Genomic DNA, 72,089 nt, shown 5'->3' on the forward strand with positions numbered 1-72,089 from the left:
GCTAATTTGCCAGCAGCGCAAAGAGACTCGAGCAATTAGGAGTCAAGGTAGGCTGCTACAACGCTCTCTCTCTCTCTCTCTCTCTCTCTCTCTCTCTCTCTCTCTCTCTCTCTCTCTCTCTCTCTCTCTCTCTCTCTCTCTCTCTCTCTCTCTCTCTCTCTCTCTCTCTCTCTCTCTCTCTCTCTCTCAACACTGTCGTTGGCAAGTTAGTAACGGTCTTGTTCATTCTTTTCATAGCCCAAAAATTTTGCAGCTTTGTCTTTCCGCACAAGTAAAGTTCTGCCTGCCGCTTGCTTCCGCCGCAGTTTGCACATATAAAGTTTTGTTTTTTCTCCTCTCTCTCCCTCTCTCTCTCTCTCTCTCTCTCTCTCTCTCTCTCTCTCTCTCTCGTACATATGAGTAGCGCATATCCTATAATGACAAGGGGACGTCTACGCAGATTACAAGAATGGCAGCGAGAACGAGCAAAGAAGACGCTAGAGAAGAGCCCGTCAGAGATTATGGAGAGCATTTTCTTTTTGAAGTTTGAAAATGTTTAGCACACAATGCCCGGTGACTAGTCTCAACGAACTTCATGTGATTTGTGCCCTTGTTTCGTAACCTGTTTTACAATGATTAAAAAGGCATCTTGGAGAAAACATTGTTAATCTTATTGCATCAATACTTTTTTTTTCATAGATGACTATTTTTGGCATGCCCCAAAGGGCAAAAGCCCTAGTGTTGTCTTCTTTTTTTGCTAATAAAATGTACAAAGAAAGTATTAAATTCTCTTGTTAAAAAAATGAAATAATCTCCTATTGGTAGACAGAGATTGGAGAAGATCTCATAATGCTTTTGTTCTAAAGAGGAGAAAATCACAATTGCTCATCATCAAGACAACGCCTTACGCAACAATGTTTTTTGGCTCTCCGAGTGCCCGAACTTCAAATCATCAAGGACTAAAGACTAGCGTTGTACTAATAGAAAATCAATTGAATTGAAGGTGCCTTAAATAATGGCGCCCATGTCATCAATAGAATCTTTCCTTGCCGGCCTAGCCTAGAGGCTAGACCTCTCTAGATTAGAGTTGCCACAACGATGTGTGTGCACTGTGCAAGCTCTAGATCTCTAAGCACTGTAGTCTCCTCTCAGCCATTATTGCTGATCTCCCTCTCCATGCAACAATGGGTTTGGTTCTTAATGTTTGTTTTCATCATAATAGAAACTATGCGTTAGGCTCGCGATAATTGATGGTGTTGTAGTCTACTGCTTACCAAGGTGCAGCTGTGTTTGTGTGAGTGGATGCCTTCTTGGGAGCAAAAACCTTGCAAAGGTTACGGACCTAGTCCATCACGGACCATATCCGCCCCTTGACTCTTGAGGCACAAATGACACCTATAATTTTTAGTTTCCCCAAATTCCAGTACCCTTATATGCACCCAGCGGCGGCTATAATCTATCAAGTCTCCATTGCGAGGATCTCTCTCTGATCTCTCTCTAATTGCTGCTCACGTAACTCACCCAAGTCCTTGTGTCCCCCTCTTCCAACTATCGTCTTTTCCACTCCCGCAAAAGCATTCATACATGAGTATGAGTGTGTAGCTACATCATCTATATGTTTCGCTCTCAAATGTTCATTATCCCCCTGATCACACCTCAGTCTCTAATATGTACATTCATGCTTTTGCAACGTATTCTCACAGCTTCTCCTCCTTCCTTGCACAATCACAAGCTTTCAACTACGACACATGTCCATTCTTGAGGGAAAGGGCTAATTGTTGAAACCAAACGCATGTACTCTTTCCAGAGAGACGTGCGTTTCTGAATAACTCTGCAGAGCAGGTTCGGAGCTCTGCAGGTTTAGAGAGTGTTAGAGAGCGAGTTTCTTGCGAAGAAAACAAACGCCTCTAAAACATTCACACCAATCTCATCGAGATTGTGAAGACTCTAGGGCAATCGAGACTAGGTACACGACGTTGGCAATGCAATTAGTGTGGGATGTAGAAGACGAACACTGTCACTCGTGTCGTCAGGCACTCGACGGGAATAGAATGTACTGCCAATTGTGGAGCTTGCAAGAAGGTGCCTCCCACTGTAAAAGATCAGCTGATTGCAGATAAATTCCCGACAATGGCAAGAGCAAACAAAGATAAAGGAAACAGTCTACGCAAGACGCTCTTCATGATGCCCTTCTCGGAGACCTTGGGGACACAGACACACAAGATCAAACGGTGGAAGGTAGCGAGCCTAGTGCATTGGCTCATACTAGCAAAAAGAGGGTTCGTGTCATGCAAGATGTTGAGGATGTATTCTCTGAGGATGTTGATTATACGGAGGGTCTCACAAGGCCACAACCGACCACCTTGTCCTCACGTGTGTGTACTCAATCTTGGATGAAAGGGAGCGACAAAAGGCTGGCAGAGACGGAGATTGCTCGCAGTCTTATTGAGTGCAACATCTCCTTCAATGTATTGAGGGCTGACTAGTGGAAAAGGTTGGTGAAGGCTATTGCTCAGGGTTGTCCCAGAGATACATGGACTGGCTTAGATTACAAAAAAATGCGCATGATAATGCTTGATGAGTAGAAGGCTTTAATTGGCAGGGCTTTGGTATTTTTTACTATTGTTATATTGGTGGATAGAGTAGTGGTCATTTATTATGCATAAAAAATATTTCATGAATCATGAACTTGGGGGATTGTGATATTGTGAGCCGTCGATAGTTTATCAAGGGAAGTTGTTTGTGCAGACCCGCGATAGCCAAGCTCGACCACCATACACAGGGTAGTGGCATAATAAAAAACCTGATGGGCTAGCAGGCGTGCATGGCTGTCAGGGGTAGATCCCGGCCAAGTGTGGCTGGAGTGGGGCCTATAGGGCCACCAAGGAGGGCAGTGACATCCGTCGTTGTAGACGCACCGGTTGTTTGTAGTACAGAAGAAGCAAACTGCAAGGGGCCGTGAAGAGAGAGAGCCAGAGCAGGAGGGAACACGTGAAAGCGACAAAGGGCTCGACACGTGTCTTGCCGGCGAGCCGCACATACAACGGAGCATATCTATCCTATCAAGCCCACATTTTTGTGTAACGAGGCACCAACACTCCTAGCGTGCAGCCCGCTAGCAGATAGGGCGAGTAGACATGGCGGGCGGGCAAGATTGTGCAGTATCAGGTCTCAGCACCGTTAGCCAATGCAGAGTTAGCGGCGGGCATTGAGGGCAAGCAGACAGGTTAAAGCACACACGTCTCCAAGGGACAAGCCGTACACAAGGCCATGCTGATGGGCTAGCTGGAACTGCCTCTAACTCCCTCCACGGGGTGCTGACAAGCCATAAGCAAGGCCATCCTCAGCATGAGAAAATTGCAGAAGGGCGTCGAATGTCGCCACAACAGGCAAGCCGCAGCAAGGCCACTGGGCCAGCCACCAGTGCCGCAAGACACATGCCAAAAAGGGGGGGATAAGAACTTGCAGAGGCAGCACTTGAGTAGGGTTGCCAAGCAGAGCAGGCCGAGCCACTAGGCAAGGCCAACAACACCGCCACGAAGGAGCCTACAACGCTTCCACGAACGGCTTCTTTGGGAGCGACTGATGGCGCATGAAGAGAGGCGCTCGCCATAGCCAAAATGTGCAGGGAGTGAAAGGGGTCTTGCTCCATAGCCGCACGTGCCACGTGAAGCTCAATACCACATGTAGCTGTAAAGTACGCCTTCACTGATGACTGTCGGTAAAGTTCTCCCCCAGGTTTCCGAGTAGACGTTGCCAATTTTAAGAAAATTAAAAGATCTTAGGGTTCTTATGTGGACCCTTTGCCACATGGCCTATCACCTTTCCCGCCAAACCCATTGGCAAAAAGACTTCCCGTCACCAACTGATTAATGCCATCAACAATTTAATGCAAAAGGGAATCAAAAGGCCATGGCCGTCAGTGGGTGGGTAGTCTTGTGTGCAGGCAATGGCACCACCGCCTTTAGTCAAGATGAGAGCGCTGAAGACCGTTGTGATGAAGTTGATGTGTATGCGAAGATGAACAGAGAGAGAGAGAGAGAGAGAGAGAGAGAGTAACAAACTCGGACACCCCAAGTCTAGAATCTGTCGCGACACCAGACAGATTCACTTAAAAACACTTCACAGTTCAATAGACTCGACACGCTCTGGTGTAGTTTTGTGCTAAGAGAGATAGGCCCCAAAGACTGGCGTCCCTTTAAGTATTTCTTTTTGTATTAAAATTGAGCAAGGTACAACTCCCGTAGGTCCTCAGCTCTCAGACTTTGTGTCCAGATGCGCTGCAGAGTGAGGCCCTTGGGTTCCTTTTATTCTTACAACGGAATGCGAAAAGCAGAGCCCCAAAAGCAGAAGGCCCAAAAGCAGCCATTGCTATTTACGCAAATCTGTACAACTATGCCACATCAGTGCTATCAACGCAAATCATGGAAATTCGTACGCTTTGCCACATCAATAGCCAACGCGACTTGCTGTGTCCGTACAGCTGGGCAGCCCGCTGTTTTTAATTTCTTTATATCCCTAGGCCCCGCCTCAGCTAATGTCCATAAGTTGGAACAACTTATAGGGTGCAAAACTCTTTACTTTAATGTCCTGGGTCATGCCAGCATCTAGATCGAGGACATCTAGATCCATCCTAGAACTCACTGAAATCAGATTAACTAATCCTTGTTACGATCATGTTAATAGAGATTTTCAAGACCGAAATGCTGCAATCATTTCGTCTTTCAGTTACTGCACTCAAAAAAATCACATGCGAATTCCCATTTTATAAAGTCATACAGTAGAATACTGTTACCACAACAGTATCTTGAAATTCAAAGGAAAATCAGTGACCCTATTCCATTTAGGTAATCTGTGACAAAGGAGCAGAGTAACTCCTCTCTTGTGCAATTTGGTCTGCACCAGATTCAACCCTGCTTCCCTCGGGATCTTTTGGAGTAGAAACAGCAACCGAAAGCCTCTAGGTAAAGTTCCAAAATCTAAGGAGTATCTACTAGGTCGTCCTCCTCCATCCACTTCGCATCCAATGGCGGACAGTTCTTAAATTTCACTTAGAACAACCGAATCACTTTACCTTTCACTTTTCTTTTATGTGCCAAAACATGTTCTGGAACGAGTATCTCCTCACTCTCTTCCACTTCGGGTTGCTCACCGAGCACCCCATCAACTGACACCTCACCTTTAAAGGGTTTCAACAGACCCACATGAAATGCATTGTAAATCTTCCACGTATATGGCAACTTAAGTCTGAAGGATACTTCATTTATCTTTTTTGTAATCTAGAAAGTGCCATAATATCTCATGCTAAGCTATGGATAAAGCCTCTCCTTTCCATCTTGTTTTCTTAGGCATGCCTTCTCAAAACGTAAAAGCACCCAATCATCTTCCTTCAACTTCAAGTCGCGTTGATGTCAATCCGTTGCCTTCTTGTGCCGTGCTTGAGACTTCTCTAGAGCCTCGCGAACCTTGGCAAAATCACTGTCCAAGTCCCTCGCATCCTGATCGGCTTCAAAAGTCTTGTCTTTAGTGCTTAGAAAGGGAGGGACCTTCTTAGCACCTTTGATTATCTCAAGTGGCGCCTTCCCCGTTGAAGAGTGAACTATGTTATTGTAGGTAAATTCCACCAGAAGCAAATATTTTTCCCATTGAGTCTTTTGATCTGAGATGTAAGACTTCAATAAATCCAAAACCGCTAAATTGGCTATCTCAAATTGCCCATCTATCTGTTTAAGTCTTTTAATATGGGATGTAAGACTTCAATAAATCCAAAACCGCTAAATTGGCTATCTCAGATTGCCCATCTGTCTGCGGGGGGAGTGATGACAAAAATTGCAAACGCATGCAGATGTTCTCCCAAATAGCCTTCCACAGAAACTCGTGATGATCCGACTTGACTATTTTCTTTACTGGAGTAAAGTGAGCTTGCTTGCTAAATCTGTCAATGACAGTCCAAATGCGATTGTGCCCACTCTGTGTCTTCGAGGGATCAAAGATGGAATCCATTGCAATGCTTTGGTAGGGGCGGGGAAGACTGGGTAAAGGCTGTAGTAATCCCTGTGCCTTATGCCTATTAAACTTGACATTTTGGCATACTAAACAACTACGAACAAAGTTATGCACATCCTTTTTGAGTGTTGGCCAATAAAAGTAGCACTCCACACCCTCCAAGGTGGTATCGATGCTGCTGTGACCCATAAAAGGTGGACAATGTAATGGAATTTGCCTATTCAATTTGAGAATAGCGGAATTTAATGAGAGTACTTTCAAGAAATGATTTTGTGAGCATAGCGGGTAGACATAATTGAAGATAGCAACATAATCATAGCAATTAGTTAACTTGGCATAGACAATACTTTTGCAAGAGAGAGAGTTTAGAGAACATGACAACAATTGAGGACCGCATTTATGTGGAGCCGGTCCCCCCTCCAATAGGCATTTGTATTATGATTTCTCCCATAAAGAGAGACTTGTTACAATACAGTCTTTGTGTTCCTTGTGACCTAGGTGATGCCATGAAGATGGAAGGCTTCATGCACCACAAACATAACATAAACTTGAAGAAAGCTTTAACTATCCCAAGCCTCAGTCCCAAGTCCTCAAACACCTTCGAAGGTGGAGAGAGCTAGCAGGGAATGAGGGTAGGGAAGAGGAAGAAGAAACATTTCGTAGGAGAAAGAATTAGTTCCTCACTTATCATACTCTTGTTGCTAGCATACATAATAGCATAGTAATGAAGAAGAAGGAGATGGAAAGCTTAAGCATTGAAGCATGGCTCTTGGTTGGATTTGCACTCCATAGCCAAGAGTGTTGGTGTAGGCTCTCAACCTCTACTTGCTTGGAGAGGGAGCTCTTGCACTTTGCATAGCACACCATGAGAGTGATTGTGAGTGTGTGTGGGTGAGTATACCCCCTAGGCCCCCCCTAGCTTGCTTGGGTCGACCCCCCCTTGTAGCTCATGCCTGAAGCTCATTGGACCCCTCCAGGCCTAGCCAATCACAAGCAGGAGCCATTACAAGCAACATGGGTAGCCTTGGGACAAGTGTCCCCCTTTCCCCTTTGAGAGAGAGGACTTGATAAATGCTAAAACAATTAGATAATTCATGTAATTTATCATTGGACCCCTTTGAAGCCTAGCCAATAGGCTTCAAGCAACACATGAAGGTAACATGGGTAGGGGCCTGACATGTGTCCTTGCTGCCTCTTCAAGTTGGGGCTTCCCTTGTGTGTGTGAGTGGGTGTTCTCTCTCTAGCCCCTAGGAAAAGGGCTCGCCCCCCCTCTTGTAGGAATGCTTTTGACTTTTAGGTGATCAAGCACCTTACTCACCAAGCATGACAAAGCACTTGAACTAGGGGGTGTTCCCACAAGCATCTCAGGCAAGCTTCTCAAGACACCTCAAGTACTTTAATCATGCATCAAGTCAAGCACCTCAAGCATGGAGCCAGTCAAGCACCTCAAGCATCTTAACCAAGCACCTCAAGCATGACAAGCACCTCAAGCAGGACAAGCACCTCGAGCTTGGGCCGGGTTCCCACCTCAAGCTCAGCCCTAGCTTACTTAAGGTCAAAGGACTTTTACACACATTTATTGGAGGTCTTCAATGAAGCTAACCCTAAGGTCTTATGCTCCATTGGTTAGCCTTGCTCTTTGATAGACCATCTCCCTTTTGGGCCCCTTTACCATTGGCCCCGTGTTGAGATAGATCTATAAGCACATACCTATATCTTAACACTTGTTCCCGTTTATTCTCCCACATTAAGTGATCAATTTAATATGAGAAAATCATTTGGGTTAGTTAGATATTAGATTTTATGACATTACCTCTCTCTTGAAATCATAGTCGTCCTCGACTATGAGGTAGAAGAGATAAAGTCTTAGTCATTAGTCAATCGTACTTAGCGGGTAAAGGATCCCTTTTTACCCTACGACATCTTTCCAAGATGGATGACTAATCCATTTGGTGCTTGGGAGACATAGCTGCCGCAAGCATGTCTGCTCTTTAGTCCATTTCATTCTCCCAAAGTAGAGTGACAAATTCTACTTGGTGTTTGAGAGACGTCGTCATCACAAACATGATTCTAAGCATGCATACTAGTTAAATTTGTGCACAATTAAAAAGAGGACTAGTCATATAAGACAAAAACATGAGTTATTTAAAAGAAATTTGTACATTTGCTTACTCTAATGTAGCATTGTAAGCATTGACAAGGTTCATACTATCCTTAAGTTGTACTCCTTGCATCCATTTAGCATCTTCAAAAGGATAATTTTTGAACTTAATAAGATACCGTCGGATAATCTTACCATGTCGTAGTACCTTGTCTTCATGCCGAAGGATAGCTTCGGGTTGTAGCACCTCTTCTTGGTCTTCAACTTCGGGAGGGTCTTCAATAATTGGTTCAATTGGTGGCTCTCCTTTGTAGGGCTTAAGTAAGCTTACATGAAAGGCATTGTGTATAAGCCAATGGTTGGGCAACTTGAGTTGATAAGCCGTCTCATTGATAGGCTTCAAGATTTGGAAAGGACCATAGTATCTTTTTGCTAGTTTAGCATAATACTTTTGATGGCCCGTAGGATTTTTGCCCGTCGTTTGCCTTAATCGAGCCTTAGGAAACTTGAGTAAGACCCAATCATTTTCTTTGAACATTAAGGCTCTTCCATGCTTATCAGCAGCAGCTTTTTGCCTTTGTTGAGAGATGGCTATAGCCTCCCTAATCTTTTGAAAAGATTCTTGTAGGTCACGGCTATACTCATCGGCGGCGAAGATCTTCCCATGTACTTTCAGTAGCAAGGGACTTTTAGGTCTTCCTTCTATGATCTCGAAAGGTGCTTTGCCCGTAGAAGTATGTACAGTATTATTGTAGGCATACTCTACTAGCGGTAAATACTTTTCCCATTGTGAGCGTTGATCTACTTCGGTAACATAAGTCTTGAGTAGATCGAGTATCGTAAGATTGGCTATCTCACTTTGGCCATCCGTTTGTGGGTGATAGGCCGAAGAGAAATTCAATCTTGTTCCTAGATTTTCAAAGAGACCGTTCCAGAAATTACTGGTCATTCTAGGATCTCTATCTGACACGATGGATGTGGGTAATCCATGGTGTTTGAAAATCTGAGATATGAAGAGAGTTGACATTTGATGTGCCTTAATAGTCTTTTTGACAGGAATAAAATGTGCTTGCTTGCTAAACCTATCGACTATTGTCCATATTCCTGTATTCCCATGGATAGACTTGGGTAATCCAAAGATGAAATCCATGGATATACTCTCCCATGGTGAATTTGGAATAGGCAATGGCTGGAGTAATCCAGGTTGCTTCCCTCTATCATACTTGGTCTTTTGGCATACTACACATTTTGAAACATACTCTTGTATGTCCACTTTCATGGTAGGCCAATAGAAATACGTCTCTACTCCTCGGAGAGTAGGTTGAATACCTCTATGCCCTGCATATGGGGGAGCATGGGATTCATACATAACCTTTTCACGAAGGGAATGGGTAACACATAGCCTATTGCCGTGGAGAAGATAACCATCCTGCAAGATGAATGGTTCCTCTTCCTTCCCCAAAGCAAGGGCTGACATTATGTCTCTAAAGTCAGGGTCAGTAGCATACTCATCTATCATAGAGGATAGATCATTGTGAGTAGCTATAGACACCGCATTAACTTTTGGTCGTCGTGAAAGTGCATCGGCAACTTGATTGTGCTTACCAGCTATGTGAGCAATATGGAAATTAAATTGCGAAAGAAAATTTGCCCACCTCATTTGTTTGTCGGAAAGCTTGGTTTGCGTCATGAAATACTTGAGACTTTGGTGGTCGGTTCGTAGGATAAATGGAGTCCCCAATAGGTAGTGCTTCCATGTGTCTAGGGCATGTAGAACAGCTAAAAGCTCTTTCTCATAAATGCCCAAGACTCGTTCATCACCATTGAGCCTTCGGCTCTCATATGCTATGGCATGCCCTTCTTGAAGCAAAACCGCTCCAAGGCAATCACCACAAGCATCACATTGGACCTCAAATGGCTTTGAGAGATCCGGAAGCACGAGGACTGGTTGGGAAGTAAGCTTCTCTTTGAGTTTTTCAAAAGCATTTTGCTCCTTAGCACTCCATACAAACTTAACATTCTTCTTGGTTAAATCGTGTAGTGGTCCTGCTACTTGAGAGAATTTTGCTATGAAGCGTCTATAGTATGCACACATACCAATAAAGCTTCTTAGCTCATGTAGATTCCTTGGGTTAGGCCATGATTTTATTACCTCTAACTTTGATGGATCCATACGAATACCATCGTGAGAGATAATATGGCCTAGGTATTGAATCTCTTGAAGGAAGAATTCACTTTTCTTTTGGTTGAGAAAAAGTTTGTTCTCCCTCAAGGCTTGAAAAATCACTTGGAGATGTTGCTTATGTTCCTCCAAAGACTTGGAGTAGATGATGATATCATCGAAGAACACTCCAGTGAATTTTCGATATGGTCTAAAAATTTTCTCCATCAAACGATTGAACGTAGCTGGTGCATTAGTCAAGCCAAAAGGCATGACTAGATATTCATAAATACCAAATGTTGTGCGAAACGCGGTCTTTAAGATATCCTCATCCACTATCCTTATTTGATGATAGCCACTCTTAAGGTCAATCCTACTGAAGTAGGTAGAGCCTTGTAGCTTATCAAACAGATCTTCTACCCGAGGTACGGGAAATCTGTTTTTGATAGTGATATGGTTTAGTGCTCAATAGTCCACACACATACGGTATGTACCATCTTTCTTTTGCACTAAAAGGACTGGAAAACAAAAGGGAGAGGAACTAGGCCTCACCATCCCTTTGTCTACCAGCTCTTGTACTTGCCTCATGATCTCCTCTTGTTGAGCTTGTGAGACTCGATAAGGAGGTTTGTTAGGTGGTGAGCTTCCTGGAAGGAGCTCAATACGATGGTCATCATCCCCTCGTTTTGGAGGTAGGTCCATAGGGATATCATCGATGAACACATCTTGGAATCCTTTTAGAAAAGTAGACAAGTCTAACTCTTCTTGATTCCTATCATTTTCATTTGATGAAACATTATTAGCTTTTAGAGACTCTTTGACATAAATCATGTACGCAGAAACTGAGCTCTTCATTGATTTATCAAAAGAAAGAGGATTTACAAGTGGAATAGTGCGACCACGCTCACTAGCATCTATATACATGTTCTTTCCCCTGTAGGTGAAGTAAATTCTCCTTTCAGAGAACTTCATGTTGGCAGCCATGCAATCAAACCATGGTGCCCCTAGGATAACATCCTGATGTTGGAGGGGAGAGATGAAGAAGTCTTCTTTGTCGACATAGCTTTGGACATGAAGCCTCAACTTCCCAATCAAGGGAGTAATGGAGGCTTGTTGTCCCTTGAAAGCTGCATTAGCTGTTACTATATCTCCCATCTCAAAAGCTTGAATGCCCAACTTGGTGGCCAACTCTATTGATATGAAGTTGAGAGTAGAGCCAGGGTCAAACAAGATGAAGGCATCATGCTCTCTTACCTTTCCCCAAGCATAGGAGAGTGATGATCCTTTGCAATGAGCATCCTCTTTTGGGGCTTCGATGGTGGAAGCCCTAGGAGTCTCATTGCGAGTATTCTTCTTGGGGCAAGAACGATAGCCATGTCCTTGCTCCCCACACTTGAAACACTTATGGTCCTTGCGAAAAGCTTCAAGATCTTCAGGAGAGAGTTTGTTTTTACCTTTGTAAACTCCCTTCTCCTTGGACCGATTGTTGTTGTTGTTGTTGTTGGAAGTGCCTTGGGAATTATTTTGAGCATTGGATTTCCCCTTTGCATCATTTTTATCTTTGTTCTCCATGGGCTTGACATTACGTCTAGCCCCTTGATGGAAATTGATGCGTGAAGCAACCATGGTGTGGTGGATTACTTCGGTAATAGTACCGGGCCGTTGAGAGTTGATATATTCGGTCATCTCTTCAGGTAATCCCGCACAGAATTGCTGTCTTTGCTCGACAAAGTCTATCTTTTGAAAGACAGTAGCTTTGAGATGTAAATCCCAAAACTTATCTACATACTTGTTGATAGACTCATGAGAGAGGAGCTTCAAGCCGCGCCATTCGGTAAGAACTTTATCTTTAGTATCGCTTGGAAGAAATTGCTTCATGATGGAAACTCGTAGAGTTTTCCATGTCTTTGGGGCTTCTCCATTGCCACGAAGGCTAGCCCACCATTGACGAGCTGATTTTTGGAAGTGCATAGTTACATGGCGTAGCTTGGAGGACTCTGTGAAGCCCTCGTCCCCAAAGGCCGCATCAAATTGCTGGATGAAGGCCAACACTTTGTCGGTAGCACCAAAGGTGCCATCGTAGGTGAGAAAAGAGATACTCTTTCCTCCCTCCTTGAACTTCTTTAGCTTTTGTGAGCTTCGCCATGCAGGAAATGATTTGCGATGTCCTCCCCTCTTGTATTCTCTAGGAGAATAGCCATAACTTTCATCGGAAGAGAAGGAAGGTGAAGAAGAAGGAGAAGAGGGTGACCTCTTCCTAGCCCTTTTCTTCCTTTGTTTCCTCTCTTGCCTTTGAGAGTGATGAGGATAAGGACTATGGGTTGCTCTTTTCCTCTTGGGAGGAGTAGGCGATCGTCTAGACCGCCTTCTTCGTGGAGCCACATCTTCAGAAGAACTTAGACTTTCATTGCTTTCTTTCTCTTTGGATTCCTCCTCTCGAATGGGAGAGAGTCTTCTTTTGGGGGTCTCTTCAAGAGGCCTCCTAAGCTCTCTCTCCTCTTGGAGAGGAAGGGAAATTCCATAGGCACGAAGTTGTTGAGTAACTTCGGCTTGCAAGGTAGGGTTGCCCATAGCTTGTTGCAACCTAGTCACAAGATAATTCACAAACATGGGAGCATCATCATTAGCACCTTCATGTGCAAAGTCAAAGCTATCAATGTTCATTCTACTCTCTTGATTATTGTCAGCCATGTTAACAAAATTTTATGTATGTACTTAGTGTATGCTTTGGCAATTCAAAACCTTAGTTGCCACTCCTCTTAGCCTTTGAAAATCGGCTCTTAAGTATCTACACCCACGGCTCAAAGTGGTTAATTATAGAGAGTAGAGGAGTAGGTCTAACATAGCAGAGTTGCCAAGGGCTAGCTCCTTTCGGACTTCTTATGGCTCAATAATGGTAAAGCCGTAGGCAAGTCTAAAAAGACTCCATTATTAAGTCCAAAGCTCCCGAGGTGTGCACCATCCCCCACATAGTGGGCTTAACAAAACCGGTATTAGATCCCAGTTCCACTTACTCTATTATAATTAACAACATCAACCATTTATAGGCTACTTAAGGACCTCTCTTCTTAAGCAAGAAAAGAGAAACCAAATGCTCTGATACCAATGTAATGGAATTTGCCTATTCAATTTGAGAATAGCGGAATTTAATGAGAGTACTTTCAAGAAATGATTTTGTGAGCATAGCGGGTAGACATAATTGAAGATAGCAACATAATCATAGCAATTAGTTAACTTGGCATAGACAATACTTTTGCAAGAGAGAGAGTTTAGAGAACATGACAACAATTGAGGACCGGATTTATGTGGAGCCGGTCCCCCCTCCAATAGGCATTTGTATTATGATTTCTCCCATAAAGAGAGACTTGTTACAATACAGTCTTTGTGTTCCTTGTGACCTAGGTGATGCCATGAAGATGGAAGGCTTCATGCACCACAAACATAACATAAACTTGAAGAAAGCTTTAACTATCCCAAGCCTCAGTCCCAAGACCTCAAACACCTTCGAAGGTGGAGAGAGCTAGCAGGGAATGAGGGTAGGGAAGAGGAAGAAGAAACATTTCGTAGGAGAAAGAATTAGTTCCTCACTTATCATACTCTTGTTGCTAGCATACATAATAGCATAGTAATGAAGAAGAAGGAGATGGCAAGCTTAAGCATTGAAGCATGGCTCCTGGTTGGATTTGCACTCCATAGCCAAGAGTGTTGGTGTAGGCTCTCAACCTCTACTTGCTTGGAGAGGGAGCTCTTGCACTTTGCATAGCACACCATGAGAGTGATTGTGAGTGTGTGTGGGTGAGTATACCCCCTAGGCCCCCCCTAGCTTGCTTGGGTCGACCCCCCCTTGTAGCTCATGCCTGAAGCTCATTGGACCCCTCCAGGCCTAGCCAATCACAAGCAGGAGCCATTACAAGCAACATGGGTAGCCTTGGGACAAGTGTCCCCCTTTCCCCTTTGAGAGAGAGGACTTGATAAATGCTAAAACAATTAGATAATTCATGTAATTTATCATTGGACCCCTTTGAAGCCTAGCCAATAGGCTTCAAGCAACACATGAAGGTAACATGGGTAGGGGCCTGACATGTGTCCTTGCTGCCTCTTCAAGTTGGGGCTTCCCTTGTGTGTGTGAGTGGGTGTTCTCTCTCTAGCCCCTAGGAAAAGGGCTCGCCCCCCCTCTTGTAGGAATGCTTTTGACTTTTAGGTGATCAAGCACCTTAATCACCAAGCATGACAAAGCACTTGAACTAGGGGGTGTTCCCACAAGCATCTCAGGCAAGCTTCTCAAGACACCTCAAGTACTTTAATCATGCAGCAAGTCAAGCACCTCAAGCATGGAGCCAGTCAAGCACCTCAAGCATCTTAACCAAGCACCTCAAGCATGACAAGCACCTCAAGCAGGACAAGCACCTCGAGCTTGGGCCGGGTTCCCACCTCAAGCTCAGCCCTAGCTTACTTAAGGTCAAAGGACTTTTACACACATTTATTGGAGGTCTTCAATGAAGCTAACCCTAAGGTCTTATGCTCCATTGGTTAGCCTTGCTCTTTGATAGACCATCTCCCTTTTGGGCCCCTTTACCATTGGCCCCGTGTTGAGATAGATCTATAAGCACATACCTATATCTTAACACTTGTTCCCATTTATTCTCCCACATTAAGTGATCAATTTAATATGAGAAAATCATTTGGGTTAGTTAGATATTAGATTTTATGACAGACAATGACACTCTGTCAAGACCTTTTCCTTCAAGGGCCATGTAGTGTAACACACAAAATCGTTTTCTTTATCAAGTAGCCATCTCGTATGGAATACCCTGGAATTGTCTCCTCATTCTGTATCCGAGTAAAAATGTCCACAAAGTCAAAATCTGTGGCATACTGGTTCCATACTCTCAAAGCCTCTATGGTGAATCGCGGAAATAGCCAAGACTAGGGGCTTTCGAGACAATGCATATGCCACTAATTATTTTTTTCCCTGAACATGGACAATCTAAAAGTGAAACTGTGACAAGATGTTAGCCCACCACATGTACTTTTTCGAAAGTTGCTTCTATGACAAGAAGTAGTGTAGACTCTGATAATCTATAAAAACTGTGAGATCGGCTCTGAGTAAATAGTGTCACCACTTTGTAAGAGCATGGATCACTCCCAATAGCTCTTTCTGATATATCGTGCTATTAATTTTGGCCTTGAAAGCATTATGCTTTCATAAGGAATCACATGGCCTTCTTGCATCAAGACCGCTCCCAAATTACGACCACAAACATCACAATAAACTTCAAACGGATTTTGAAAATTTGGCAAAGCCAACATTGGTCTAGTGGTCAATTTTTCCTTAAGTGTCTGAAAAGCGGGCACCTGTGTCGGTCCCCACGAGAAAGGCACTCCTTGTTGAGTTAGTAAGTGCAAAGGTGAAGCTATCTCTGCAAACTTCCGTACGAACCGCCAATAATAAGAGCACAAAGCCCAAAAAGCTTCAAAATTAATGAACATTCTTTAAGTCGAGCCAATTGCAAATGGTCTCAATTTTGGCCGTGTCCATCTGTATTCCTGCTGCTGAGACGATATGTCTCAAGGAATGTATCTCTGACAAGAAAAACTTGCTCTTTTTGGCATTTATAACCAATCTATGCTCGCGCAATGCCTGAAAGACCTATAGCAGATGGTGTTGGTTCTCTGCTTCATTCTTGGAAAAAACTATAACATCGTCAAAGAAAGTGCCAACAAAACATCGATACTCTCGAAAAATCCTATCCATCATTTGATTGAAAATTGCTGGAGCATTTATAATTTCAAAGGACATCACCAAAAATCCGTATAAACCAAAGCTTGGCCAAAAAGTTGTCTTGTAGACATATCCCGGAGCGGAAGAGATTTGATCTGATGATATCCGCTTTTCAAATCAATCCTGCTAAAACAGGAGGATCCTTGAAGTCTGTTGTCACAAATTGCTGACGTATCAAAGCCCTGAAGAATGGGGCCAACTTACATATGCCGGCCGAGGGGCCTAAACCCTAAGAAGAAGAAGTCCTACCGACTTATGGAGACCCCGTCCAATGGGGCCCCAGGAGACATCAAAGAATTAAAATAACGTAGGACCCACACACACACACACAAAGGCTTGCGCCAAAAAATTGATGACATGGTAGCTCCGTGGAGGTTTCAAAAATCCCGATGACTGCTTACGTGGCAGAATTGTATGGATTTTCTCTTTTTATGCTGGGAGTGATGACGTGGCATGGTTGTAAGGATTTTTGTTATTTACGATGGAAGCTTTTTGGCATTGCTTTTGGACTAGAAGATTTTGAGTTTTAAAGATTTTTCACTGTAACTTCTTTTTTGGCCAAGGGTCTTTAAATACGAGGCTATATAGGGCTCATTCTTTGGCATGCTCCCCGGAGAAGGTGTAGAGTCTGGAGTAACGGCTTGTACTATGTTGATGCAATATAAAGAAATACCAAAAGGGGCACCAAAGTTTGGGGCCAATACTCTCTGGGGTGGAATTTCGCCACTCTGTGTCGCGTGTCATCTCTCTCCCCCCCCCCCCCCCCCTCTCTCTCTCTCTCAATTTAGTTGTTATTGAAGTGGTAAAAGACTGTTCACTTTGTTCTTTTCTATTGGCACGTGGTGCTTGACTTGTGACAGTGGTATCAGAGCATCTGGTGTGTGCTTTTCTGAAAGCATACCGGTCCTACAAAATAGCAGACAAAGCTATTGGAATTTTATTTGAGGTATGTTTGGCCTCCAACCTCAGACTTATTAGCCACTCCCACCCTTACTTCATCGTGCATCGGACGTGCTCCCTTCGTCATCGCTTTGTCTTACAGGGCATAAGCCATAAAGAACCCAAGACTTGGAATTCATGGATTCAGCAAAATATTTGCATTTTTTGCTCAACGAACTTCACGAAAGTATTTTGCGGCATCCTCAGAAGAATCTTTCAATGCTACAAAATTTTCAACAATTTTTGAACTGCAGGTTATCCCCGCCCTATGATGCCCCAGGTGGTACCTCCTCCTCTGGCAACAGAAAGTACGAGAACTTCCAACTGGCAAACTTCTCAGCCGTCTTTTGCCATCGGGGGATTCCTCAGGAATATGATGCAGCCATCTGACCCTGATCCAGTGCAACTGCCTTTGCCACCGCCATTGCCCCACCTCTACCACCACCACCGCCGCCACCAGGCTACAATGGTTGGAACCCATATGGATACCCTTACTATCCATACCCGGGATATGCACCTAACCAACCCAAAGATTTCAAAGATGGCAGCACTTGGACACTTTGGATATTGTAATTAAAGAATCTTGTGACAGTGGCATCAGAGCTTCATGCGTGCTCTTTTCTTAAAGCATACCGGTCCTTATGAAAAGTAGATAAAGCGCTTGGGCACATTGAAAATTAATGTTATTAGATAATCTCATGAGAGTGGTATAAGAGCTTCATGCGTGTGCTTTTCTCAAAGCATATTGGTCCTCTCAAAGAGAAGATAGAGCACTTGGGCACTTTGAAAATTGTTATTAAAGAATCTCGTGACAGTGGTATCAGAGCTTCAGGCATGTGCTTTTCTAAAAGCTTACCGGTTTTTCCAAAGTGCAGATAGAGCCCTTGGAAAGTTTAAAAAATGTTATTATAGAATCTTGTGACAGTGGTATCAGAGCTTCAGGCATGGGCTTTTCTCAAAGCATACAGGTCCTTCAAAAGAGCACATAGAGCACTTGGGGACTTTGGAAACTGTTATTAAAGAATCTCGTGACAATGGTATGAAAGCTTCAGGTGTGTGCTTTCCTCAAAGTATACCGGTCCTTCCAAAGAGCAGATAGAGGACCTGGGCATTTTGAAATTTTTATTTAAGAATCTCGTGACGATGGTATCACAGCTTCAAGAGTGTACTTTTCTCAAGCAAAGAGAAAAGAGTGTGCTTTTCTCAGGCGTGTGCTTTGCTCAAGCATATTGGTCCTTCCAAAGAGCAGATAGAGCACTTGGGCACGTCGAAAATTGTTAATAAAGAATCTCGTGACAATGGCATTAGAGCTTCAGGCGTGCACTTTTCTCAAAGCATACGGGTCCTTCAAATTAAAGCACTTGAGTACTTTGGAAATTTTTATTAAAGAGTCTCGTGACAGTGGTATCAGAGTGTCAGGCGTGTGCTTTTCTCAAAGCATACCGGTCCTTCCAAAGAGCAAAGACATCACTTGGGCACTTTTGAAATTGATATTAAAAAATCTCGTGACATCTGTATCAAAGCTTTACACGTGTGCTTTTCTCAAAGCATACCAGTCCTATCAAGGAGCAGATAGAACACTTGGGCACTTTGGAAATTGTTATTGAAGAATGTCAGGAGAGTGGTATTAGAGCTTTAGGCGTGTGCTTTTCTCAAAGCATACCAGTCCTATCAAGGAGCAGATAGAACACTTGGGCACTTTGGAAATTGTTATTGAAGAATGTCAGGAGAGTGGTATTAGAGCTTTAGGCGTGTGCTTTTCTCAAATCATACCGATTATTCCAATGAGCAGATAGAGCACTTGGGCGCTTTGGAAATTTCTATTAAAGAATCTGGTGACAGTGGTATCAAAGCTTCAGGCATGCGCTTTTCTCAAAACTTACCGGTCCTTTCAAAAAGGAGATAGAGCACTTGGACACTTTGAAAATTGTAATTAAAGAATCTTGTGAGAGTGGTATCATAGCTTCTGGCATGCGCTTTTCATAAAGCATACCAGTCCTTCTAAAGAGTAGATATAGCACTTGGGCACTTGAAAAATTGTTATTAAAGAATCTCGGGACAATGGTACCAAAGCTTCAAGCATGTGCTTTTCTTAAAGCATATCGGTCCCCCCAAAGAGGAGATAGAGCACTTGGGCACTTCGGAAATCGTTATTAAACAATCTTGTGGCTGTGGTATCTGAGCTTCAAGCGTGTGCTTTTCTCAAAGCAAACCGGTTCTTCCAATGAGCAAATAGAGCACTTGAGCACTTTGGATTCAAGATGTTTGCAGCAATTAAGGATGATCTCGATGGGGATAAGTACCCAATGCTACATGATGATGCACATTCTTATGTCAAAGGGAGTTTCGAATGTTTTGCAAGGCATTGATGTATGTCCCCCTTTCATGGATATAGGCTCAATTGAGAATTTTGTAGGTTATGGTAGGATTTTTGCTACTAAAGTTGTGTTGCCTACAATTGAGCAGTTCTGTTGGGATCTTAGAGATGCACAAACCCATGCATTGATTACATTATCTATGAAGCACAGTATTAATACTCACATTTTCTCAACAAAATCAACAAAGTACACCTGGGATACTTCGGCTCATCTTTATGCAAGTTGCAGTGAGGCTAAGATTGCATTGCTACGTAAAGTGATGGAGTCAAAGATTATGTAAGAGGAAGATGACATGGACACTTTCCTTGATGGTATCAAAGGTAGATAAAGTCGTGAAAACTATTCTCAATACATTGCCAGATTCTCACCATACTTTTGCTAGTACTTGCAAATGTACGACCCAAGGAATCCCTTGAGATGTCAAGTTTATGTACTATGCACATTGTTGTTGCAAGAGTCACTTTCAAGAAAGAAAAAGGTTAAACAATGTGCATTTAATTAGGCTTTTGTTGGTGCTCAAAGAAAAGGTGGTAGTAGCAATGTAGCCACTTATGATGGTTCTTCTCAGTGAGTGGCAAATGACATGTTCCTAATGCTTCTGTGGAAGCACCTCATTTGGAAATTACGGAAAAGGGAAAGAAGAAGGTGCATTGTCATTACTGAAAGACTAATGATCACTTGATAAAGCAATGTCCTAAGTTGAAAGAAAAAGAGGCAAGAATAAAGAGGCTAGATCCACTACAATTGCATCTATGGTACAATCTTTTGGGAATGGATATTGTGATGTTGATGGAGTAGATGCAAAGTGGGCATGTAGTGCAATATGTACTTATGATCCTTCTATCCACGATGCATGTATGTCAATTGATAAAGATTTACATGTGTGGTATTTTGATACTGGTGCTACAAGGCACATTACTTAACATCATGACTTTTTTACCGTAATGGACACGGCATATGAACTTTGAAAATAGCGGAATTAAAAGAATTATAGTGAGCATTTGTATGAGACTACTTTGAGAACATAGAGGGTGAACTTCATTAACGGTAGCAACACAACCATTATACTTAATTAGCTTGGCACGAACAATACTTTTGCAAGAGAGAGAGATTTAGAGAGCTTGACAATAGTTGAGGACCAGATTTATGTGGAGCCAGTCCCCCCTCCAATAGGATCGTGTGTTATGGATTCTCCCATCAAGAGGGAATTGGTCCAATACAATATTTGTGTTTCTTGTGACCTAGGTGATGTAATGAAGATGGAAAACTTCATGCAGCACAAGCATAACATAAACTTTGTAAAGGAATTAACCATCCCCGGCCTCAGTCCCAAGGCCTCAAGTACCTTTGAAGGTGGAGGGAGCTATCTTGGAATGAGGGTAGGGAAGAGGAAGAAGAAGTAACATACGGGAAAGAGATAGTTTCTCACTTATCATCACTCTTCTTGCATAGCATAGCATAATAATGATGATGACAGAGATGGAAAGCTTACGCATTCAGGCATGGCTCTTGGTTGGATTTGCACTCCATAGCCAAGAGTGTTGGTGTAGGCTCTCAACTTCTCAACAAGCTCGGAGAAGGAGATGAAGCTCTTGCACTTGGCACCTCACATAATGAGTGTGTGTGTGTGTGTGTGTGTGTGTGTGGGAGAGTATATCTTGCAAGAAAGCCCTGTATTTTCTTGGGTCGACCCCTCATTCAACTCAAGATTTGTGCTCATTGGCTCTCTCAAGCCTAGCCAATCACAAGCCTAGGTCAAGTCAAGTAGTAGAGGTAGTCTTTGGACAAGTGTCCTCCTTTGCTGTTTGAGACAGAGGGCTTGATAAATACCTAATCAGCTAATTTAATTAGCTAAATCCTCATTGAACCTCTCTAAGGATCAACCACTAGGCTTTGGACACTCCTTGAGGGAAACCTAGCTAGGGGCTTGACATGTGTAACTTTTGCCTCTTCGGCAAGGGGTGCCCTTTGGGAGAGAGAGAAGTCATTCAACCACCTTCCCTTCTTGCATGGCTCGCCCCCTCCTTTGTAGGCTTGCATGTTTGACTTTCAAGCCCAAGAAAATTGGCCCCCTACTTGCTTAAGCACCTAGTTATCAAGCATAGGATTAGTAAAAGTATGGGCTCTCTGATGTCGAAGAATAGCTTTGGGTTGTAGCACCTCTTCTTGATCTTTGATTTCTAGAGGGTCTTCAATAATTGGTTCTCTTGGTGGCTCTCCTTTGTAGGGCTTAAGTATGCTCACATGAGAAGCATTGTGTATGAGCCAATGGTTGGGAAACTTGACTTGATAAGCCATGTCAGTGATTGGCTTCAAGATTTGAAAAGGACCGTAGGATTTTTGCCGGCCCGTCATTTGCCTCAATCGAGCCTTGGGAAACTTAAGTAATACACAATCATTTTCTTTGAACGTTAAGGCCCTTTTGTGCTTGTCAGCAATAGCTTTTTGCCTTTGTTGAGAGATGGATATAGCCTCCTTAATCTTTTGAAAAGATTCTTGTAGGTCATGGCTATATTCATCGACAACGAAGGTCTTCCCACATCTCTCACGTATCTGGTGCAAAACTAGCCGTTGGAAGTGCTAATCTTGCTTCTCAGTTAGCGCATAACACTAAGGTGAGATTGTTTTCATGTTTACTTGTAGATTTAGGGTTTAGGGTTTAACTTTTTGTTTGTCTGCGCGCATTTACAGGTTCCAGGACTTTTACAACAACATTCATTGCTCAAATAAGATGAATGTGAGTGCTCGAACCTTTCAATGCATATTAAATTATTTAAATTACTTTTTATATTAAGAAAAGAAAATCTCATACTTTAAACTTTCAATGCTTTAAAAGAAATTATGGTTTGTGATGTGAAATTTCATTTTAACTTATGAAAAAAATTTGTTTTGGTTTATGAAAAAATCTTGTTTTGAAGAAATTTTGTATTGAATCATGTCGTTTTTGAAATTATGCAGTTGATGGGGTTTATGTTTTAGGTTAAGTTTAGGTTATAAGTTAAGTTAGATTAAGTTAGGTTAAGTTATCTTATACGTTAGGTTACATTAAGTTAAGCTACATTTTTAGGTTAGGTTAGGTTAAGTTAGGTTATCTTATACGTTAGGTTAGATTAAATTAAGCTACATTAAGTTAAGTTATATTAGATTAGATTAGGTTAAGCTAAGTTAAGTTCGGTAGGTTATCTTATATGTTAGGTTAGGTTAAGTTAATCTACATTAAGTTTAGCTACATTAAGTTAGGTTAGGTTAGGTTAGGTTAAGCTATGTCCGACAATACGGCAAGCCTGCATAGAGCTTACCCACAACGCATATTAAAAACAACACAATGGCGATCCGTTCGTCAATATGGCAAGCCATAAAGCTTACCCACAACACACATGCATTTTGGGCAAGTTCTATGGCTTTTTGTATTGCCAACAGCTTGGCAATGTGTTGTTTATATGTCCGTGAGCGGTTTTCAAGTCCTAAAATAGCTAAGCGGGCCTGAAAATAACACCATGGAGAGCCGTTTGGCAATACGGCAAGCCATAGAGCTTGCCCACAATGCATATGCATTGTGGGAAATCTCTATGGCTTGATGTATTGCCAAACGGCTCGCCATTGTGTTTTCTATATGTATGTAAGCGATTTTCAAATCCTAAAATAGCTAAGCGGTCCTGAAAACAACACAATGGAAAGCCTTTTGGCAATACGGCAAGCCATAGATCTTGCTTACAATGCATATGCATTGTATGCAAGCTTTATGGCTTGCCATGGTGTTATCTATATGTTTGCGAGCGATTTTGAAGCGCTAAAATTGCCTCGTGTCCCTAAAGACAACACAATGGCGATCCGTTTGGCAATATAGAAAGACATAAAGCTTACCCACAAGGCATATGCATTGAGGGCAAGCTCTATGGATTTCCATATTGCCAAAAGGCTTGCCATTGTGTTGTTTTTAGGACCGCAAGCGGTTTTCAAGCCCTAAAATAGCTACGCAGCTAGGTTAGGTTTATGTTATAGGTTAGGTTAGAGCTAGCGTCAAATTAATAGTAGACAAACTGCAATTGGACTTCAAAAGTGCACACAGACTGCAGCCTCATTGTTACTATGCGCATTCAACTTGAACCCTCTCTTGCATACTAGCTTCCCCTCTGGATCATAAAGTTTTATACCCCCTGAAGCTGCATCATGGCTCTTCCTGTATGAGCCATCATAGAACAACACATGTGCATTGCTGATCTGTGGCACTTCTTCAACTACCCTTCTTACTACCTCTTCCTTAACAAGGAGGGGATTCTCCTTGTAGGTCAACAAATCGGCTAGGATAGCTTGTACTATCTTCCACTAGAAAAGAGAACTCAAACTCTTGTACCTGAATAGCCCATTCCTTGACCACATTTGACATGTTTGTGCCAATAATTAACTGTGTCAAAAAGACGTAACTCGTCAAATAAACAAAAGGTCGTGGTAGCAAGTAATGACGAAATCGTCAACAAGCAAATATTACACTGGCCATCACTAGCTCTACTTCCGAGAACTTTCTCTCTGCTACCAACTTCACTCGGCTTGCACAATACACTGGCCTCATATAATGCTTGCCCTTTCCCTTTTACAATAACATGGCTCCAATGGCATCATCCCCTACTGATAGATTTACATTAAAAAAATTCTCCCAATCAGGAGCCTACATGGCTGACAACCCCCCTAAGACCTCTTTCACCTCTTGAAACACTTCTTCACACTTGTCATCCCATTGCAATGGATCATGATTTTCCAATTGTTGTAATTGATAAAGGAGCTGCGAAGACAATGGAATAAACCGTGCCATGTACTTCACTTTCTGTATAAAGGTTGCCAATTGCTTTGTACTCGTAGGTAATGGAAGAAGAATACTAGAGTTAACCTTGTCTGGATCAGCCTCAATGCCATTTTCTGACACCATATGGACCAATAACTTCACCCTTGGTTGTGCTAAATGACATTTCTTTGGATTTAGTTGTCCTCCACATTCATCATATCGAGCCAATACCATCTGCAACTTCTCATGGTGTTCAGCCCTACTGCTGTAGACACAGAAGTCGTCCATAAAAGCTTTAACACAACTACCAGTGAATGGTTCCAATACCCAATTTTCTCTGTCTTGATAGAAAGATGGTCCATTTGACAACCCGAATGGCAATACCGTGTAGCAATAGCAGCCCCATGCCATAATGAAAGTTGTCTTTGTTTGGTCTTTAAGAGAAATCTTCAATTGAAAATAGCCTGAAAAACCATTACACACATTGTACCTCTCATAACCTTCCACTGAATCCAAAATCTGATCAATGAATGGAAGAGGATATGGATTCTTCTTAGTGGCTGCATTTAAGGGTTTAAAATCTACACAAATCTTCCACTTTCCATCCTTCTTTGGACTGACTACTACTAGACTCACCCATTCTGTGGTTTTCACTGGGACTATGAACCCTGCCTTCAATAACTTGTCCACCTCTTCCCACAAGGCTTCCATTTGATGTTGACCCATCCTTCTTAGCCTTTTCCACATTGTCTTAGCAGCTTCTTTCAACTCTATATGCATCTCTTTGCCCTTGAACCCTCTGATCTCTTCATATGAAGTAATGAACAAATCATGAAAACTAGCCACCATGTGCAAATATATCTCCTTCTCCATAGTTGAGAGGTTTCCACTGATCATTTGTGTCATCAATTCCTGCTTCTTTGACAATTCAACCTTGGTTTGCATCAGCCCTTCAATCACTTCATAAGGCCCTTCACTTTCATCTTCAACCTCATTTGCAAATGCAACTAAACTAGACAACTGGATTTCTTTGTCCATCAAAAGGAATGCAACATCAACATCCTCATCGCTTCTGGTAGTACTATCACTGTCCTCATCACTGTGGAATAGTCTTCATCACTAGACTCATCCTCATCTTCATAAAGTTCCTCCAATTGTTTCCTTGTGTTCATATTATATAGCTTCTTGGCACTTGTCTTTCCATAGAGGCTAATAGTACCACGTCTCCAATCTTAAATAGGTCCCACTACACGTAACCATGGTCTGCCCAATATAATAGGATATTCTCCCAACCTTGATGGCATCACATGAAAATCAACCACCGTCTTTGCATCATACGACTCCACTTATAAGCTCTTTACAACACCCAAACATTTTACTTTTTGATGGTTTGCCAATTTGATCCGAAAGCTTGATAACCCAGCCACTGTAAGACCCATATTTTCTACGCATGAGTGTGTTATGACACATATTTGGGCTCTACCATCCAGATAACCTTATCCCAGATTTTTTCTTTTATGCCACACATCTACTATTGGACAAATGTCTAGTAGCTCATCCATCACCAACACCTTCACTCAACCTCTCTCTGGTTCTTTCTCCATTGGATTAACCATTCTCTTCCACTGTCGCTTTAGCTTAGGCACCATTTCTATAAGCTACTCAAAAGTAACGTTTGTCTTCTTGCTTGTCAGATCCTCCTTCAAGTCATAGCTTAATTGCCCATCCCCTAGTGGAAAATCTGAAACATGAAACTTGCGACGAGCCCTTCTTTTCCTCTTGGCCTTGACATCTCCGCCTTCATGTCTCTTTCCCTTCTTCTTACTAGGACCTGGGGCTCTTCTTCCTTCGTTGTCCTCTGTGGTCCTCTTCCCAATAGGCATCACTAATGTATCCTCTAGCTTTGATGCCTTCTCCAAGGTGACTACACTGATCACTTTTGTCTTTCCTTTTTCTCCTCAATTAACTCACTGGTTTCTTCTTCCCCCTTAATTTTGATGCCATAATCATTTGACCTAGTTAGCACCTGTCTTGGCAATGGATACATGTCTCCCCCCATCCTTGTTGGCTTATCATATTGCGGGCTGATGTGACGCAACTCTCCACAATTATAACACGTGGGCGTCTGCCTCCAGAACCTACCATTGCTTGGTCCAACACCATTCTTGGGTCTTTCTTCAACTCCTAGCTGATTTGCAAAACTCCCTCGACCTTGATTATTTCCCACTTGAACTAGCATGTTGAGGCTGAGATTATTCGTTGAATCTACCACTTGCCTCGTGTCTTGCCTTAGCCCATCATCTTGCACTACTGTAGTGACCACTGTTGGCATAACTTGAGGAGTAACAAAAACCATTGGTTCATGATGAACCCCTGGCATGCGACCTTGTAAAGAGTCTATAGGCTGAAAATCAGACCTCCGGGGCGAAGACTCCACCCCTAGCTGGCTCATTTTCCTCAGCGTCCACTCTTTGTTACTTGCCACCTCCAATGCATCTTCATATGTTCTAGGCTTCTTTAGCTCCACTCTCCAACGTATATTCTCCCAAAGACCAGCCAAGAACCTCTCCTTCTTCATCATGTCAGGTGGGGGTACCTGTGGTGCTAAGGCCTTGCACATCCGATCCCATGCCAATGAAAACTTATGTATGTACGCATCTACTAGATTGTCTTCCTTTTGAACCAAAGCTTGTACTTCTTGCCACACTTTGTCAGGATCTTCTGTCTTCACAAACTCCACTTCCAATCCATGCCTTAGATTGTCCCAACTCAATCTTATAGGTGGATCAGCCACACGCAACTCCTCTTCAAATGCTTTGGACCAAACTCGTGCATCACTCTTCAAACAAATTTGGAGAAGACGTAACATCTGTGCCGTGCCATGAATCTGGTTGCTAATGCAGGCAACTCCATCTTTTCAAAAAAGTCTTCCACATCTTCATCACTTCTTCCATGAAACTCCGGATAAGAGAAAGCCATGGCTACCAAAGTTACGATGCTTTAAGAACCCCCTTCAAACACACGTGCAAGAACCCAAAACTTTGGACTGACTCAATCCCTAGAAACTTCAGTGGAGCTTGTCTTTAGATCAGGACAAACACATGCACATCAAATGAGTTTTCATAGTTAATCATTGGAATTACAACAGGAAAAGGACCTTCGAGGATCTCTCATAACCTTCTTGGCCCGAACATAAAGACTATGCGCTGCTGGAAAAAAATCTTCCTGGACACATGAACATTTATCTGAATTCTTTGAGTTAAATGAAAAGGAGTGAATTGAGGGACATTTTGATGATGCATTAAAGTCAACCATGTAGCTCCCAAGAAAGCACACCTGACTTATCCTCTGATTTTGCCAAAATTTCAGCAGCATAACAGTATAAATGGCTCAAAAGACCAAAAAAACCAGCCATCACAACGTACTTGGAAAAATTTTGACAGAGTTTCCCCAGAAGTAGAGCAATAAAAACCCAAAATTTAGATTGTATATGTATGCATAAACTGCCAACAATAGAACCCGAGCATCAAGTAGGAATCACTAGTACATATCCTATGGCGAGGTCACGAAAAGGGTGCTCCAGCCACCTGTATCACCGAAAGGATCTCACATTTGAGAATCCTCCAGCTCAATAAAATATCACGCTATTGACCCTCTCACGAAAGGTTATGAAAATCTCGTATAGTCAAGTCTCAAAAATGACTATCTTCCAGACCAAGTCTCAGAAGTGACTGGGACTGCCAAATAAACCAAGTATGGCTCCACAAAGGTGTACAATGGCAGTTTCCACAAGTAACGTACAATACAAGACGACAGTGCGCTCAAACAGGCGCCAAATGCTGCATACCCATGGCAACTACAAGTGACTTCCACTATCAGTGTATCACTCTACTCCAAATACATGTACCTGTGTGAATCACTTGTACCTGTCCCTGTAACCTGTAATATGCAACCTGTAATCCGAATCTTGAAGCTTGAATCTCGAAGAAAAAGGTACTCAAAGAAGATCCTCAGTGGGGGCACCAAAAGAATGTGAGCGGGATGGTAACACACACAACGCCTCTATAATGACCTGACACACACTCTTGGGATGATATACACACACACACGATGGGGCACCACTCGACTTACACAACCCACCTGGCCGAGACAGGGAACACACCTATGGAGTGAGAGGAGAGAGACTACCCATTTACCCACTCCACACAGAGACACACACACCCAAAAAACTTAGCTCAAAAGAGGAAAATTTCTGATGTTTAGATACAATTGAGCTTGGGGCAACACCAATGGGGCAAATAGCTCACACACATTAGGAAAAATATGAACCCTCTAGGGGCCCTTTGGGATTAAGGTTAATTAGAGGCCAGCGAATGAGAAGAGAGTGGTGGACACACTCTATGCGCTCAAAAATGTAGGGGGACAAAGTAGTCTTACACTTCTTAAATGGGCTCTTAACTAGTGAGAAGGTGGCCGGGGGGGGGGTTTGGGTGGGCCATATGGAACCTCCAACTTCCCTCCTTTTTGATCCGGTTTTGAAAAAATCCCAAAAATTTGAAATTTTTCGAATTTTTCAAAACTCAAATTCCATCTTCTTAAAACCCCCCTAAAACTATTTTATGGTCAAACCTCAAAAAGTCAAAACATGCACCCAAAAACCCTAAAATTCAAATTTTTTAAAAAACTTTTGAGATTTTTTTGCTATCCAGAGCTCCCCCAAAAGTAGTTATTAGGCAAGAAGTGATTTTCTCTCTCTAGAACCCCTTTTCCAACCCCTCCTTGGTTGCAACCATCACACTCATCCTCTACTCCAACACTCTCTCTCTCTACACCATCTCCATTGTTGCAGCAAGGAAGCTCCTCTCTCCTCCCCTACCACCTTCCATTGCCACACCAAGCAAGGGTTATCCACCTTCTCCTCCCATTGCCACCAGGGTTAACCACCTTCTCATATTACTTTATCCCACCTACATTGTAGCAACAAGCAAGTCCGTCTCCTCCTCCTAGTTTTCTTTGCTCAACCATGGTGAACTCTACTTCGCAAAGGCGGCCAAAGGATGAGGTCACAACACTTGCATGCCACAACACTAGAGGTGTAGATGATGAGTGGGTGCCACAAGAGTTCACCAAAGGTGCTTGGGTATACATGCAACCATCTGCTATTGGCCCTCGTCATGTGCGGAATCGTGCAAACTTGGATCTTCATTGGAAAGGAAAGATCCTTGGCTTCAAGAACCGCAAAGACAAGGGGACCGTATCCATTGTGCAACATGTTTTCTCAATGTCAACCATGCACTTGCAACAACCACCTCGATTTCCAACACATTGTAAGTACATGTTTTGAGAATACAAAGCTAGGTGTGAAATCACAGTGTAATGTTATTATGGATTCATACTTAAGATTTGTCATGCATTTATAGTCATATTTCCATCCACGTTGGTGGAGGAGTAGCCACTACATAGTCTCTCCGGCACATTCAATGCTATACATGTGGATATTGGAGCAATAATGTTCCCACATCTCTGCCCAACCAAACTGGTTCAAAGAAGGATTTTCTTCTATTCTCACTCCTATATTGTCCCTACTTCTACACAAGCGTTTGGAACGCTTGAACCCATCAAAGTAACTTCCTTATTAAGTATAGATTGGCTGGTACCAGATTTGTGGTCGGTAGCATCTTTCAAGCAAAAGATGATAATGGATGTCCAAAAATCTTTGAAATACTCTAAAGCTTCTAGGTCTGTGGGCTTGAGTTGGTGTTTGCCTATTCATTGTTTTGTGCACATTTTTAAAGAGTTTGGATTTGTGGAGACTACCACAATGCTTGTATGTAAAGATGTGCATTACGAGGAATTAGGACGGCTTTTAGAAGAGGACTGGGGTCTTGTGGAGGACATGCACAGCGGGGACCGGTACCGTTGTAAGGTTGGAGCTTGAGGTATTGGAATGTGCTATTTGAAATCCCGCACCTCCTTGTACATACGATTTCACTATGATCGTTGGATGTGCAAGCTAGGAGTGTGGAATCCCTTACAGAGTGTAGACGGCGCTATTGCAAGCTTTGACATTGCAGTGAAGATGCCCAACGATGCTTTGGAGGCAGTCCAAGTGAACAAGCATTGGACTCTCAGTAATGTTCGAGAACATTTGGTTATTATGGGTTTTGAGGCCCTTCAACAAGCACAATTTCGTTTACAAGGTCAGAAGGTAAGAATCCTTCCACCACATTTTCAATACATCATGGTTTGTCGATCATTGGATGCTTATTGTAATGAATATCCGCAGATTGGGAAGAGAATGGAAGACAAATTGAAGGTAGAGGAGGACTGGGGGATGGATGGAACTATGCTATCGATCTTATAACTTTGTAACTCTTGCAATTTTCAAACTGATCCCCGTTGTAATCAACATGATTTGCTTCAGCAAATCATGCCTTTGAATATTTTTTGCATTGGGATGAGAAATCATTTTTTGGTGAGAGTGCTTTTTTTTTAATGTCTTTAAAAAAGGATCCATTATAAAAGGGGGGCCACCTAACTCATTCACTATTTCCACTTTTTCAACTCTTGAGCTCCTCCACTCTCTATCTACACCCCAGGCTAGACATGGATGCTTCCACAGCCACTGCATCTGCAGCCACATCCACCCCTTTGTCACGCTTTATCCTCTTCCTCGAGGACACCAAATACAAAGGGAAGTTGGACCTCCACACCTTTTTTACTCGTCTCCCTGACCTTGACGCCACAGTTGCCCTTCATATGGATGCATTTGTCGAGATTTTGCCATTCATGGAGGAGCACATCATAAAATATTCTGTATCTATCCCCCACATGCAGAGATCTGGGTGCCTTGCGATCTTTTGCGCTATATACACAAAGGTGATCGCCCATTCTCCAAGCAGTTTCAACGATTCCAAGAAATTGCAACCGATGCAGGCCATTACTTGGACGAGAAAGCCCCAGGGGTGTCAGCGCTCAAGAAGTGCAAGTTGGGGGTGGAGTATCTTTCTCGGCTCGCAACATTTATCTTCTTGGTGAGCGAGGAACCTGATTTGGAGAAGCTCCGCTTACCACACCTTCAGGTTGGGTCCTTTATCAAGGACACCAAGGAGTAGCAGGTTATCCCCATGAACCATGCAGCGGAAGGAAAGGCACACCGGCTCGAGTACCCTAGGGGTCTTGAGGAAGTGGTTGAGAAATCCATAGTTGCGGCTGGCCCTAGTGACAATCCAGTGCCACTACCACTGACGGATGTGGCTATCCCTGAGGTAATAATCAGCCGCTTCTCTTGAGTGTTAGTGGATGGGGAGGAGTATGTGTTCCTGCATGATTTGGAGAAAGCATTTGGCCTGCGCATGGATGAATGCTTGAGCGTGCTATGCAACAACACCAAATGTCCCTTAGACAATATGCCAGATGCCCTAGAAAGCAAGCTCTTGCCAGATGGGGACTTTTTTGCTGACACTATTGCAGTTGTATGTGCGGAGGTCCTGGAAGCAGAGTAGTTGCATGTGGCTGATGAAGAATTCCAAGCCACACAAGCCAAGGTTGAGGCTGCTAGGATGCCTATGCCATTATGCAACCTCCCATCTGATGATCCAAAGCTCGTATCTATGGTGCATGGGAGCATTGACTTGGATGCAAATAAGGGGGGAGGTGTGGTGTGTGGTCGGATAGGCCTTAGATGAACTCCCATATAACCGCTTGCTACTAGTATAAATAGAGGTGCCTTCTCTAAGAAGGACACCCTCAGTTTGGGCCTTAACTGGTGCACACCACAATATAATACAATAAAGATAGATCTAGTTTTTATCTCAAGAATTTGTTTAATGAGAATTTCAAATATGTTTCATGTTGATATATACTTTGCTTCAGAAAAGATTATTAATAAAACATAAATTGATTGTTTAGCCTGTGACAAGGCCAACCAAGAATTCCCAGTTTTGTAACACCTAGAGGAAGGGAGTTTTATTTTGGTACTGAAAAAAGTGAACCATGAGGTAAGGGGCATGCAACTCATGCAAACAAGGTTTGCCACAAAAAAATAACCATGCAATGTTGATTAACCAAGAATAACCACTCATGTAGGTTGTTAAAATTTGCATGCAACTATGATGTAAGAATTTTAATACAACATGCACCTAAAATTTTCAAACAATGCCTCCTCTCTCTTTGCAACCTAAGACTACCAATCTACAACTATTCTCACAGAAAGAGGAGGGCAACTCGTGCAACTAGATTACAGATTGGTAATAATTCTCAAAGAGATTGTTGGTTAGGGATTGTGTCATGGTTGGTAGTGCTTTGGTTGAGATGTTGGGGTGGAAGGACTCAGCAATAAGAAGAGACTCTCTCTCTCTCTCTCTTTCTCTCTCTCTCTCTCACACACACACATTGAGAATAGCCTATGATTAGAATAGGAAGATGGCTAGAAGACTGTAGACAAAAGATAAGGTGGCCACTGTGTTGGGATGCTTGGTCGACATGTTAGAGTGAAGGGACTCAGCAACAAGAATCTCTCTCTCTCTCTCTCTCACTCACTTTCTCTCTCTCTCTCTCTCTCTCTCTCTCTCTCTCTCTCTCTCTCTCTCTCTCTCTCTCTCTCTCTCTCTCTCTCTCTCTCTCTCTCTCTCTCTCTCTCTCTCTCTCTCTCTCTCTCTCTCTCTCTCTCTCTCTCTCTCAGTATTATTGAGAATAGCCTGTGTATAGCATAGGTAGATCAGGAGACAACTATAGACAAAAAGATAATGTGACAACTATGGATAGAAAGATAAGGTGGATGGCCAAATGACGACAGCCTATGATTAATCAAGGCAGATTTTCATTTAGGACTAAAAAAACGAATCTACAAGGTGTGATAGGTAAAGTGATCACAGGTGAGAGTGGAGGTTCAAGAAAAGGAAGGAATGCTTACGAGCAAAGAGGGAGGGAGGGGGGGGGGGGGGGGGGGGGGGGGGGGGGGGGGGGGGGGGTATTTTCTTGAATGAGTTTTATTTTACGTATTCCTAGTAGGGAGGGACAATTCTTGCCGAGTATGTCCATACAAGCTCTGAACATGATTAGCTACACTTAGCTACATGCAAAATTAACAATCAGCTTATGTAAGATTATTTGTCAATTTATTGAAGCTCATCAAAGATAAATCTAATTCAAGCTCCACTTTACAATGGTTGCTTCATAATTATCTTCAAAACTGGATTAAAGCTCTTCTTTATGATGGTTATTTTACAATGAACATAGCTATGCAATCATGACGCAATACATACACAAGATGTACAGAGACATCAACAATATGTTTGCTACTTCTATGGAAGGAGGCTCAAGCAGCAGGAGGTGCAAGTGGAGACATGGTATTCCAAAGAAGTAAAAAAGAGATTGGAGTTAGTTGCATGTATGATTGCAATGTTCTTGGAAGGAAAAGAGTAAAGTGAGTGGCACATGGTTTTTTGAGTCTTGATAGAGAATATTTATGATGTATACATAAAGACAGAACCTAGTTGCACCTGCCCCGATTTTTAAAAGAGAGAATCTATGCATAAAAGCTTTCTAGCATGTAAACACATGTATTATATATATGTGCACATATTAGGACTTCAACCAAAAGAGCACATGGTCATTCATCTGGATTCACTAACACCCATGGACATTGCATTTTGTATTTGGGAAAACAAGATACACCCTATAGTGTAGTGAACCTATGGAAAAGCAAAGTGGTCTAGAGTTGTGCATCGAAGGAGTCGTCTCTTATGTATGAGCTTCGAAATTACTTCTCTCCACATTTTGATGTATTTCTTGAATCCCCTCTCATTTTAGATGTATGCTTTGAGGTCTATATCTTGATAGATGTTCAAACTCAAAGTTAGGGCTTTTGGAAACTTATGCATGTTTTTTTATGTGTATCGTATGAGTAATGCCTGTATTTTTTGTTAGTTCTTTTGTGTCGTTAAAAAAAGCTCTATATTTAAAGTCAAAAATCCTGCAAAAATGGTTCTCATTGTAGAAGCTTGCAATCAGAATCTTGCAAAAAAAAAACACTCACTTTGGCTTAGTTCAACTTATCCATTTTTTCCTTTGATCAGGTCTCTGAGAAGTGAGGTTTTTGGAAACTAGTCTTAGGTACCTTAAAATTAAGTTGGTGTAATGCCAAAGGAAAAACCAAGGGAGGTCAAGCGCCAGGGCCAAGGGCCTGCTGCCAATGGAGACGGGATCCTAGGGCAAGACCTATAAAGGGAGGTTGAGCGGAGGATCAAGACACGGCATTTCCCGGGTTTCTTACATTGGTATCAAAGCTCGATGGAGGAAGGAGCTATGGAGGAAGGGAGAAGCTGTAGCTTTTGTATGAACTTGCATGCATGCTCTGTCTCTCTCTCTCTCTCTCTCTCTCTCTCTCTCTCTCTCTCTCTCTCTCTCTCTCTCTCTCTCTCTCTCTCTCTCTCTCTCTCTCTCTCTCTCTCTCTCTCTCTCTCTCTCTCTCTCTCTCTCTCTCTCTTTGTGGGCAAGCTTGGGTAGTGGACAAGGTGTCATGCAATGCATGGCCGTGGGAAACTGTCCTTGTAGAGACGGGAGGACGAAAGGCCAAAGAACGTCGCGGGTACCAACCCTTGGAGGGGGAAGGAGCCCAGGTTGATGTGCACAAAATCGGCTAAGGATAGCCTTGATGAGTTCGGAGTGCTCTGGGGATCCCTTCTTGTCACATGGGCAACACCTAGTTTGTCCTTGACAACCATCGCTTGGCAAATTTTCCCTTGCACAAGCTCGGTAGCTGCCAGCACTACGCTTTTTTTTTCTCTCCATAGGTTTTCATGTGGGTGCCCAAGTGGGGTATGTGGCCACCATAGGGGCCCATCCCCATGTTGTTCGGAACTTAACCCGGGCATGCCAGGGACATCACACTCCTTGACTCTCAGTTTGGCCGTCATTAGCTAGAATTGCCATGCAGTTGTCACAACACACTCCATTCTCCTCAGATCGGACTGCATGCAGCATGCATCCGTGCATGTGGCCATGCAATTGTTTACAGAAGCATATGCACAAATATTTGCACATAAAAATCCAGGAATTTGTTCTAGTGGAGTACTATAATATAAAGACAGATAGCACGACAATCCTTAGGGTCTGTTATTGCTCTTTAACCTACTCCCAATACATGCAAGGCATGTGTGTGGATTTTGAAGCACGATCAAGGTCATCTTATTGCTTGTACGACAAAAGACATAGCTTGTAGGAATCTACGATTGAATTTTCACAAGTATGGGCAAGGCCTATGCCATGCAAGTATTCGCATGTAAGGCAATGAGAAATTAAAGGGCAAAAATTTTGGGTAGCAAGGGCCAACCTTCAGCAGTATCCAAACATTTCAGGAATATGGGAATCAATATCTGTTTTGGGTGGTTTTTCAAACTGTTAAGCCCGTTTCCAAGGCAAAATTGACCAACAGTATGTTATCAAAACGCTTCAAGGGAGCTTTACTCCATAGGATATACTCATGGTTTGACTAGATTCTTTTGTTTTGTAATTACTATCACATTTTTTTTAACATTTAAAATAGTGGTTTCCTTTTAGCTTTCCCGTACAATAATTCATTAAGACAAGTCATGAAATTCAGCATTAAAAAGTAGTCTTTCAAAAAACAAACATCTCTAAACTTAAGACAATGATACGATCATTTATAATATTTCGTGACAACCCTAACACGTACTCCACTTATCAAGAACATCTATACATGGATACAACAACAACATACTATTTTATTTATAATCCGGGTGGAAACCCATCACCCAAGTTCCGGGTGCCCATACGCCAAACTAGTTGCCCATACAACCGGGTGGTTCCCCTAGGATAAAAACTGTGTCCTAAGTAGTATCCACAAATATACACATGTAGGAGGTGAAGACTTCACGTACATGGGGGAAACATACTCATCCATGGCTGACATGCCATCATTACTCAGCATTTGAAGTGAAAATACTCCAAGGAATCAAAGATGTCTCGAGACAAGTTATCTTAAGGATGACCAATCATTCTTTCCTAAGTCAGCCAGCCTTAACCCGAACAATTCATTACTAATTTGCAAAAAAATTCACGTCGGTTTCTTTAAAGATGTCTTTCGGTTTTAGTCAGTTTTACTTTTCCTAATTCCTTACTCCCTCTTTTGCGTGTGCACTGTTCATACTTAAAGACAAACTTGAAGTATCCATCTTAACTTATAATGAAGAACCATGTGGGACTGGTCGGGCATTTGTTGCAGTGTTCGGGTGTAAGTTCTCTCAGGAGTAGGTCTACTACTATGCCCGGCCTCGTCGTCATGCGATGCTCTAGCCCTCTTGGGAATACTTCTCTCATCATCAGATTGAGGGTTTACTCGAGTCCTTTTTGGTGCCATGACTTCTATCCTTATTAAAAAAGACGTCTATTTTTTAGGTAAATCATCCAAAAACTTTACTTTACCTTTGTATTCAATCTAATTCCTCTTTTTACTCTAGCTAAGGTTAAATTTGTAGTGCTAGATAGTAATTTCTTGACCTAGTAAGTTCTTATATGCTTATATAGATAAGATAATTTTATCTTAGTGTCCTTAAGGGTTTTGAAAGCTCCCTTAATTTTCTTATAAATTTTGCATCTTTTTTATAATTTTCCCTTCTTTATCAAGCATAAAATCTGCTTATTAGATTCATTATATCCTAAATATTGAATTTTCCCAGCTTTCTATCAATGGTTTATATATCCAAAAAATTTCCTAGGAACTTTTAACATTAATTTTTATTTATCTTAATTAATTTTTAGCTTAAAATAAGGTTTTTGATCTATTATAATTACTTAAAATAATTTATTAATTATGATATAATTATCACAACTAGATGATGATGTTTCCTAACTTCGATAATTACCTTGTAGTTATCCAAGTTAGCTATCTAATTTGTGTTTTTAATGTATAATTAAAATCAGTCTTATTTGGCTTGTCATAAGCGCAAGTTGACTAGCTGACGATGGAAACAAAGAAATGCTAAACTTGTACGATGCATGCATTTCTAATCTTGCTCTACTGCAAAGTGTAAAGATCCTTGATTTATTCGAAGGTAGATATCATGGAGTTAGACCTTCAACTGAAAAACTTGGTCATCAAGCTCAACAAGGCCAAGCATCAGGTCCAACTGCTATTGATAAAGATATTGAGGATGATCTAGGAGGTACACCAATCTATTGTAAATAAGCAATGGAGGGAGATAATATTACAGTTTCTAGGGAAGAAAAAACATGCTGCCACAGTGATTTGTGAGGAAGAGAATGCATCGCATTGATCAAAATGTCTCACATAAAACATTCCACGAAGTCATAGAGGACCCCAAGAATTATCCATACGAGCATATAACATGGTCAAAGAGCACAAAGGTGGGATGATCGATGGTCAAGGAGATTGATAGTCATAAAAAAATGTGGGCAGTCCATCATATACCAAAGGGAAGCAGGGTTCAATGCCAAGGGTGGTTAGGTTCTAGATTTGGTAAACGCAAAAAAATATAAAGAACATGGGTACGCATGCAGTTGCACCATCCTTTTGGGGGATTCACACTTGGGAGAGAGGAGATGAAACTGGTCAAGGGACTGCTTGAAAGGCACAATTCATGTGGTTCTGTAGTAATAGTGTAGATCACACATGGAGGATCTATAAGGAAATTATTCAATGCCCTGTAAGAGTACCTATCACTTGGCCAGTGAAAAGGGGAACAAACTTGAATGATTCACAGCTATTGGAATTGGAGACAGGAGGCTTCACATTCAAGAGAATTGCAGCAAGGGAAGTTATTGACCCTGGGTATCAATGCAAGCCTCGAAGAGAATTGAATTAGTTGTAACCATGAAGGCACATATTTTTCAACACAATGTTGTGCAGGCAGGCATGCATAGAAAATTCATGCTAGAGACATCTTCATCACAAGTTCGGGGACAGATATGAAGTTCATGTTTCCAGTAGCCCGATGTGTACATGTGGAGACTTTGAAAAATGAGTGGTGCAGAGAAAACCAAATATGGCCTACAAGCATATTCACTACACCTTCTTTCGCTATTTCATGTTGGATTTGAACAATAATATGTTTATCCATCAAAGCAAGCTGACAAATGAAGATCTGCTACATGTGTTCAGCTGTTGGTGGATGACATAGGCGATAATTTTCATTGAAATATTTTATTTAGTTTTCATGATGCACATACGAGTATGTATGACACAACTGTAACTATTGACTTGCATATTGTATTTCTTTTTTGGGAAATTCATGGTTTGATGGGGTGTGCATTTTGTCTTGTTGTGAGTCCGATGTGTGCATGGTGTGCTTTATGGGTTGTGGGTGATATATGATGGGTAAAAATTGTTTTGTTTGACGGATGCCATGGTTTAAAGACTGGCTTGTAGTTGGAAAATGAGGAAATGCTATGCATGATGAATTGTTGTCTTGCAACATAGAAGTTAATTTTAATTAAATTATTCTCCTCAAATTCCATGGTGCACATAAAAATGTGTTAGACCAGTTGGAAAATGTAGTGGTCTAATATGGTGGCATATGTCTACTTGACATCCCACTGTGTAGGGATCTTAATTTACTCCAAAGAACATGCTGGTTATATATTTCTAATAACAAATAAGATCCCTCCCAAAATCTCCCTCTTGCCAGAGCGTGGAGAGCTTTTTCATTGCCTACATTGCCGTAGTAGAAGTTTTGTAAAAAGCTCTCTCCAAAATCTCTCTCCATTCCCATCCCCAAGACAATCACACAAGGACCAATGACAAGGTGGGTTCCAAAATTTCTAGTGGTAAACTAATCACAGAGAATCCACAAACATCTTCAACCACTTCTCATGGGAGATAAGGCAAAGGTTCCATTAGTCCCTACAACAACCAAAGAACTTGTTTCACAAAGAAGTGTTAACATATGATAAGCAAGTCAAAAGGAGCCGAAGTATGCCAACCTACTCAACAAAATGGTGGTACCCAAACACCAACACAATGAAAGAGGCCTTAATCTCAAAAACTTATGGAATTGGGTTTCTGGACTTGAGCAAGTAGTTTCCATTAAAAAAACATGGCATAAGAGTCAAAGTCAGGCAATTAAGCCATGAAATGAGCGAAGCATGTTAGTCCCAAAGATTCAAGTAATTCTCTTTGTGTTCTAAGCATCTTAGCTATTCTAGGTACTACTCAAGCTAGAAGAGTTGAGCATAATTAAGTTGTGTTTCTCATGGTGGTATAGGTGAGCATAAGAGTTGAATTCTATGTAGTTGTGTCTAGTCAAGTGAAGGAGTAGGTCCACAAGACACTCACACATTGATCATAGTGAGGTATGATTGGAGAATCTTCTACATTGAGAACCCTTCTTGGGAACATGGAAGCTATTGTGAAGTATTTTAATGTCACATGTGCTACATTTGTTCCTTGAAGCACCCATCAACTCCATCTCTTACACTGCATGCTTTTGTTTGAAAAATTTCTCCGGTACTAACTTTGCATGGATAGGTACCTTAAGTCTCAAAATGCTCAATTTCAATAAGAATGTATACCAAAGGTAACTTTTTCCCAGTGGGTGTTTTTCCTTTATTCATCTAGGTTCCAGACCCTAATCTAGAGACACTCATCACCATCCTCTTGTATATAGTCCTTCTACCTCAACAATAAGAAAATTGCTACCAAAATCAATCGTGAACGAGTTAGAGTAATAATTGCAGGACTCCACTATCTAATAAGAGAAGCACTTATCTTTGAGGGCAGAGGGCACATCCAAGCTCCAAAAAATGGCAAAACAAAGAGCAATAAATGAAAACGTTAGCAAGATAGTCCCCAACAACCATTATAAGGAGCTTGCACAATGCTTTAAAGTTGGTGACATATTGCATAGGACTCGTATTGTGATGGATATTGAGATCAAATCCTTCATCAATTCCACGACCCAAAGAAGGTCAAGTAAAGGCAAGCAGCACAAATCTATGGCCATCAAGAAAGAGGAGAATATGCAACACCATGCAAAATTGCCTTGCCAACGAAGTCCAACACATACAATCAACCAGAACACAACATATATAAAAATCACACAAGGAAGGGGGGAGTATCACCAAACACACAGCATACAAAGCTAAAGACTAGCCTTGAGGAAAAATCTAAAGATAACCCTAACAACTCAATTTCACATGGTCATGTCAAGGAATGACACAAGCTAGGAAGGGGAGAATATTGGTGGATTGATTGAAGGGATGCCCACCTGGCCGAACCCATAGCCGGGCACCAAAATTGTACTCTATTATTTTTTTGAGCTAGTGTAGCTACATTGTGTGTAGATTCTGATTCCAAATTAGAGGGTCGATTCCTTGAGTTGTAATTCTATTATGATATTTGTAAAGGTCCATGTGAGATGGAAACTGGCCAATTTAAAAAGCCCCGTGTATAAAAGTCAATAACCTCAAGTGAAAGGATGCTTATATTTTGAGGAGAAAGGAGCTCTACAAAATGTAAGCTCAAGCGACTATGCTACTCCAACTTGTAATAAAACTTTTTAATGATTGGGTTAATCCGATTTTTTGTGACTACATGTTAGTGAGCCTAATCTTGAGATTTTAGTGCTCAATTCACTATGTTTTGATGTTTTAACCATAGGGAAGTGTTCCTAGAACATATGGAAATATTTTTTGATAGTTCAATTGTAATTTTTAGGATCTTTTTTCATGATGGACCATGATTTTGGTACCTTGTTTGATTGCAACTAGTAGCTTGGGTGGGAAAGTTAGCACGAGGGTCTCATTGTGAGGGTGGATGTTATGTGCTCAATTCGAAGTCTCTGATTGGAGTTTTACTCCAGCTTGTAAGAGAATACGAAAGTTGAGAAATCTACAAAGACTCCAAGTAATATAATTATAAAGCGAGCAAGTATGATGCCTGTACAGACAATTTTGGATTTGAGGTCAGTGCCTCATATCTCTCTCCTTCTTTCTCGCTATATCTCTGATCTTATCTCTCTCTCTCTCTCTCTCTCTCTCTCTCTCTCTCTCTCTCTCTCTCTCTCTCTCTCTCTCTCTCTCTGAGCCCGTACACAAGGTGAAGAGGAGTGCTAGCACCCAATCTAAGAGTGTGAATGGGTTCCCTAACCTCACTCTTATTTTATTGCAAATATAGCAAGAACCATGAAGATAATTGTCAATCCATGGAATGAAGCTAACTCTACTAGTGCATGGAAGCTACAAGAGGGTGTCAATCTCTTGGAAAGTAGCTGACAACTCGCATCTAACACAAGCTACACTCGAATGACCTAAGTCATCAAAAGCTAATCACTAATCGGCAAACAAACCATGATCGTTACAACATCAAACGACATCTGAATGTTACGAAACTTCTAGGACAAGTACAGAAGACCTAATCATGCATTCTTATGGTCTCAAATCTCACTTTAGGTGAAGTGCAAAAAACGCGATTATTAACAACAGTGAGATTTTTACCTAGTCGTTTCTGACCCCGAATGCATCTAAATGCTTGGCAATGATGCCCCAATACCTCGCCTATACTTATTTTGTGATTTCCTAGCTTAAATTCCTACTTATGATGAAATAAGACCGTGGCCAGTCGGCGATGCCAAAAGCTAAAATTTACTATGATATGCTTACGCCAATGCGTAGAGATCTTACCTGTGGTTGCAACACAACAAACGGCACTGCGATGTGACAACCGACGAGGGAGTGTGAAGCATGAGAAGGAGAGAAGTGAGCCCCATTACCTCACGCTATGTATTTCTTATCCAAAACTTGAAATTAACTTTACAAAATTGGCTTTTATACCTTAGCCAAGGTTTCTTTGGTCAAAATCTGATCTTTTGGGAGCTCTAACTAAGGATAATTTGGTACAATCTGGAAGCTTATAGCTTCGATTCATAAGTTACAATATTCACGTGGAAAATAGGAGTTACAATATTCTTGATTTATCAAAAGAATAAGTGTTTTTACAATAAAACTTCCAAAAGATGTTACATGGTAGCTTGGAGCTAACATTCCCCCCCTCCTCGACTGTGCCATCCCTTGACATAGTTTCATGGATTGAAATAGTCTTTGGGTTGATGGCTTGCGAGGCGGCGGTCTTTTAGTTTTTGAAGCGCTTTTTGATATCTGATGCGCCGATCTTTCTCAAGGACTTGCAAAAAGTGAATATTAGCTTCTTTTTAAAGTTCTATGGTTAAATATCTGACGGACCTTACTGCTAGATTGTTGATCACTGGTCCAAAAGTCTTTGTACGCCATGTGAAGAACCCAGTGCACAAAGCTTCTTCAAATGCCAGCATATTTCTTGATGTCAAGAATATACATCTGGCAAAGAACCCGGTGCAAAAATATTCTTCAAATGCCAACATATTGCTTGATGGCAAGAACATACATATAGCATAGAAGCCGTAAAGGACTTCTTTTGAAGGTTGCCCACTCATATCAGAGCATAAACCTTGGTTACCTTCTAAAAAGTGCATCCATGGGGCTCTTGCTTGTTCAGGCTCATGAAACACTTGGATACATGTGAGCAACATTTTGCAGATTTTAAATAGCATTGCACACGAGAGGTCAGAAAGACTCTTGAAGAAGTTCGTGGCATCCGTTAGGGTTTTCACCATGTATTCCTCAGTTGTCGGGTCTTACTCTGGAGCTGGCAGTTTCCAGTAGTTAAGCCAAGTCGGCCTTTTCTTCTGTAGTGCTTCATGTCCCTTCCATGTCCTTACTCTTAGTACAAGACAAAATGTTGGCTCTTTCGGGATTGACGCTGGTGCCCTTCTAAACAAGATGAGATACCTTGAGTTTTCGTTGGGACAATTTTTCCTCCATTTGGGGTGGAGAGCATCTGATCCCTCTTCTTGCATATCCTTATAGAGTCTTTCTTTTACTTGTAATAGTTCCACCTTTATTAAAGTATAAGGCAGCAACTGTTAATGCCACTAAGAATTGATTTGATTTGAAGTGAGCTGAGTTGCATCGATAGAGTGAAAAACCCTCAACTCCCAATCCATAGCCGCTTTCCATTCAGCATCCACTTCTTGAATGATCTTCTCTTTAGTGCATCTTCTTCAGCTTTAGAGAGCTAGACCATTGGCACTTGTTCTTCATCTATGATTGGTCCCTATAATTCAAAACTTCTTGTCTTCCTTTCAGTTGGTTGTGTTTCCATTTTTGCAAAGGAGATTGATGGTATCTCTAGGTTTGGCTATTTAGATGTACCTACCTCCTCCTGAGTTTCCATATTCCCTTCTCTCAGCACCTAATTGACTCTCTTTAATTCCTCTATCTCTTTAAGAAATTGTCTTCTCTTTGTATACGCATTAGGATGAGGTCCCTTCTTTGTACTTATTCCAACTTCAACTCAAGTTCCAAGTCTTTGTTCCTCTTTTCTAAAGTCTTGTAAACTTAATTCATTAGTCCCCTTGACTGAAGCTACTACTAGGTTTTCCCTGATTTGCTTTAAAAATGTTGCTTGGTTATTGATCTTCTATTCTGAGTATTGCAAATAGAAATTTGATACATTCAACTATACATGGAGCTTTTGTACTGACTGAGTAGTGATCATAAGTCCATTTGTTACTTCAGTCATTTATTGGTCCTTGCTTTTATAGGCAGACAATAGTTTTGTGAGGAGCTCCCCTAATTCCTCCATTTCCTTTTGTTCATTTTTCTTGATGCTTTGGTGTTGTTTTGCCTCATTCTTGAGCTCTTTGATTTGTCCCTGAAGATTTTCAATGATATTCATCCTGTCTTCAAGCTCACCTTGGAGAGCATCAATCACTTGTTCAAATTCTCGAGCTTTAGCACTACGGCTAAGAGCTCCTGTTTGCATTTTCTTTGTCATCAATTGCATCTGCTTTCCATATTCATTAACTTGAATGATAACTTCATCAGTTGTTTCCCACTCTTCATCTTCTGATTGAGGCTCTTTAGAAGGTCCAGCCTCATCTTTGGTTGTTTCCTTGGGTTGTTCTTGACTGGCTTCCTCCTCTTTTTTCTCATCTACTTTTATTTCTCCACCTTCATTTGATTGGTGAGTGGGTGAAGGGCTTGGTCTAGGAGAAGGTTGATCTTCTTGTTTGGTATTTGGTGAGGGTGGTCTTGGAGACATCTCTCTCTGTTCCTCTTATGTTTCAATTAGTTTCCCAACTTCTGATTGTTGTGTTTGTTGAGCAGTCGACTCTTCTCTAGATTTTCTTTGTGCTTCTAAAGAATCTTGTACCTTCAGGGCTTCTAGCAGTTCCTTTGGATCTTTTTGGATCTTCTTCTTTCAATTTTTGGTTCTAGGACCCTTGATTTTCCTTGGACTCCGTGATTCTGGCTTCTGTCTTGTAGCTTGTTGACTCCGTTCATACGCTTCTTTTTCTCTTTCAAACCTTGATTTTTTTTGTTGAGGTTCTTCCTGATAGGCGGTCACTAACTTTCTTTTCATCTCTTCTCTCCTTGCTCTTTTTTCCTCATGGTCCAAACTCTCTTCACTGCTATGGACTCCAGATGAGCTTTCCGTTGAATCTTTAATTAATTTATAAATTCCTTTCTTCTTTGATTTAATGACTCGTGGAGAGGGCTGAGCTGTAATTATCCATCTACTCTGATCTAGGGCTGGCGGCAGGTTATCGGCCATCCCAATGGCATGGTATGCAATTCGGGTTAGAGCTTCTAGAGCTCCCAAGTATGTTACTCTTCCTTCCTTCTTTGTGCTATTGAGTGTTGTAAGCACATACTGAGCATGATCTATTGATTGTCTCGTTGTTGAATTCCATATCTGCGTGAAAGTGGTTGCGATAGCATGATTTGGAGTAGTGTACCTTGATAATTTCTTGGCTAGGAAATCGGACGTGCTAGTGATATAGACGGGCGGGGTTCTCTACTTGTTCTAGTATAAGGTCGGAGAAGGTGGAGGCAGTTGTACTCTTTGCGAATGTACCAGCTCTCTTCCTATTTCTGGCTCTCATTGTCATATCTTCAGTGGGCAGCTTTAGTGATTCAGCCACTATGTCTTTGTTAATGACTACTTCAACCTTCTGTCCTTGCTAATTTGTGATCTGGGCAGATCCATCCTCTTTGATTATTGAGACATTATTTCATAAGCTCTTTGGAAGTCTACTCCACATGGTTCTTGATCATAAAATTCTCAAAGTCCTAACCTCCTGTTGGCTTCTTTCGTTGTTGGCTTAGCTGCTACAACATAGACTTCTTTGGATAGCATTTGCAACTCTACCTGATTTCCATCTTTGCTTTTGAATTAAGCGGTGAAGATTGTGGTGTTGTGTCCTTCAAGTTGTTCTTTTGACAAGTAGGTGACTTTGGTCGTTTTACATAACTCGGCTCCAACTGATATGGTGGCAACTCTTGCAGATTTTCTTTTTGGGTCATTCTCTTCTTTGCTTTCTCAGCAGCTTGCATTGCACCTGTTAGGAGAATACTATTTCAAAGTTAGAAAATTCCATAAATTCCGCTCTAAAATGCCCTGTGTCTGAATAGTTGGCAAATGTTGTCCATTTTGCTTCAAATCAATTTTGGAGCATGCATAGATTCATAAAAACATGTAAAGATCAAAACCATTCAATCCAATCAAAAATTGCAAGCAAAGTAAATAATCGTGATTATTTACAGCAAGGGAATTTTTCCAATTTTTAACCCTTTGGACTTCATAAGCTTGAAGAACATGTGATCTAGATACTTTGAGTGAAGTGTGGACTCATTTGAGTGTACATGTCATAATAATTGATATCTAATTCTCCTAAATGATTTTCTCATGTTAAACTAGTCATTTAATATGGGGAAGTGCCAGGGGAGGAAAAGCTAGAATATTGGTTAAGCTAGCAGACCGGCCACAGTAGGGATCCAAAGGAGGGAAAATAGGGATCCAAAGGAGGGGCCATCTGGAAAAGATAAATTTGCAACAATGGGCTTAAAAGACCCTAAGGTTCAGTCCATTAAGACTTCCAAAATGCTAAGGTTCCAAAATTCAAAGGTTGTGTCCAAAGGCCAAACACTAGGGAAGTTGGATGCTTAGTGTGTGTCACAAAATGTTTTTGTCAATCCCTACATAGGAGGGGGCGAGCCTTGCAAGTAGGGATGAGAGAGAAACACGCGCACACACAAGCTCCCTTTACACAGAGGGAATGAGGGACACATGTAAGCTCCCTAGCCCAGATGCCCACAAGGTGTACCCAATTCCTATTGGATGGCCTTGGAGGTGGACCAATGAGAATTAGGCTAGAGTAAATCTAGTTCAAATAATTTAAAAACACTTAATAAAAGAACCAATAAGAATTAAGGTCTCTACAAGACTATTGGACAGTCTCCCAAGGGGATCAATGAGCATTCAACAGCCCAATGGCTTGCCCGATTCCTATTGGCCAGGAGGCAAAGGGGTCCAGTGAGAGTTTAGTTGAATTAAATAATTACCTAAATCTCTCACAAAAGGGGAAAGGGAGACACATCTCAGAAGGCTATCACTTATGTTGCTTAATTACCATTGGCTAAGCCTAGGGAGGTCCAATAGGCTACGATATTCGTCAAGGGCGCCATATTGTGGACGAAAATGGGAGGAGGTGTAAACAACGGCCGCTGTGCGCACTTGCTTATGTATTTCCTGTGGGTTTTCTGGCAGATTTCAAAAAATCTTGGCTCTCAAATTTCAATTGCATGAGGAAAAAGTTGTTCCCCCGGACAGTATTAAGTGAGTCAATATCGTTTTGGTGCTTTAAAATTATGTACTTTGAGCTTTGAGAAGTGGCTCTCTTGGAAGAAGGACAATATGCTTAATGCTAGTGGTACAATATTTCTGCTTGAGTTGCTTGATCTTAATGCACGATGTGTTGACTGAACCTAGTGGCTGCATCAACAGGCGTCAAGAGGATACTTTGAAGAAGCTGTCAATACGTGAACCTCAACAGCAGTGTGCAAGCCTCTTTGAGAGAAAAACTGCAGCAAACGGCACTTGTGTCATGTAAATTCCCACTCGCACAGACTTGGGTATTACGTGGAAGCTACCACGGAAGTTTGCATGCGAGGAGGAGGTGCTGACAATGGGCTGCCATGAGGTGAAAGCTGCCATTAATGAAGGTCGCGAGCTCGAGGAACGTGGTCGCCATAGCTGCGTGTGTGTGTGTGTGTGTGTGTGTGTGTGTGTGAGAGAGAGAGAGAGAGAGAGAGAGAGAGACTCAGGGTTACTGAGCTGAAGGCCGCCAGCATGCAGATCAAGACACACCCACACACAGAACGGGTTTGAGGATTCAATATTTGCAGCGTTGTCAGGTCCTCAAACTTGTGCAGCTGCGTCATGGCTCTGACACACATGTGCGACGGCGCCCTCAAGGCTCTATGCGAGCCTCCATTGGTGGAGCATATCGGTGCCGTCTCCCTGCAATGGCAAACCTCCGTTTCCCTCGGCTTAGCTACTACCTCTCTCTCTCTCTCTCTCTCTCTCTCTCTCTCCGTGCAGGAACTGTTTCTCTCTCACTGCACGTATCAAGGGGGGCCTCCCGCTTTTATTATTATAGTATAGAATCAATCAGAATAAAATAAGACCTCCACACCCTGCGGCTGTGTCATGTGAACCGCTCTGGAATGCGTCGCTCTTCCCATGCTCGGATGCTCCACTCTTTGCAGGACTGGGCGCCTGGAGTACGTCCATGGCTGCATGCGGGAGCAGCATTTTCGTGTGCTCGGTTGTGTGCTCTCTCTCTCTCTCGCGCGCGCGCGCACACACACGCGTTCAATTTGGGATGAGCGAACAGCATCACACACACGTTCAATTTGGGATGTGCGAGCAGCATTTTCGTGTGTTCGGTTCGTGTCTCTCTCTCTCTCTCTCTCTCTCTCTCTCTCTGTCTCTCACTCACACACACACACACACACACGTTCAATTTGGGATGTGCCTACGGAAAAAACACAACGGTTGCATCAGCCGTCTCTCTCTCTGTGTGTGTGTGTGTGGGCGCGCTCTGCATGATCACGACCTCTCACATAAACCTTGCTCCTCTCGCTTGCCTCTCTCCCAGATGCTATTTCTACACCAATCATTGAGCTATCCTCTTATAAAAGCTCACAAGGAGCTTTGGACGGCTTACCATATGGCAAAAAATATATAATTGTTAGATATATTATTAGTTTCAATACACACATCTAGCAAAAGTGCAAACTAATAAGCGTGAGAATACTCCTAGATGCTTCAAGTAGTAATTTTCTTACTAGATGCTATATGGTAAGATAATTGCTAGATAATTTTCTTACCATATAGTTGAGTAGCTTACCATATAGTTGAGTAGCTATATGGTAAGATAATTGCTAGATGAATCAAGAAAGCAATCTCACTTACTAGTTTGAGATGTGTTATGAAACTAGCAATATATCTAGCAACTCAAATATATGAAATAGTAATTCATCTAGTAACTTCAAAGCAAGAAGTAGTAATCCATGTAGCAACTACAATATCCAACTAGTAAGTCAATTAGTAAATAATTGCTAGATGAATCAAGAAAATTCAAGATCACTTGTCAATTTCATACATGAAGTTAATTGAGAGTACTCATCTAAACATAAAGCATATTAGTCATTTGACCTCAAGCTAATACACATTGGAAATCAACAACCATTGAGAATGTCCATTTAGATACATTACTTAATCATCATTACACAAATGAACGTCTTTTAAAGTTAAAACACCAAGCTTTGAAAAATCGATATGCACTACTCCTTCAACTAAGAGCCATGCCACTAAGTCCTCACACATTGTTGAGGAAGTAGTGTCATTCACTTTCCTACCAAAGAATGAATGTGTCTTCTTCAAAGCACAGTAAGTGGGCTTGATCAATTGGTAGATCTCTTCCACTTTTTGAGTATGAAGCCACTTCATTAGAATGACTTCTTTGTCTCTAGTAGACAATGTTCTTGCCTACAAAAAAAATGATGCAAGTGTAAGATTCTAAAATGCTATATCTTTCTCATGTGTAAAAAACTAATGCAAGCAAGACTTCATATGATCTAAAACACACCTTGATTTCCATAAGAGACTTCTCTCCACCATCTTCTCTTAAGGACTCCTATACCATTGAAGTAAAAAGTTATTTATAAGCAATCAAAGACTATTCTTAAATGAAATCCTAAGTAATTACCTTTTTCTTATGTTTTACCGCCTTGGAAGCTTTGTCTTTTTCTTCTAACAAATCTTTTAGCTTACTTGTAACCTTTTAAAATAAAAATGACTCAATAACTTAAAATGCTAAGAAGAGCATCACACTAACTCTAAGTAAGATAATGAGAAAATTAAGTATACCTTTCTCTTTCGATTGCTTTTCCTAGAGCTCGCATCCATATCATCCGCAGCACAAGACTCGCTTAAACTTTTATCCTTCATTTTCTCACGAATAAAAATCAATAAAGACACTACATAACTAAAATATAACATGAATCTCATCAACAGATAAGGTTTTTACAATCAAACCTTTTTCGTCACATTATCACCATTGCCACCCCCCTCATGATCTATATGTGTCTCTTTTCCTTGTAATGAGACTTTTGAGCTTTCATCTCTTATAAAATGTTGATACTCCTATACAATTGTAAAGAAAACATGATCTTCACAAAGAGAGAGAGAGAGAGAGAGAGAGAGAGAGAGAGAGAGAGATTGATTAACAAACCTCATAAGCACTTTTTGGATCATCCTCTTCCATCCATGACATATCAGGAATGTACACATCCTCATCTTTCTACATTCACAAAAAAGAAACATAAATAAAGTAAACTTATTACTACCTCATAGGGAGCATAAATAATTTAAATGTCATAGCACAAAAGAACCTACACGATTTGATATATCATCAGCTTTATCATCGACAACAAACTTCGTCACTTGCTCATCAACATGAGAACTCTCAATCTGAAAGAAGTTTAATGTGAATAACATATAACAAATCAAATAAAACCCCTGTCATAAAAGAATATGTACTCACTGTTGCATGAAGCTCTCCTTCTTGATCATCTTTCTCATCCTTGTGCTCAGTTGTTATATTATCATCATCCATACATAAGACCTATAATTCTAAATATTATTAAACAAACTTGCAAACATGTCAAAACAAGTATAGGCTCAACATAAATTACTGTACCATGGAGTTGGTTGAGCAAAGTGTCTCTTGGCTTGTCTTCTTTTTGCTCCACTTACGTTTTGCCGCTAATGACTTGATACACCATGTGTATAAATCTTCCTCCTTCCATGGATAAGCCACACCATCTATTGTGATGGCCTTGAGCGTTGCTATATTCTCTTTAATGATCCTCAAAACTACATTCTTTCGCTCATTGTTGTTACGAAGATCGCCAATGGCTTCTCCTTTAGCAAACCACTTTCTCACCTCTCCATAATTGACATATAATACTCTATATTGCTCAGGATGCTGTTTTAAGAGAAAATCTCGACCATACAACTTATTTTTCTCTCTCAATTTTGGTGGTGGTGGCCTAAAAATCTGATCATACACAACAGGATCATATCTAGGTAGATCACTGATTGCAGCGATGCTAGAGGGATCCGAAGTTACCCTCTTATTTCCAGAATAATTTGCTCTCCACACATTGAGAGTTTTAATAGCCTCTTCACTAGATCCTCCTAGTAGCTGCTGTAACAATGATTGTGGGCAACTCATACTTGCCCTGACAAAGTAACAAAATCATATTTACGATACAATATTTATAAATTCAAATCAAATAACTGAAACAAAACAACATAAAATCAATTTTAAAGAGTTTTCAATCAAAATTCTTACACATCACAAAAGAGAGAAAGTTTTTGTGTAGAATCAACTTTAAAGAGAGTCCTGAATAAAATAGTAGATACAAATGCTTATACATCATGGAGATCGCCACATAATAGGTATCCATTGTTCAAGCACACCAGGTTTTGTAACTTTTTTTTGTCTTATCACAGTCCAATTTTTTATTAGAATATGACAGCTATCCCAACTTCTCCAATGATCTTCTTCAGTGTGAATAGTCCACGTATTTCTTGGATGTACATCAGGCTTCAAGATGGCAAGTCTTGCCAATTTTTCCTCAGGATTTGATTCCCTTACCACAGCATGTTGAAAGACTTTTTCAAGTCCACTATTCATAGAAACTCTCACTATATCTTGTTCCTCTAACCATAAAGGAACATTCCCACATTGTCCTTCCATAAGCAATCTATCTCTGTGCTTCAAGTCCTTTACTTCATAGGCAATGAGCTTTTGGCTTTTAGGTAGTGACATTGGTATAAATTTATGAAGAAGAGAGTAAATAGGTTGGATACAATCCCATGTAAAGGGCATTGGTGTCTTCTCAAGGACACTCATTCCTGTGATTGCATCAATGAGTAACCTTTCAGAGTCATCATCACCTACGATGCATTGTCTGTAGTATCTTCCTCCAAAGAAAAGCATAGACTTCCCATTGAACTGCATTGAGAAAAGAGAGGTGATACAAGCCTTCCAATGTCCGCGTTTATCTGACATACTATTTGTATCCTCAGCTCTCACTACCACATGGGAGCCAACTTTATATATTTGTCCTCTGTACATTACCTTTTCGTATATCTTTAAATCTGCAATTGGAAAGCTCTCTTTCATATTCCAAAACCTCTTTAAAAATATGGACTCCTCAGTTGATGGCTCTCGATAGATGCATCTTTTCCTTGATATACAAATTCCCTTCAAAAGAAGACAATCAATACAAGGTGCACTATGGCCATATTTCAAGAGAGCATTCCACAGGGATCTTGCCTTGGCCACCGATGAAACAACTAAGAGCCCATCCATATGATGTGCAGAACACTCATGCAATTGGCCTTCATTACATGGGACATTGCTGAGTCCACTCGTTGAGGAATGTAGATCTCTCAAGAATCTTTGATCAGGTAAGAGACCATCGTTGTCAGAGCGGACAGATTGAAAAACTTTAGTGAAAAACTTCCTCAAATAGAATTGGACGAATGATGCCTCATCGCTGAGATTATTGGTCTTGATGGTGCTATAGATCTTCACAAGACGCTCGAATATGTAGCACCAATAACGATCATGTAGCCCATGCCGAATTATATCGTCAAGAAGCTCACCATTACCTACAATCAAAATGGAAATAAATAGTTATGCTCACACACATAGCAAAACCATGTAACTCTCAAAAATGAGAGAAATATATATACCGGCGATATGCTCTAAAGGCGATGAATTAGCCCCAAATGCCTCTTCCCTTCGAACTCTCCAAGATTGCAGTAGTATCTTCATAACTCTAATATCCTCCATGGACCAACCATGATCTCTACTGTAGTTATAAAAGCTATGAGCTATATCTACCAAGAGAGTTCCCAAAACATGCATTTCTGGCGAAATACCATTTGAAGACGTTTAATGCTAAAGTGTGCATAACATCATACACACAATCAAGAGATATATCAAATCCATATAAGTCAGAGAGCCTCCAAAGTATGGACTTGCCTGATAGGCCTGCAAGTTTCCATGCTGCTTCCTTCTCTGCTTGTGTGCAGCAACGCTTGGCCTCTTCTAAGGCAGATTTCATCTCCTCAAATGTTCGTTGTGGTGGTGGATATCTTGCCTGGTAGCGATTTCCATCATAGACATATCGTCCATCAGGCCTGGTGGCATCTCTTACCAAAGTTGCCTGAGCTTTATCACGACGACAAAACTCTTGTCCTCCATTCTTGAGTAGACCTATTTTGCACTGAGCCGGATGGTCGCCAGTAACCATCATGAGCAGTGCACGTATCTTGCAAGACTTGGAAAACCCTTGTGGATTGTCGAAAATCCTGTCTAGTGGATACTCATATAATACATCTATCCCATCCAAAAATAAGCTTTCAAGTTCATCCACCAATGGAGTTAGAAATGTTCCAAATACATCTCCTGAACTTTTTATAATCTTTTTGCAATTTTGCGGAATAAACAAAACTGGTAAAACATCTATGGAAGAACTACATCCAACATTAAGCAGCGATATTTCCACAACACCACAGCTCTTTTGGGTTGTCTTTGACGTTTGAAAGCCGTCCCAATGTAGTAAAATTGCTATATTGCGAGGATCACCCTAACCAAATGATGACATATATTACACATAAGCAGAATGCAAAAGGAACCTCTAAAAGAGAAGTCAAACTCACCACTTCAATTTTCTTGCGACATTTGATGTCCTGGAAGCACTCAATGCAGATAAAGTTATATACTTCATTCGCAGCATCCCATCCGGTTTGTAGTGTTGGATGGCGTTTAAAGACTGGAAATGTAGTGTAGCACTTTTTACATGCTGAATTTGAGCAAACCACAGGCAGTTCATATGATGTACTTGGATTCCAGAAGTCCTTCACTTCTTGAAACTTTGTTCCATCCCAAAAATCGATGATCCTCTGTTCATTGTTGAGTGCAGATGCGTTGTCCCATCTATGTTTGTGACGCCATAGATTTAGCAACTCATGACAGTAGGTACTACTCTTCGTCAGAAGCTGTAACTGAGGACCAATCGGAATATAATCAAAAGAAAGCATAGACTTTCTTGTCTTTTCGCAAATCGGACACTTCTCACAACACTTGGAGCAATCCCTCTTAAACTTTCTAGAAGTGGATCCAGCATTGCATACACATCTTGGAGTTTCTCCTACATAGTTATCCTCTATGCTTGGTTGAAGAAGCTATGGTGGATGTTTTACTCCTAGATTTCCTGTGCAGATACGATAGCGTCGAGCATTAACCATTCCAAGGCCTTTAAGCATGGTTTGCATTTGATCCCAACATGCTGGAACTTGAATACCCCCAAGGTCACCATCCCATGTAGATGGAAGTTGGACTAGCATTTTAGCCAGACTTCTTTTGAAAGAATTGTGAGTGACTCTTGGCCCCCCAAAGTCGCCAAAGAGCAAGCGTAACATTTTATCTTGAACACCAATTGGGAGTCGATGCTCATCCCACAAACTTTGAAGCTCTACTACTCTCTCCACTAACTCCATAAACAAAGTAGAGGACTCATCCTCCTGACTCTCATGGATGTCTATGTTATCCTCATCATTAACTAGCTCCTCCTCACAAGGTAGCTCCAAAGAGGTAAGAGTGGCTCCTTCGTCTGGTTGGGCATTAGCTATAAGATCCATGTCACCAACTTCAGATAGATTTGATAGGCCAAAAGTTTTTTTAAAGCTCTCATATTTGCGTATGAGATCTTGATGTCGATAGTAAGTAGACAAGTGCACTTGACGACCTCCTCCACAATACAATGTGCAAGTGCATTGGATGCTCCGATCAAGCTTCTCAACACTCCTTGATTCTCTCTCAATTTGGGAAGAGGATGCCTCTAGAGTTGAAGGCGTTGCTTCGATGATGGGAACATGATGCAATGGAGCTGTATCATGAGAGATGGGCTCCGATTGGACTCTTCTTCTTTTATTTACTGAGGGATGAAGCTTTCCTAGGGAGTCTTGTTGTCGATGTTGATAAAAAGTCCTCTTGGTCACCAAAGCCCAACCACTAGAAGAATGTCTACATAAATAATTGCAAGAGCACTTCCAAGACAAAGTCGAACTCATAGCTGTTAAAAAAAACAGATTGACACACAAAAATAGAGAGTTGATAAGGGTAACACTACGAGAAAACTAAAATCAATTAAAGTCCTCCATTGTAACCAAGGGATACAAAAAGCATGGTTCACCCCCAGGAAAGAGTGGTGGAAGAACACATGTAACAATTTTTCTTGCAGGTAAGAGGCTCAACAAAAGGTAGAATCTATATTGCAGAACATCGTGAGAAATACTTTGGGTTCCAAGATAGGAAATCTTGTAGTAATCTACAAGCTAGAGACAAATCTTTCTTCACTAATAGCATTCCTAAATTTAAATACCAAGCAGTAGTGTCATCAATATAGATAGTTAGATACCTTGGCTTTACCAAAAAATGTACTATGCACGTAGATAGCTAAGGATCAGTGTGTGGGATTAAGGGATATGTGAGATATTGAGTCCAATTTTCATAAGCACAATTGCACAACCGAGTGTGACAGGTGTTACAATGGCCATCCACGTTTTCTAAACTTTTAGCTTTGCCATTATATTTTGAGTTAAACATGTTAGAGATTTTTAGTAGCGAGAAGTTTTGATCGAAACCAGGGAACTAAAAGGTCATGTTGTTTGAAGTACACATTATCCAAGGAGAGTCGATGCAAATGAAAGCAAAGTTCAATCCCTTGTCTATGTCCTCGTGCTGTAGTTTCTTCATATCTTGTAGTTCCCTATCTTTTAAATGTTGAATACACTTGAATTCTTGAACATGTTGAACCTAGAAGACGAATTAAAGGATCTTTTTCTCGGAAAAAAATGCTTTGAAATGAAATGCCTTGAAAATGCAATGCTTTGAAATGAAAAGCTTTACTTGTTGATAAGCGAACGAATTACGCCAGGCGCTGCTCGGAAAGCCCTGAAGAAGAGGTTCTCGGAAAGCCCTGAAGAGGAGGTTCGAGAGACTCTGTCACAGAAATTAAAGAGCAAGCCTCAATATATATATTATGCTTTGAGCAAGTTGAGTCACTTTCACGTTTTGATTATTAATATTCTGCAAGCTCAGTGTACTACTGATTCCAAACGAGGCCACTCAGAGAAGCAATTAGAGGGGGCGAAGTCCTGAGTTGAAGAGGAAGCCATAGAGAGAAGCTAGGAGTGATCAAAGAGGGATCAGAAGAAAGAGAGAGAGATATGTGTCCGAGAGCTCGAGGGCCAGCTAGGTGTTGAGAAAGAAAGTTATCTGACGAGCTACAGAGAGGGCTCCAAATTAATGTCAGGCTGGGCGAGCAATAGGCGACACAAAAGAATCCCATGTATAGGAGGTCGAGCTCAGGGTTAGCGTCTGCAAAGATAAAGGCCTACAGAGGACCGGCCTGGGTACGGTGGGCATCTGCTCGGACTGATCAAGCTCAGAGAGCGTGCACCGGAGAAGGATAGAGGTGGGAAACACAGGGGAGGCGAGCTATGAATTGAGAGCCATTAGTGGTGACAAGTGTGCCAGAGTCTACAAAAGGAGTGCATGATACTGGAGATAGGATGGCTGCCCATTGCAAAGGAGCTGGTTGAGGTGTTGAGGATTGCCAAGGAGAGCTAGTGCTGCAGAGGGACAGCTGCAAGAGCCAAGAGCAAGGGGTTTGTGTGTGCACAGTGAAGGGATCTGACGACGGATAAAAAACACCGCTGAGTATACCTGCTAATTAAATCGAACTCGAAGGCCAGCTGGACGTGCTAAATCTGAATTCGAAGGCTGGAAATGGCAGCACGCGCAACATGCGGTCTTCAATACCCTCCACACCAGCGCCAGCTAGTCAGGACGTCGAACAGCTTCAAATTCAGAAGCCCAATAGCGGCATCGAGAAGCGGGCCGGCCTTCAGAGCGCAGCAGCAACAGATAAAATTTGACGTGCAGTAGGCCTCGATTGTGAGCAGCAAGGCTAGGGAATGAACGCGATATTCAGCAAGGGCATGCTAGCGCGCGAGTTCGGGGAGCAGGCTAGAGCTAGGCGAGCTCGATATTCGGCGCCATGGCTGAGTTTAGCAGGCGTATAATTTCCCGCCTGGATGACAGCTGGAGATAGGATAGAGAGAGAAATGAAATGAAATGGAATGAAATGTTATATTAAAAGACTTATGACCTATGACTCTTGATGCTTCCTACTCGTGCTTCTCAAGTTTATTGGAGAGAATCTAACAAGATCCCTTACCTAAAGTAAAATCCTCCACCACCAAAATCTCAAACAGTGTGGCAAATTCGAACCTCGGAGCTAGCCGACTCTAGAGAGCATTTCGCATAAGCCATGCCGACGAACATCCATGTTGTCGACAACTCAACAACCAACGTTAAAAAAATAATAAAGGCCCCCCTTTCTCTGTTGCACGCTCGCTTCCTAGCCTGCTGCTCATGCCACCCCCTCCTTCGGTGTTTACAATTGTTCGTGACTCCAGCTCAGTTGTCAGCAAAACTGACCATGCGCCATCATCTGCGCGAAGCCTTGCCCCATCCCTCCTCCTACCTCGCATGCCCGACTTTTCTTTTGGTATTCGACTTTCAGTTTGAGGGTATCTTGGGTAGATACCCACTAATAAAACAATTTGCAAAATCGTGACGACATACTGGTAAGTGCCAAAAGAAATTCATTTGCTGGAATATTCCGTAGAATCCCTACTTCCTTACTTTCTGCCAACACAGACGCATAGCATGCCTTCCCTTGCCCTTGCAAATCTAACGTAGAGAGAGAGAGAGAGAGAGAGAGAGAGAGGTCTCCAATAATATTTTCTAGACAACCCAAACATGGAGGGGAATAGAATGATGAGGTCTTGAAAGTTTATTCTAGTATATCGCTAAAAGCCTCTGCTAAGAAGAAGGATCTGTACAAAGTTAGTAGGATACACTAATAAAATTAGTGGGTTACTGAAGCACGACACATATTGAGCATCCTCGGGGTCAATATGTATGCAACGTGACAGCTGCTTGCCAAAGTACTCAATTAAATGATGTTCATTGTCATAATAATCAATATCTAATTGATCTCCTAAATGATTTCCACATGTTAAACTGATCATTTATAATGGGGAATTGCCAAGGGAGAAAAAGCTAGATTATTGGTTAAGCTAGCAGACCGGCCACAATAGGGATCTAAAGGAGGGTAAATAGGGATCCAAAAGGGGGGACCATCTGCAAAGGAGCAATGTGCACCAATGGGCTTCAAAGACCCTAAGGTTCAGCCCATTAAGACTTCAAAATGCTAAGGTTCCAAAATTCAAAGGTTCTGTCCGAAGGTCAAAAGTCTTGAAGAATACAATGGACTCAGCTCTTCTTACAGCATCTGATGGAAATGCACTGAGTGACTGGATTATAGACTCAGGGGCATCACTTCATGTGTCTCCAAACAAGGAGTGGTTTACCTCTTATCTGACCACTAAAGATCATGTTCGGCTAGGCAATGGGTAGACATGTGAGATCTTAGGTGTTGGAGATATTCAATTGAAGTTTCAGAATGGCTCTTCTTTCACGTTCAAGAATGTGAGACATGTTCCCGCAATTACAAAGAGCTTGATCAGCACAGGTTTACTTGATGATGCTGGCTACGTCACCACTTTTGGACAGAACATGTGGAAGATATCCAAGGGTTCTATGACAATAGCACATGGAGTAAAGTCTGGAGGACTTTACATGATTTATGTATCAAATGTCTCTAAAAATGTAATCAATGTAACCGAGCAGCCGAACGTTTCTTTGTGGCATAGCCGGTTAGGACATATGTCCAAGAAGGGAATGGAAATCTTGTCTCGTTCTGGTTATTTGCCTGGCTTTTCATTTAATGATTTTGAATTCTGTGAACATTGTCTGTATGGTCTGTATGATAGAGTGGAACCAAGGGTTGTGGCTGAGCCTGAGCCACCTATTGTGCGTAGATCTGGACGTGTCACGCGACCTTCTGATAGGTTTGTTCCATCTATGAACTATGTCATGTTGACTAATTGCAATGAGCCTTCATGTTACAAGGAAGCAGTGCAAATGAAGGACTCCGGGAATTGGCAATTGGCCATGCAGTCAGAGATGACAGCTCTGCATAAAAACCAGACATGGAAGCTAGTTAAATTACCACGGGGCAAAAAGGCTCTACCTTGTAAATGTGTTTACAGGTATAAGATCACCGCTCATGATAGTCAGCCAAAGTACAAAGCAAGGCTTGTTGCCAAGGGATTTAAGCAAGAACAAGGCATTGACTTTGATGAAGTCTTCTCTCCGGTGGTCAAGATGACTACATTGAGATGCTTTCTTGCATTGGTTGCCATATTAGATTTGGTGTTGCACCAAATGGATGTCAAGACAGCGTTCTTGCATGGTGATTTAGATGTGGAAATTTACATGCAGCAGCCAGAAGGGTTTGTTGAGAAAGGCAAGGAAGATTGGGTATGCCAGTTGTTAAAGAGTCTTTATGGATTAAAACAATCACCGAGGGCATGGTACCATAAATTCCACAAGTTTATGCTTTCTCAAGGCTACAAACGTAGTGAGTGCGATCACTGTCTATATTCAAAGAAGGCTAAGGATGGCAGTTGGCTGATCCTTATTTTGTATGTGGATGACATGTTGATTGCTGGCAAGCACTTGGAAGAAATTTGAGCTTTGAAGTCAAAGATGGCAAAATCGTTTGACATGAAAGACATGGGTGAGGCAAGTCATATACTTGGTATGCGCATTGAGAGAGACAGATCAAAGAAGTTGATTTGGTTATCTCAAACAGAGTATATTGACAAGGTTTTGCAACGTTTCAATATGGAGAAGGGAAAGGCATTGAGTGTTCCATTGCCACCATATGTGAAACTTAGCAAACAAGATTGTCCTGTGTCTGAGGAAGAACAGGCTGAAATGGATAAGATTCCATATGCGTCTGCAGTGGGTAGTTTGATGTATGCAATGATTGCTACTCGCCCAGACAGTGCATTTGCACTGGGAGTAGTAAGTCGATACATGTCAAACCCAGGCAAGAAACATTGGGAGGCAGTGAAAGGAATATTGAGATACCTGAAAGCTACAAAGAGTATGCGTATATGCTATGGGAGTCAGGAGCTAAGTGTAAAGGGTTTTACAGACTCAGATTATGCAGGTGACTTAGACAACCGAAGGTCTATGTCAGTGTATGTCTTTACATTGGCTGGTGGAGTAGTATCATGGCATTCTAGATTACAAGATTGTGTTACTCAGTCTACTACAGAGGCTGAATATGTTGCAGCATCAGAGGCATGCAAAGAATCAATTTGGCTTAATCGACTAGTAACAGATTTGGGAATCAAAGAAGAGATGCCTGTGTTATATTGTGATAGTCAAAGTGCTATACAATTGGCTCGCAATCCAGTTTATCACTCAAAGACAAAGCATGTGGATGTGAAGTATCATTTCATCAGGGAAATGCTCGAGGATAAGCAACTTCAGCTTGTCAAAGTTCACACCACAGAAAATCCTGCTGATCTACTTACAATTGTTTGAAAGTTACCTTGTTTGAAAGTGTCTCAATTGTTGTCTCTTGGACTATGGTTACCTTTGAGAGCACAACAAGTTGTTGATGAAATTCCAATCCCAAAGGTCATCTCTTGACATGTATGCAAGTGTGGTTTACTTTTGAGATTCCAAAAAGTTGTTAATTGGTTGAGAAAGATGTATATTTCAAGCACTTATTGGTCAATATGTATGTCTAGTGCGGTGCCCTTCTAAGAAGGACATGACCACATAGACAACGAAGCTTTTGGTAGTTTTTGTTAGATTCAAAGCGAGGGTGTCTCATCAGATTCAAGCATCTTGGCTTGCATATTCAAGGTCAGTGGCATTATACAAAAAGCTAATATGGTTAATATATACAATGTGAAATTATTAGTCGAGGATGATCCAAAAAAAAATGATACGCTTGGCAATCTTCTGTTGAAACATATGACAATAGTATGGTATTTGCAAAAGCACGAAAGTGCTTAGCTACCTTCCTATTCAAAATTGACTACATAGTATGTCCAAGTGGCGAAGGACAAAGAAGGTCTAGGTTGTTTTTCTCGGATGCAAAGAGAGGACCTCTTAGTAGATTCAATATCTTGACTTGCATCTTCAAATAGCATTATGCAAAAAGCTGATATGGTGAACATATGGAGGGCGAGATTATTAGTCGAGGACGAATCACGATCCAAAAAAAATAGAATGCTTGCCAATGTTCAATTGAAACATATGACAAATGTACGGCATTTACCGAAGCAGTAAAAGCGCTTGGCTAGCTTCTTGTTCAAAATTAAGTACATGGTATGTCCAAGTGGCTAGCTTCTTGCTCAAAATTGACTAGCTACATGGTATGTTCAAGTGGTGAAGGGAAAATAGCTCTAGGTTGTTTTCAACAAAACCAAAGTGAGAGCCTCTTCCTAGCTATAGATGCAATCACCTATGCCAGCATCTTGAAGGATAATGCGTGTCTAAGAGTGCATTGATTGTGGAGTATGCCCAATAGTAGATGTCAAAAAACTCTCTCTCTCTCTCTCTCTCTCTCTCTCTCTCTCTCTCTCTCTCTCTCTCTCTCTCTCTCTCTCTCTCTCTCTCTCTCTCTCTCTCTCTCACACACACACACACACACACACACACACACATACACACACACACACAATCGGGTTGTATTTTGTGTACATAAGAGACCTTTGGAGATGCACAATGGCCTATATGACGAATGTAAAACGAACCATTGTGGGGGTGCATACTTCTATGTGATGTAGCCAGGATCTCGATAGAAAAGAACTGATAATCTCACCCATCTGTGAAGAAAGACATATCGACGATGCTCCCCACCTGCCCCCCCCCCCCCCCCCCCCTCTCTTTCTCTCTCTTCGCCTCCCTCCCCCGTTGAGAGAAAGGGTCACATGTTCATAGTTGTATAACATGAAAAGATGAAATGCTTATGAATAACAACTACATGTCGTAATTAAGTATGAGTAACTGCAATATAGTAAGTGCATAGGAACAACAATATTACTTGCTCTATCTAGCAACAACATCTAATTGCTATATGGGAATTTCAAAGTGACTATGATTTTGCTACTTCTATTTGGTAAATATACAAAATTGCTATATAGCAATTGGTTCAGAAGTAAGATTTCTTTTTTCATCTAGCAATTAAGTTAAAAGGTAGTCTTAATTGCTAGTTCAATTGGGCTCGCACACAAGGCTTGCTATTTGCATCTAGCAAATAAATCAAATGTTGGAAGGATTACTATATGGGAGTACGTCTAAAGCTCCTTGTGGCTGGCCGTTTTGAACTAAAGCTTGTCTGTAGTCATTTGGAGTTAAAGCTTGTCGCTTAGAGTTATAGAGTAGAGCAGAGAGAGAGAGAGAGAGATGGGTCGGAAGGCAGCGATTAAAGAGTTGGGAGAAAGGCTTCGAGAAGAATTAGGTTTCATCTCTATGAAAGTAGGAGGAAACAACGATCTCTACTTCGAGCATCCATCCTACCCCGGCAGTTGGTTCCGTGACTCCGCCCCCCACAATCGCCATTTCTCCATCGACCTATATATGGCCAAAGCTAGAGGGTTCCTTCGACAATGCGAAGCGGATCAACTCCGAAGAGATGCAGAAAAGAATGCAGAAGAGTAGCAGCCGCCCCCGAGGTCGCTGCCGTGTTTACAACATGGCACTCAATGAGCTAGGAGGACCTCCTTCAAGAAGATGGTAAACTTGCACGCAGGTCTGTTTGGTTGGCTCGCCCAAAACCGTGAAGTAGTTTTGTTTTTGAAAATTTAGACCAATTTGCACCCTCTCAAGCACTTTAAACAATTTATATGTTTGTACCTCGCCACAAGATGCTTTTCAATATCGTACTATACTTTTTCGGAGCAGTTTTCTTTGGCTAGATATACGATTCTCCACCATACATACATCAACCTTGTCTTGGAGAAAAAAAAAGTTGCGCCATGGTCAAAATCCAGTCTGATTAATTCCCATTTGACAACAAAATCGAGCAAATTTTTAAGTCTCCTTTGCCTCAACCTACATGTTTATTATCTTTAATTAATGATCAATCAACGTTTAATGATTGTTTTCTTTAATAAAAGCAACGTTTTGGTGTGCATGATCGCTGGGAAGTGGCACCTTAAGTCATAAGAATTGTTTTCCAGCAAACTTCCCCATGGAAAATTTGCAAAGCCAGTCTGGGCTTCATTAAAGAGAATCAAACGAGATGCTTTGTTTTTTTAAAAAGCAAAAGTGAAATTGCACAGTGCAGTAGGTAGAATTTTTGGGTGTCGGGTGGATGAAACGTGCCGAGCCAAGACGCGCAGAGGCTTCGTCAAATCTTTGCGTCCTTCGTGCCACTCTCTCTCTCTCTCTCTCTCTCTCTCTCTCTCTCTCTCTCTCTCTCTCTCTCTCTCTCTCTCTCTCTCTCTCTCTCTCTCTCTCTCTCTCTCTCTCTCTCTGTTTCCTCTGCAGGGCAAGCCTGGGGTGCGGTGCAGGACAAGCCCGGTTGGAGGATTGCCATCCCACCTTGGAGCCACAGGCGATGCTCTCTTTCTTCTCCCTCTTCTGCCACGTGCACTGAAGCTATCACGACACCTAGCATTGGTGAAGGGAACAACAGAGGGCGAGTGCAGGAGACAAAACAGAGGGAGACAGACCTGCTTTGTCTGAAGGGTGAACATCGAGAGGAGGCTGATGCTCTCGAATTCACAGATTCCAGGCGAATCTACGAATCTTACAGACTAATTAATAGCCTTTTTGAAAGCGATAGAGGATGTTCAAATAACCGTAAGAGGAGTAATTAGCAACCCCCACAAACCCCCCTCTTGTTACTTCAAAAATCTATGGTTCCAAGTAGTTTATCGTGATTTAATGGCCCACATTCCTCCCAATATGTGACAAGGAGTGTACTGAACAAGGCTACCCCTAGTTCACCTTGGTGATTTCATGGCCTAACTTGAACCATACATCCCCCTCCAATTCCATTTCCATTTAGTGAAGGAGCTCCCTCCGTCCCTCAGTCGCCTCCGTGTGAGGCTCCCTCCCTCTCTACATTTAGTAAGCAATTTGGAACCAAGTCGATAAAAATTCACCAAATGTGCTTGGCCTAAGAGTTGCCACTTGATAATTTTAACAAATTATAGAATGACAAAATGATAAGTAGTTGTTTATAAAAAAATTACCCTTAGGGTTTTTCTCTAAGGTAATGACTATGCTTAGGGAGTCGTAAAGCCTTGGATAGAGGCATAATGAGTAATTCCCATTCACAACAGAATCCAACAAATTTGAAGTGTCTCACTGTATATGTTTATTTTCTTTAATGATCAATCAACGTTTAATGATTGTTTTCTTTAATAAATCAACGTTTCATGATTGTTCTTTTAATGAACACTACTCTTTTCCTTTCTTGGACGGATCAACGTGATCAAATTTTGCATCTTTTGAAAGAGAAGCATCTCGAAAACTGTTAATGCACTATATCATGCATATACAACAAAATCATATGTATTGCATTGCCAATAGTAACCTCTTCAATGTCTTCTTGTTGCATAAAGTTAAGTGCCATTTGTTTCAATTGATTGATGCATAGATCAAAGAGAGTTAGTGACAATCGACATCCTTATTAAACCCCAACAACATTTGTAATTTTTTTTAAAATTACTCTTTCCATGCGCAATTGAAATAACACCTTCTCATAGTATTGAAAAACTACAAGTATAAACTCCCTTGGCACTTAGAGTTTTTCCATCCTTGTCCACATATTGCTACACGCAACCATATCAAAATCTTTCTTGAAGGCCAAAAAGAAAAAAATTAACACTTTTTTACTTTTAATCAACTTTCTTCCACGAGAACATAAAGAGTGACGAGATGGTCAATGATGCTATCAAATTTGTTTGTTCTTTTACATGCATGCTTTTCATTCTTTTCAGCCCAATCACTCAAATTTATCTCCAATTTGAATTATAGTATGGTAGTTATTTACATTCTTCACATCCCCTCCTTTACGCAAAGGCTTGACCAAATTAGTGCTCCAATCACAAGGAATACCATGCTGAAGTGCAAGGTTGAACATAGCTTTCTTCTTTAGCACAAAGAATTCTCCTTTAACCACCATGGATCATTTTAAGAACAACTCATTAACTTGAGGTTATAGTATACATACTAATTTTTTGATCTCTCTCTCAATCTCTCTTGCTCTCAAAGAAGGGATAAAAAATAACAACAAAAAGAAAATCTTCTTTGACACAAGAAATTCATGATAGATATGAGAACAAACTACATGGTTTCTAAAACAGGGTCATAAGGCTAGATAGGGCCTAGGGGGCCTCAACAAGAGTGGCCACAAGGGCACACAAAACTGCTAAACAACAGTCTCCCCTATTACATTTGCTCTTATCAAACACTCTTGTTGATGAGCACTTAGGACCTTTGCTCCAAATCTTACAACATATTGCTTGCCATTGTCATCATCTTGCACGATCGCCCGTCCAATTCTTGTGGGGCTAGTATCCACTGTCACAATCACATGTTTTCCACATTCATACTTTGTTTTCCTCAAAGTTGAAGACATAAGTAACATATTATTTAATTTCTCCATGGCATGTGTATGCATTTCTTCCCATTGAATTTTTTGGTTCTTTCTCAAGGGTTGGTACAAAGGTTTTTCCACATGCGCATAATGCAAAATCCAAACATAAAACACACATGCTCCCAAGAACCTTCAAACCTCAGCCACATTGATACATGTCTCTTCCATTATTTGAACTACATAAATCTTTGCCAGACAAGGTCTTCTACCATATGATCTCCACATATGCCCTACAATAAGATCTTTATTCACACCAAACACTGGCTTTTGTCCAAACATGTTAAGCTTCGCTTCTTTGAACCTTGACAAGAGCTTATCACAATCATTGATATGATCTGCCACATACATGTGACACCCCCTCACATCGAGAGTCACATATATATCACTTACATCACATACTTTGATTAGCACATCATTTTGAGGGGGAAAAGAATCTATAGGGACATTGTATTCATGCATCTTTGTTATCCAATTGGGGTATATTTCTCTTCTTAATAGTTGACAGCCCGGACAAAGGATAGAGTGTGTATTAAAATTTCAAGTTGGCATTGTGATGACTGGCATTTTCATGTGAGGGTTAAGATTTTGCAAGATATTTTGGTGACTTATCTTCTTTACTTTTTTGCCTTAGTTGGATTGGTCGGATTTTTCTTTGAATAGAATCAAGTCAATGTACTCAAAAATTTTGTGGGGTTCTTCTAACAAAGCCTGGCTAGCATGGGATTTTGCTGCAATGCTTGTTGATTGGGAATTTCTAATCTAAAAGTTCACATGCATGCTTGAAGAGCCACTCTTCTCAAACATATATTGAACTCAGATAAATGTTGGTCTAGACTGCTTTGGTTGTTGATTAATAAGGAAATGGTCTATTTTCATGATGTTTTGGATATGGAGTCCTCAGATATGTTATTTTCTTTTGCTCCTCTTAAGCTTTATGGGAAAACTGAAAATATGTTAGTGAACTCATGGAAAAATGTATGTACTAAGCTTGTGTGGGCTAGTAGAGCTAGATATAGCGGGAATTCATTAGGAGTGGAATCTTTTTTTTTGGAGTTTTGTGTTAAAAAAACATCTTGCTTTGTTAATCAGGAAGAAAGCCCTCATTCTCTTCAAAAGAGGGCTCAGTTTGATTGAACAAGTTGTGGAATCTAGCAACCAATTGGTTGCCGTTTTTGTTGCCAAGAGAATTTTCAGGCTGGGCAATGGTCTTAGGGTGCCATAGGGTCTACTATCAGTATGTGTGTTTAACCTTAGGATATCCTGCAATTAAAATACTACTTAGAGATTTAGAGATTGGGAGTTACCGAACTCTTTGGAAAATTGGTGGACATCTCCTACTTGGGTCTTTTACCAGATGCTTTTGCTTGTTAACTCAATTCATGTTAGATGTAGCAAAATTTGGGGCTTCTACAACAATAGCCAATGGTGGATGTAGAGGATTCAACTTATTTGGAATGTGCACTATGCTTTTAAACACAAAGTATTTATGAGAAGAGTTTGGAAAACCCATTGGGGAATTGTTGGCCAAGATAAAAGTAATGCAAGGAAAATGTATCAGAGATAAGAAGTCAAAAACAATGAAACATTTGTTCCTAAACTGTAGTCAAGTCAAATTGTGGTGGAAAGCTCTCCAAAATTATTGTTTGTTGTGTCGGAAGATAAAATCACTAAGTATAATTCGGTCTTTGGGCTAATGCATACTAAGGAGAGTGGTCTTATTTTATGTCTCATGTATATCAGAATATGGATGCTTTAAGTTATTTGACAGGCCAAGAATGATATAGCTTTTGATAATCAGTCCAATGCCTTTTCTTTACCTTGGGGTACCTATCATGAAAAAAAAGCTGCTTGAGGTTTTCTTATCATTGCCTAAGCGTTTTGCAAAGACAAACGCAAAATTATATTGATGAATTGCAGGAAAAATAATGTAAAGATGTACAAATATTAAGCAATGTAATATAGACAAAGGTTCTCCCAGAGCGAGAGAGAGAGAGAGGGGGAGAGAGAGAGAGAGAGAGAGAGAGAGAGAGAGAGAGAGAGAGAGAGAGAGAGAGAGAGAGAGAGAGAGAGAGAGAGAGAGAGAGAGAGAGAGAGATTTCTTACTATGAGAAGACCATGACATCAACACCATGCTCAAGCCAAGCCACGGCCACATATATTCCATTCAAGACTAACAATTCATCCATAAATGTTGTGGACACGATGCTAAGATTTATCCACTTCCATTCATCAGAGGTTTTTTTTTTCCATCCCTTGGATAATACCCTTGTTAGCTTGGATGGTCTCTGCATAGTTGGCTCCCAAGAGCTCCTAGGCAAAAACACATCCATTCTTGGCCTTCCAAACATGGTGAAAATAGTAGAATCTAACCACTTGAGTACATAAGAGGACGAACAGGCTTTCAATTTTGTTCCCTCCAAAGAGAAGATCATTCTTGGAGAACCCAATCTTCCAAGTCATTTGGATCATTTTGCATACTTTCCCTGCCAGTTCTCTAGCTCTTCAACATTCCAATAATAGGTGGGGTAGGTCCTTCTTAGTAGTTTTGCAGCTCGAACACCTATTGGGGCCGATACCTTGAGCTAATACCTTGACACATGTTGGTAGTTCCCACCATTACACCTCAACACAAAAAGATCTTTGTCGACAAGGGAAACTGAGGGTTCCATATGTTCTTAGTAGATGCCAGCCACCGAGCCTCTGGCCAATGTTTTCCCCACTATCTATTAAGGGGGCGAACCACTCGGCCCTATGCAATAGGCCTAAGTAAATGCCCTTGATGTGTGGTTCAATAAAGTGGGTGTTCCATGGCCATCGCGAGGCTTTCCACTCAAAAATAGGAGTGCTAATGGGCATTATTATATTTTCTAGGCTATTTAAACCTTTGGTAATCAGTAACCTCTTTGTGCCATTAAGGTGGAGAGATGGGTCGGAAGAAGGCGATCTAGGTGTTGGGAGAAAGGCTTCAAGAAGAATTAGGTTTCACCTCTATTAAAGTAGAGGGAAACAACAATCTCTATTTCGAGCATCCATCCTACCTCGGATGTTGGTTCCATGACTCTGCCCCCCACACTGGCTGTTTCTACATCGACCAATATATGGCCAAATCCAGAACGTTCCAACTCCGAAGAGATGCAAACAGCAGTGCAGAGGAGTAGCAGTCTCCCCCGAGGTCCTTGCCTCGTTTACAACATGGGACTTGCTGAGCTAGGAGGACCTCCTTCAAGAAGCTATTTCAATATTTCTAGTGATGGTAAACTTGCACAAGGAGTTATTCTAGTATTTGCAGTTAACAAGTTGGGAAGTGGCACCTTAAGTCATAAGAATTGTTTTCTAGCAAACTTCCCCATGGAAAATTTGCAAAGCCACACAAACTTGGACCCTATATAGACGATGTTCAAATAACTGTAAGAGGAGTAAGAAAAATGTGGTAAGAATGCCTTGAGGTGTGCATGCTCGATGGGAAGTGGTGCACCTCAACTTATAAGGATTGTTTTCTAGAAAACCTCCCATGGAAAATTTGCAAAGCTAGAGGATGTTCAAATAACCATAAGAGGAGTAAGCAAAATTGTTTGCACTGCTTTAAGAAGAGGAAGTAGGCAGATCTACATCACAGAACATAGCAAAACCTTGGGTACTTGCTATAAGAATTATAAATATGAAAAGCTTAATTTGAGGTGTTAGTTTTGATCTTCCAATTGAGGTGCTATTTTGGAGTTTCCTTTCTTGCTAAGCTAGTGTACTGATGGGTAGCTATTTTTGTGCCATGATGAAGGTGTAGAGAAAGCACACTCAGTGTCCTTTCCTTGAAATCAGGGCGACCCCATTTGGCAAGCATCGAAGTATGCGGGTCTCATTTTATGCATTTTAATTGCCACTAAATAGATGGCCCAGCTGATTGGCCGCCCCCTCCCTTGGACTTTGACACATTGTGGATTGATTTTGGCTATGTGGAAATGAAGCATCTCCAGCCTCTCATTGATACGTGACAGCTTCTAAGGGTCATGTAATCACATAGGAAAGATTCTAGATAATGTTCTAAGAATGCTCTCTACGCATCTTAGTATGGTACATAACTCTATTGTAATTGGGTCAATGTAGATAGCTAAAAGTAGAACATGTTAATCTCATGTCAGTTTTGGCATGTAGAAATAACACCCATGAGCCCCCCCCCTCCCCCCAAAACCCCTTGGGGTGTCCACTAGGAAATATGTAAGATAGCACTTGCAAACAAAATGAGGGATTTATAATCAGGTACATTTACCAAAAAAATTAGTTCCATAAAGGTTTCTTTAATTGGGAACTGAAATCAGGGCGACCCCATTTGGCAAGCATCGAAGCATGCAGATCTCATATTACGCATTTTAATTGCCACTAAATAGACAATCCAGATTGGCCACCCCCCCCTCCCTTGGACTTTGACACATTGTGGATTGATTTTGGCTATGTGAAAATGAAACATCTCCGGCCTCTCATTGATATGTGACAGCCTTTAAAGGTCATGTAATCACATAGAGAAGATTCTAGATGATGTTCTTATGATAAATAACTCTAATGTAGTTGCGTCAATGTAGATAACTTAAAGTGAAAACATATAATCTCACATCAGTTTTAGCGTGTACAAACAACACCCCCCCCCCCCCCCCCCCCTGCCCCTCTTTTGTTACTTGAAAGAGATCTATGGTTCCAAGTACCTTCCACATATTGGAAGGAATGCAGGCCATTAAGTCACGATGAACTAGTGTACTGAACAAGGCTACGCCTAGTTCACCTTGGTGATTTAATGGCCTAACTTCAATCATGCATCCCCTTCCAATTTCCCCATTTAGTGAAGGAGCTCCCTCCCTGCCCCGTCCCTGAGTCGCCTCCGTGTGAGGCTCCCTCCCTCTCCTCACACCAAGGTAAAAATTTGGTAACCAATTTGAAACCAAGTCGATAAAAATTCACCAAATATGCTTGGTCTAAGAGTTGCCACTTGATAATTTTGACAAATTATAGAATGACAAAATGAAAAGTAGTTTTTTATTAAAAAAGTACCCTTAGGGTTTTTCTCTAAGCTAATGACTATGCTTAGGGAGTCCTAAAGCCTTGGATAGAGGCATAACTAGTAATTCCCATTTCACAACAAAATCCAGCAAATTTGAAGTGTCTCATTTGTCTCAATGATGTTTATTTTCTTTAATGCTCAATCAACATCGTTTAATGATTGTTTTCTTTAATAAATCAACGTTCCATGATTGTTCTTTAAATGAACACTACTCTTTTCCTTTCTTGGATGGATCAACGTGATCAAATTTCATCTTTTGAAAGAGAAGTATCTCGAAAACTGTTAATGCACTATATCATGCATATACTACAAAATCATATGTATTGCATTGCCAATAGTAACCTCTTCAATGTCTTCTTGTTGCATAAAGTCAAGTGCCATTTGTTCCAATTGACCGATGCATATATCAAAGAGAGTTAGTGACAATGGACATCCTTATTGAACCCCAACAACACTTCTTCTTTTTTTTTTAAATTACTCTTTCCATGCGCAATTGACATAACACGTTCTCATAGTATTGGAAAACTACAAGTATAAACTCCCTTGGCACTTGGAGTTCTTCCATCCTTGTCCACATATTTCTACATGCAATCATATCAAAATCTTTCTTGAAGTCCAAAAAGAAAAAAATAACATTTCTTTACTTATAATCAACTTTCCTCCTCGAGAACATGAAGAGTGACATGATGGTCAATGATGCTATCAAATTTGCTTGTTCTTTTACATGCATGCTTTTCATTCTTTTGAGGCCAATCACTCAAATTTATCTCCATTCTGAATTATAGTATGGTAGTTATTTACATTATGTACATCCCTTCCTTTATGCAAAGGCTTGACCAAATTAGTGCTCTAATCACAAACAATAGATTTCTTCTTTAGCACAAATAATTCTCCTTTAACCGCCATGGACTATTTTAAGAACAACTCATTAACTTGTAAGAGGTTATAGTATACATACTAAGTTTTTGATCTCTCTCGCAATTTCTCTTGCTCTCAAAGAAGGGATCAAAAATAACAACAAAAAGAAAATCTTCTTTTACACAAGAAATTCATGATAGATATGAGAACAAAGTACATGGCTTTTAAAAAAGGGTCATAAGGCCATGAGGCCCCCTAGGCCACTCTTGTAGTGCCTAGGGGGCCTCAACAAGAGTGGACACAAGAGCACACAAAACTGCTAAACAACCGTCTCCACTATTATATTTGCTCCTATCAAATACTCTTGTTGATGAGCAGTCAGGATCTTTGCTCCAAATCTTACAGCAAATCCCTTGCCATCGGCATCATCTTGCCTGATCACCCATCCAATTCTTGTGGAGCTAGTATCCACTGTCACAATCACATGTTTTCCACATTCGTACTTTGCTTTCCTCAAAGTCAAAGACATAAGTAACATATTATTTAATTTCTCCATGGCATGTATATGCATTTCTTCCCATTGAACTTTTAGGTTCTTTCTAAAGTGTTGGTACGAAGGTTTTTGCACAAGCGCATAATGCGGAATCCAGACATAAACCACACATGCACCCAAGAACCTTTAAACCTTGGCCACATTGATCATGTCCCTCTCATTATTTGAATTACATAAATCTTTGCTTTTACCATATGACCTACACATATGTCCTACAATAAGATCTTCATTCACACCAACACTGGCTTTTGTCCAAACATGGTAAGCTTCGCTTCTTAGAACCTTGACAAGGCCTTAACACAATCATTGATATGATCTACCACATACATGTGACACCCCCGCAGATCAAGAGTCACATCTATATCACTTACATCACATCCTTTG

At 41.2% G+C, this 72,089-nt stretch overlaps 1 protein-coding gene across 1 annotated transcript; it reads right to left on the reverse strand.

Annotated features, from left to right (window-relative positions):
- Positions 1-48,743: 48,743 nt before the first annotated feature.
- Positions 48,744-53,674, reverse strand: LOC147434007 (uncharacterized). The gene is made up of 13 exons (XM_086489858.1): positions 53,294-53,674; positions 52,511-53,220; positions 52,322-52,440; positions 51,286-52,237; positions 50,253-50,796; positions 50,097-50,177; positions 49,949-50,023; positions 49,785-49,853; positions 49,589-49,696; positions 49,421-49,495; positions 49,260-49,331; positions 49,140-49,187; positions 48,744-49,039 (listed from the first exon to the last, which is right to left on the reverse strand). The coding sequence occupies exons 1-13, from the start codon at positions 53,672-53,674 to the stop codon at positions 48,767-48,769; spliced, it is 3,507 nt and encodes a 1,168-aa protein (XP_086345984.1). The 3' UTR covers positions 48,744-48,766.
- Positions 53,675-72,089: the final 18,415 nt, after the last annotated feature.

Source organism: Adiantum capillus-veneris, chromosome 19 (assembly GCF_014529385.1).
Source record: "Adiantum capillus-veneris isolate H3 chromosome 19, ASM1452938v2, whole genome shotgun sequence".
NCBI lineage: Eukaryota > Viridiplantae > Streptophyta > Polypodiopsida > Polypodiales > Pteridaceae > Adiantum > Adiantum capillus-veneris.

What these genes read in the sequence shown, in the direction of transcription:
- LOC147434007 (XM_086489858.1), bottom strand. Translation starts at nt 53,674, where the DNA reads ATGCTTTCTTTTGATTATATTCCGATTGGTCCTCAGTTACAGCTTCTG. An exon ending in GTCGCAAGAAAATTGAAGTG is followed by an intron (nt 53,221 to 53,293) that starts GTGAGTTTGACT and finishes TCATTTGGTTAG; the next exon opens with GGTGATCCTCGCAATATAGC. An exon ending in AAGGAGAGCTTCATGCAACA is followed by an intron (nt 50,024 to 50,096) that starts GTGAGTACATAT and finishes AACTTCTTTCAG; the next exon opens with ATTGAGAGTTCTCATGTTGA.